Source organism: Mercenaria mercenaria, chromosome 10 (assembly GCF_021730395.1).
Source record: "Mercenaria mercenaria strain notata chromosome 10, MADL_Memer_1, whole genome shotgun sequence".
NCBI classification, from domain to species: Eukaryota; Metazoa; Mollusca; class Bivalvia; order Venerida; family Veneridae; genus Mercenaria; species Mercenaria mercenaria.
The window spans coordinates 50,198,149-50,270,237 of record NC_069370.1 but is presented as its reverse complement, the minus strand read 5'-3'; the positions used below and the strand labels follow the sequence as shown (position 1 = coordinate 50,270,237).

At 35.5% G+C, this 72,089-nt stretch overlaps 4 protein-coding genes and 1 long non-coding RNA gene across 8 annotated transcripts; 4 read left to right on the top strand and 1 right to left on the bottom strand.

Annotated features, from left to right (window-relative positions):
* The first annotated feature begins 7,354 nt into the window (after window positions 1–7,354).
* On the top strand, window positions 7,355–25,386 carry LOC123561605 (uncharacterized). 3 transcript variants are annotated; one of them, XM_053553061.1, is made up of 5 exons: window positions 7,355–7,380; window positions 15,548–16,086; window positions 19,049–19,540; window positions 22,882–23,339; window positions 24,878–25,386. In XM_053553061.1, the coding sequence occupies exons 2-5, from the start codon at window positions 15,663–15,665 to the stop codon at window positions 25,136–25,138; spliced, it is 1,635 nt and encodes a 544-aa protein (XP_053409036.1). In that variant the 5' UTR covers window positions 7,355–7,380; window positions 15,548–15,662; the 3' UTR covers window positions 25,139–25,386. The 3 variants fall into 3 exon arrangements, with proteins under 3 accessions (XP_053409036.1, XP_053409037.1, XP_053409035.1); XM_053553062.1 differs by lacking the exon at window positions 7,355–7,380 and adding an exon at window positions 13,758–13,873 and having other exon boundaries at window positions 22,882–23,048; XM_053553060.1 differs by lacking the exon at window positions 7,355–7,380 and adding an exon at window positions 13,759–13,873.
* Window positions 25,387–31,361: 5,975 nt separating this feature from the next.
* Window positions 31,362–48,175, bottom strand: LOC123561606 (zinc finger protein 227-like). Of its 2 annotated transcripts, none has more exons than XM_045354097.2 (5): window positions 48,147–48,175; window positions 45,221–47,001; window positions 41,574–41,741; window positions 40,547–40,739; window positions 31,362–40,070 (listed from the first exon to the last, which is right to left on the bottom strand). In XM_045354097.2, the coding sequence occupies exons 2-5, from the start codon at window positions 46,887–46,889 to the stop codon at window positions 38,939–38,941; spliced, it is 3,162 nt and encodes a 1,053-aa protein (XP_045210032.2). In that variant the 5' UTR covers window positions 46,890–47,001; window positions 48,147–48,175; the 3' UTR covers window positions 31,362–38,938. The 2 variants fall into 2 exon arrangements, with proteins under 2 accessions (XP_045210032.2, XP_045210031.2); XM_045354096.2 differs by lacking the exon at window positions 48,147–48,175 and adding an exon at window positions 47,906–48,083.
* A 3,668-nt stretch (window positions 48,176–51,843) lies between these two features.
* On the top strand, window positions 51,844–59,701 carry LOC128546413 (chitotriosidase-1-like). Its single transcript, XM_053516909.1, is given in 8 exon segments — window positions 51,844–51,878; window positions 51,880–51,949; window positions 52,276–52,380; window positions 53,280–53,404; window positions 53,971–54,073; window positions 54,554–54,706; window positions 58,912–59,025; window positions 59,552–59,701. Coding segments are annotated over 8 exon segments (840 nt in total). The 5' UTR covers window positions 51,844–51,858.
* LOC128559926 (uncharacterized) lies at window positions 55,729–58,930 on the top strand. Its single transcript, XR_008372771.1, has 3 exons — window positions 55,729–56,104; window positions 57,576–57,717; window positions 58,652–58,930. It is a non-coding gene; the product is annotated as an uncharacterized LOC128559926 (long non-coding RNA).
* Window positions 59,702–62,328: 2,627 nt separating the features above from the next.
* Window positions 62,329–71,223, top strand: LOC123560312 (putative chitinase 1). The gene is made up of 10 exons (XM_045352525.2): window positions 62,329–62,426; window positions 62,916–62,977; window positions 63,495–63,651; window positions 64,675–64,822; window positions 65,190–65,294; window positions 66,967–67,091; window positions 67,525–67,627; window positions 67,871–68,026; window positions 70,235–70,357; window positions 71,010–71,223. Exons 2-10 carry the CDS (start codon window positions 62,923–62,925, stop codon window positions 71,157–71,159), a joined length of 1,122 nt encoding a protein of 373 aa, XP_045208460.2. The 5' UTR covers window positions 62,329–62,426; window positions 62,916–62,922; the 3' UTR covers window positions 71,160–71,223.
* Window positions 71,224–72,089: the final 866 nt, after the last annotated feature.

Sequence of the window (72,089 nt, the reverse complement as noted above, 5' to 3'; positions counted from 1 at the left end):
CGAATAGTCGGGCTAAAAACGTCAAAACTTTATTTCGCTAGTGCAATACCAAATATTATGAAATGGATTTATCTCACTCCCGCAACGTCAAACATTTGATGAAACCTGGTATTTATTTTTTTTTACTTACATGCTCTGATCGGCAGGTATGGGCATTTCATCACAAAACCTTTCCTCTATCAATCAATGTTTGAAGACGTAGACTGGTACTGTCTTTGGTCCGACTACGCTGCAATAACACAAGACAAACAGATTACTTATCCGTCGTTAGAAATTTATTTTCGAATTCCGTAACAAAAGTTTAATAGTATAGTTGTTTAATGTTAGTCTTAAGACAATTGGCACTGCATGAATTTATCGTGTGCAATTTTTAAGTTTGAAGTCCTTATCTTATATTGTGCTAAAGTTATATCCAGAAAGCAAAGATTGCCAAAAAAACATGTATGAAGTACGAAAAGGGCATAATTCTGTCATAAATACAATAAGTGTTAGGGGGATTGTAACCACGCATGCAGATGATGATTATAAAGAAATAGTTTTAATTTCAAGTCATTATCTTTTAAAGTACCAAAGATCTTTAAAAAAAAATAACATGAAAATAATTTCAAGTATACAACTTTGTGATCTTGACCTTGGGTATAATGGGCCCAGTCTGCACATACTTTGTTTGTATGTTGGACAATGTTTATGTGAACTCAGAGTAAGATAAAAGCAATAGTAACAAAGATATGACAGGGAAGCAAAGGTTGCCGAAAAACTTTAACCTTAAAAATAACCAAAGTATAACACCTTGATGACCTTGACCTTGGGTACAATGACACAGCCACTGCGCATGCTTTTTTTGTATGCTGGACAATGTTTATGTGAAGTTTCAGTAAGATATAAGCAATAGTAACAAAGATATGACAGAAAAACAAAGTTTGCCGAAAAAACTTTAACCTTACAAATAACCTAAGTATAACACCTTTGTGACCTTGATCTTGGGTATAATGGGTCAAGCCCCTGCACATACTTTGTTTGTACGCTGGACAATATTTATATGAGGTTACCGTGAGTAAGATATATGCAATAGTAACGAAGATATGACAGAAAAACGAAGCTTGCTGAAAAACTTTGACCAAGAAAGGTCCTGTCGATGCCGACGCCGACGCCGGGGTGAGTACAATAGCCCCCCCACCACCCCACTAACCCTCCCCTGCTCCGAATAGTGGAGTTTAAGATAGCTCCGAACACATTTTTCCTCAAGGTTTGAAGGTTTTTGCTGTAACCCAGCAACCTGTGTTGAAGCTTAGATTAATTAATAGCACATATTATTAAACAGTGTTAAATGAGGGAACGACTAGGTACAAATCATGTATAAACTATCTAAAATGATACCTTTCTAAAGGTGTTCGCGATATGATAGGTAATATTGCATGCACAGACTGTTATCGACTGAGCACTATTTTCGTTGTCCGAAGGCCGAGTGTTTGAAACTTGTCAGGATTACAAGTACAGTCTGCATAGTCCTTTAGTTGGACAAGACTACATTTTAGAATCACACCTAGTTTTTAACAAGTTTTAAATTAATCAAGTAATAACTTACCAGCTCATATGAAACATGCTGCTATCAAGCCGTCGCCGGCATTTCTCACTGTTTCTTCTACATCATTGAGTCAGCTACTTTTCCACTCGCCAAACTAATGTCCAACTTTTTGACATGTGAGCGATATCTCACATAAAGCTCGTGCAGGTTTAGTGGTCAATGTGGGGACAGTTCAACGGATTATTTTAGCCTACGGGTTTCTTTGGTTATTTTGTAACAAAGGTCATAATAAAGTGTGCATTCACGTCAATACAACACAAAAGCAACATTAAAATGGTTATAAATCGGGATTTCGGGGTTTTTAAGTCAAGTTACCTATATTGACTATATTTTTACACCGCAAATTGAATAATTGTGTGTGTGTTAAAGTGGCTTATGCGCATCTTACAGCACTAGGTGTTTTGGTGAATTTTTATAAAGCTAGTTCCGTTGCTGTGCATTTAATGTGTTAATAACAGTAATGCCACATAAGTATTGAAAGTGATGGGTTAGAAATGAAGAAATCGGACTTATAAAAAAGTTAATTGTCATCTTGGTACGCAATAACTCCTGTACCTATAAGCAGAGATTTCTGATGGTTGAAGGGAAGCACTCCTGCAAGCAGTTGACTTCTTAAAAGCACTGCCCCAGTCAAAATAAGAAAGTCATTTAAAAATTATTATTTCGTATGGTATCAGGAAGAGTTTGATATACTGGTTAAACATAATTTCCTCCACCCTTTTACACATCTATTGTGCTTATTTTACATGAAAAATGCGTATAATTCCACTTAATACTTACGGTGTTTCCTTTGACACATGACTTTTTATATCTCATACTAACGCGAAGCACGATGTACATGACGAAAACTGATGGCGGTGGCACGATGATGAACACAATGGTACGATGTGAAAACGCGATGACACATGATGAATGCGATGGTGCAATGGTACGATGGTGAATGTCCCATGTATATCGCAAGTTTCACCATCGTACCATCGCGTTTTCACCATCACCATCGTGCCATCGCGCTTTCATCATCGTACATTGTGCCATCGCGTTTTCACATTACTATTCATTTTCACATCGTGCTATCACGTATCATAATCGTACCATGTGGTTTACCATCGTACCATCGCGTTTTTACCATCGTGCCATAGCGTTATCATCATCGTACCATCGTGGTTTGGCCGTCGTACCATCGCGTTTTTCACTATCATACCATCGCATTATCATCATCGTACCATCGTGGTTTCACCATCGTATCATCGCGGTTTCACCATCGTGCCATCGTTTTCACCATCGTGCCATCGCGTTATCATCATCGTGCCAACGCGTTTTTACCATCGTGCCATCGCGTTATCATCATCGTACCATTGTGGTTTCACCATCGTACCATCTCGTTTTCACCATCATACCATCGCATTTTCACCATCGTGCCATCGCGTTATCATCATCGTACCATCGTGGTTTCACCATCGTACCATCGCGTTTTCACCATCGTGCCATCGTTTGCATCATCGCGTTATCATCATCGTATCATCGTGGTTTCACCATCGTACCATCTCATTTTCACCATCATACCATCGCGTTTTCACCATCGTGCCATCGCGTTAACATCATCGTACCATCGTGGTTTCACCATCGTACCATCGCGTTTTCATCATCGTGCCATCGTTTTCATAATCGTGCCATCGCGTTATCATCACCGTACCATCGTGGTTTCACCATCGTACCATCTCGTTTTCACCATCGTGCCATCGCGTTATCATCATCGTGCCATCGTTTTCACCATCGTACCATCGCGTTTTCACCATTCTACCATCGCCTTCCAGATAGAAATGCGTAGTCTCGTATACTTGTATTTTTGTCAACAATAGATAGCATAGAATGTATCTCAATGTATTTTGTGAGACGAAATTTACCATGAGGATTCTGCTGTTTTGCAAATTGTTTTACAAAATGTTCAGTGCTCTGTTCATTAAAACTGTAAAATCTTCAGGGCCACGTCCTTTGTATTTTATATATGCACGAAAGTAAATAAAAGCTGGGTGTAATAGTCACATGGTATTATTCAAACTCGGCTTATTCTATTTAATAGGATGTAGAAAGTACATAGTGCAATCCGCAATGTGAAAATGAGATTTATCAAGCCTGTATTTTACACTGTTTTACTGACACATATACTGTACCACTGCGCATGACCACCGGAAGGCGATGGTACGATGGTGAAAATGCGATGGCACTCCCTTTAAAGATTCTACAAATGATATCTGATATAAGTTTTTTTGTAATTGTTTATTTATTTTTTGGGGGGGGGGGGGGGGGGGGGGGGGGAAATATAGCAATATATATAGTAAATGACAGTTTTAAAATGCTTTCGAGTTTTAAAATTGCGCTCGAACACATCTAAACAGATGTTTCATATTTTGACTGGTTATAAAATAATCTCACATTCAGATTGGTTGTTTGAATGTGCCTTCCCATTTTTATTTTTCTTGTCGTACACCAGGTCACGTGACAGCATACCGTGAAAACTGCTGACCATCCAAAAAATAACGTATACTCTTAAAAAAATATTTAAAAAAATATTACTACGGGCGATTTGATTATTAATTAGAAATATGTAATATAACGTAAAAATTATAAGTCACCAGAATTTAGGTGAAACAAAATTTATTAAGCCTTTTCGGTCAATCTGAACCTACTTATAATTCGTTCTTATTTATTCTGAATTATCTTGAAATAGAAAAGTCTGAATTTGAGCTATTTGTGACATGAGAGATGTTGCCATTGGGTTATTGATACATACACAGAATGAAAGGCAGCATGTACAAATAATGTGATAACATAAGATTAATTAGTATAGTGGTGCTGACTTTATAATCAAGCTAATTGCTATCAATCATATGCCCCCAGTAAGATCCTAATTAACACCTTGGTGTGAGAAGAAAAGAGATTTTGTAGTATTTTTGCTTTCCTTGGGCATATTCCAGGCCCGGTTCCAGGGCCCAGCCGAGGGGCCAGTGCCCCCCAGTTGGCCGAGAAGTGACTTAGCTCAGTGGTTTGCACACTGGCCTTCCAATCCTGAGGTCGGGGGTTCGATCCCCGGCAGCTACTCGGGAATTTTCAGAAACGCTTTTCAGTGTTTCCCACCCAGCTAGAGGTGTACTGGTCAGGAACCCAGGCAATCCTTGCGTGTATCAGTGCTATACACTGGGCACGTTAAAGAACCAGGCTGTCTATTCGCAACGAGCTAGGCTAAGTTAGCCGGACAAGCCTGTATCTGATTTCTGATTTCTGATCTCTCTGTAATGGGGGCTTTGTCTCACTCTGTCCCTCTGGTCAGATCGCTCTGTGTCTGTACTAGTAGAGGATTAATTATGCGCCCTGCATATGTGGCTGCATTTGGACTATGTAAAGCGCCTTTGAACGTGAAATTGATCATGAAAAGGGCGCTATATAAATCTGGTATAATAATAATACCCTGCGCCTTGGCGGTGATGTCTTCGTTCAAGACTGGTCCCCCCCCCCCTCCACCCCCGTCAAAAATTTCTGGATCCGGCCCTGTATTCCATGGACTGTATAGCGTTGATCGATTTACGTGTTCTCATTATTCTTTCCATCCGAGAACAATTCTTGTTTTGTTTCACTGTATAAACACATCATTTTCATCACGGAAGACCACAGCTTTATCTTCTTACTTAAAATAAAAGACTTACAAAAAAGTTTCCACTGAATATGATGTGTCATTCTGTTCTCTGTAAAATACTGGAAGTACCAAAACGGGTCCGATTTTCCGCCTTTTATAATCAAAGTTAATGCATTTCTTTTAAAAAAAGAAATCATGCTGTGTGTTGTCATACCAATCGGAAGACTCACAACGGGTCTTTCATAATGTAACAACATATGAGCCGCGCCTTGAGAAAACCAACAAACCAACATAGTGCGTTTGCTACAAGCATGGATCCAGACAAGCCTGCGCATCCGCGCACTTTGTTGGTTTTCTCAAGGCATCATTTCTAATGACGCTTGATTTCTACGGCTTTTTTTATGAATGAAGAAGAAAGTTGAAAAATAAAAAAGAGCAGCCAACTGGAAAGGCAGATACCAAAATCTTAAACGGTAAGTTGCAAATTATCCATTCCGTCATCATCTCTAAAATGGGTCATTTTACGGTACTTAGGTCCTAAATCAGGCACGTGTCCAGGTGGGGGGGGGGGGGGGGGGTCAGGGGACCAGCCCCCACCCCCTCCCAAGCTGGCTGGCTAGTTACGATTTTTATTACTATGGGCCCCTCAAGCACAGACTTAACTAGCAATTCAGATTTATATTTAGAACTTGAAACCAAGCCATTGAATTTTCTAAAACTGAAAAATTGTTAGGTGTTTACGTGGATGATAATCTAAACTGGAAGACTCAAGTTGAAAAAGTACTTCAAACATGTAACTGTCAAATATATTTTATTTTACTGCTGAGAATCAAACAGTATCTTGAAATTCACACAAGGAAGTTATTCTATAATGCCTATATTTTACCACATTTGGACTATTGTTGTACAATATGGGCAACTGCAACAATGAGTTGATCACAAATCTAATCAAATTTCAAACAAGGGCAGCAAGAATAATTCTAGATAAAAGCTATGATACTCCATCTGATGCTTTATTTAGCAAATAAAAATTGATGAAATTTGACGAGAGACTTCAATATAAAAAGGCAATAGTGATGTTCAAATCCACCAATGCTGACTTCTTTCCTGAGTATATGAAAGATAAATTTCAAAACTTATTAATGAAAGGCATCATCATAACTTGAGATCTGTAAATAACTCTGAAATAGTTATTCCAAAACCGAAGAAAGAACTCCTTCGTAAATCATTGGTGTACTCAGGTCCCAAACTATGGAATGATATTTCACTTAATATACGAAAGTCTGAAACACTTAAGGAATTCCAAGCTTCATACGTTAAGTGGAAATTCTCTTCTCATATGTGAACAATGCAATTATAATCTACATGTTCGTTTCCAACAAAAATATATTTTGCTTTGTGTTAAACTTGATATTAATTATTTGAGTATGACAATCTTTAAATTATTTTAACAATGCCACATTTCTTATTCAGTTTCTACAATACTTTTATTTATGTACCATTCTTTTTTGTTTTGTAATGTAACTTGTAGTGCAATGCTCTGTTGTTTATATGTATATATGTTGATTAACCTCAGTATCTCGACTTCTTTTTTTGGAAAGGTAGCAGGATACTTACCTTGCGTTAATAGTTAATTCATGTATTAATTACCTCCCCTTTTTACGTCTCCGCCATTTGCAACCATTTTGTAGGCTGATCACTACCAAATAGAATGTAAGCCTCCGCAGGTCTAGTCACAAGTAGTCCAAATATAAATAGTACTAATCTTTTATCTTCCTAGTGCATTTTCTCGCAGCAACGTGCTTACTTTTATCCTACCGCGTTAAGTAATGTAATCACTTTGCATTCAAGAATCGGCATGTTTTTCCTATCGCATGCTAATAAAATGGCGAGCGTAAGAATTTAATGTACGAAAAGAAAATTGAAAGAAGCGAAAATAGTAATTTAGCGGTTTGTTTAACGAATTTAGTTACTTTATAAAAGTTAACAACCCTTTTCTTTTGTTTTCTAAAGTACATCTAGTTTTTTTATTGGATTAAGTCTTGAAATCTGATATGCTAGAAATGTCGAAACACCGTATGATTTGGAGTGGATTATTATTGAAATAAAGAATACTCCTGATTTAGTGGTGTTCAGCCTGTAACGAAAAAGCTTATCTTTGACAGTAGGTATATCATGCAATTTTACGATTTTATTAAGGAGTTTTGGCGCCGGAGTTTTTAAGGAATGTTTAAAAAACTGGTATATTTTAATGTTTTTGTGTGCATTTTTCTTTTTTGAAGCCGAAAATTAGTCTCTGTAGGTATATTGCTCTTCCTGTTACTATACTATTCAACAAATCCATATCAGAAGAACCTGTTCCTAATGAGTGGAAGCTAGCTAATGTTACAAGTATTTTTAAAGTGGTGATAAGACTCAAGCAAGCAACTATAGACTTATAAGCATAACCAGCATTTTATGCAGGCTCTTAGAAGGTATAATAAAGATAGTTCTGGCTACCATATCTTAACTGACGCTGTTTTTTATTTTCTGATGGTCGCGTCCATTAAGTTATGGCGAAACCCCATTTGGTTAACTAACCAGTATTAAACCGCAACATCTCGCACACTTCTCTCGTGAGAAACGGATGACGTCATGCAACAGTTCAGGGCATGTGGTTATTTTTGAAAATCAAGATCAAAATTTCACTTATTAATGCATTTATTTTAATCATAAACATAAATAATTTTGATAAAATTCATAAAAAAACATACCTTAGAAAGTTTAAGTTCTCAGAAAAGGTCAATAAATAACAATTCTATACCGCCTATTGGTTTTCAAATGAAGAGTACTCTGATCAGGTGACAACTGCAATGGCGGACACAATACTGCAGACAGGGGCACCAATTTGAAACTTGTGTGTATAACTTGTGTTCAAATTATGTTGCATGGATTATTTTATGCCAGATCAAAAGAAAAATTAATTAGAACCATTTTAAAATAAAAGGTGAGTTCATTGCATTTCATTTGATGAAATTATAGCGTGACAGTCTTCTGGCACGATTCCTGGTTAGGTTTCAGTACGGGATTCGTTTCAGCGCAGAGATCCCTAACAGCATATAAACATCTCTGAGCTGAATTTTTTTAGCTATAATAAAGACATCTATAATGTCTCACTGTAATGACAATAACATATTTTCAGACTCTCAGTATGGTTTTAGGAACAGGAGAGGTTGTATATTACAACTGCTGAAAGTTTTTGATGACTGGTCTAAATTCATAGATAATGACTAGCTAAAAAAATTCAGCTCAGAGATGTTTATATGCTGTTAGGGATCCCTGCGCTGAAACGAATCCCGTACTGAAACCTAACCAGGAATCGTGCCAGAAGACTGTCACGCTATAATTTCATCAAATGAAATGCAATGAACTCACCTTTTATTTTAAAATGGTTCTAATTAATTTTTCTTTTGATCTGGCATAAAATAATCCATGCAACATAATTTGAAAACAAGTTATACACACAAGTTTCAAATTGGTGCCCCTGTCTGAAGTATTGTGTCCGCCATTGCAGTTGTCACCTGATCAGAGTACTCTTCATTTGAAAACCAATAGGCGGTATAGAATTGTTATTTATTGACCTTTTCTGAGAGCTTAAACTTTCTAAGGTATGTTTTTTATGAATTTTATCAAAATTAGTTATGTTTATGATTAAAATAAATGCATTAATAAGTGAAATTTTGATCTTGATTTTCAAAAATAACCACGTGCCCTGAACTGTTGCATGACGTCATCCGTTTCTCACGAGAGAAGTGTGCGAGATGTTGCGGTTTAATACTGGTTAGTTAACCAAATGGGGTTTTGCCATAACTTAATGGACGCGACCATCAGAAAATAAAAAACAGCGTCAGTTAAGATATGGTAGCCAGAACTAGATAATGACATGCCCATAGATGTTATTTTCCTGGATATAAGAAAAGCTTTTGATTGTGTTCCACATGGTAGACTAATTTTAAAGCTGAAGTCATTGGGTATATCTGGAAATGTATTAAATTGGATCAGCAACTTCTTGAAAGATAGGAAGCAACGTGTAGTTATAAATGGACAAGCATCAGAATGGTCAGATGTCTCAAGTGGTGTTCCCCAAGGATCTGTCCTCGGCCCTTTGTTGTTTATATTGTACATAAATGACTTGCCAGATCAAGTAAAATCATACTGTAAATTATTTGCTGATGATGCCAAGCTCTACAAGGACTTACACAATCTCCAGGATTTTGAAACAATTCAAGAAGATCTTGATAAACTTTGTGAATGGACATCCAAATGGCTTATGTACTTCAATATAGATAAATGTAAGGTCATGCACATTGGGAAGGAAAACCCCTGTTTTGACTATGAAATGTCAGACAAGAATAGACATGTAAAAAATTTAACAGTTGTTGACAGTGAAAAGGATCTGGGAATTCATATAGAACATGATTTAAAGTTTAAAAAGCATATAAGCCTAACAGTAAATCACGCAAACAGACTTGTAGGTCTCATTAAACGTTCCTTTTCTTATCTGAATAGAGAAACTCTATTAATTCTGTACAAAACACTTGTTAGACCAATTCTGGATTATGGTAACGTTATATGGTACCCGACACTGAAAAAGGACATTAGGATGATTGAAAATGTTCAGCGAAGAATCACCAAGATTTTACCTGAGTTATACAATCTTTGTTATGAAGATAGGTTAAAAGAATTGAAATTGTCCACATTGCTGCATAGAAGAAACTGCATGGACTTAATACAACTTTTTAAAATCATAGAAAATATTGATGACATTCCTATGGATGGTAAGTTTGAATTTGCAGACAATCAAACCCGAGGTCATAACAAAAAGTTGATAAAACCCAGATGTTTGAAAACGTTTCATCTTAAATCATTCTGTGTTCGTATAATTGATATGTGGAACAGTTTGCCTCACAATATTATCAGTGCTAATAATGTATTACAATTCAAGACACGGTTGGATAGACATCATGGTGATACTAGATTTGATACCAGTAACATTTATTAACCATCCATCATTATGACTCTACTGTTAACAACCATTTTACACCGGAAGTGTACTAGTAATTTGGTAGAAAAACTTTAATAGACGTAGAAGAAGAGTTCCAGGACTCAAGAAGATTCTACAAGACCAATACAAGTTCCAATACAAATATATGGCCCAAAAAGTGCACCTCTGCGCAAACATTCCTGGCCATATTTACAGACTATAGCCTTTTGATATTGATATGGGTAGGTTTTGAAAAATATGTAGGAATTCGGTGTTTTCGAATTATTTCAATTGTCAGATAAGTTGCTTGGCAACCATATCATTTGTGCATACCCATTGTTTTAATTTAGAAATATTAAAATAATAATGTAAAATTCCATTTTTGTAAAACAGGTGATATTTCCAAATTATAGCATAGTGCGGCAATTTTCCTTTGATCTTTGCAGCATGTTATACGTAGTAACACACATTATTACTACAAAACTGTGCTGATATCTTACAAAACTGTTGCGATATATATCAACACGGAAATCTCCATGGAGTTTCTTAAGAAAAAAAGTGTTCCGATATATATCAGCACAGTAAAACTGTTCCGATATATATCGGAACACTTTTTCTCTACTGAGGTCCTATCAAGGGAGTATAATTTTTTCCTTTCAAAGAAAAGATGATTTTAGCTCCAATTTACAGTTCACAGAGAAAGAATTGTCACAAACACCTACATTTATAAAGTAAAAGAATAAATAAACTAGAATATTTCAAAAACTTGATAGTTATTGCCAAATTCAGAAATGCATGAAATATATGAAATTCTGAGATTTCTCAAATGTTTCTTTTTCTTTGATTTTTTTTACAAACAAAACAACAAGTTTTACAATATGTCTGGCCAATGAAATGCAAAGATTTAAAACCAGTGCAGAAATTTGTTGGGTACTTTTATCTGGGGAACACATTTTCTAAAACAGAAGTTTTAGTGTTTCAGTCAGCGAGGCGCAGAAAGGGAATCAAAATAGTAAAAATAATAATAAACAAATTTAAATGAAAATAATATATAAATTTTAATGATAAACTATGCGATAAAACAGTTATAATATGTAATGCTCGTGTGTTACCAGGCAGGCACGTGTCCAGGTGGGGGGCCAGGGGGCCCGGCCCCCCCCCCCCCCCCCCAGCTGGCTGCCTAGTTATGATTTTTATTACTATGGGCCCCTCAATTAACAAATTTATACACCAGCGCAACTGGCTTGATTTGACAGCAATACACAGGCTAAAGAGCCATAAAACCGTGTCCGGTAGTGGAAATTAGCCCCAGGCATGTCACAGGTAAAAGTTTATCTGTGCATGCTTCATTGATTGCTTGATCGGTACATGTACTTGATTGGGTAGTGGAGAAACTATTATGTTTTTTACTCTTTGGAAGTGTTATAAAATGATCAGAACATTGTTGGTTTTATTAAGTAAATCTTAAAATGAATCTGAAAATTGAAACATTATGATGGTTGAATTTTGTTTCTACATTAAGGCACATTCCCCAAATTTATTAAATTGATAGATATTTATCCTATCTTTTTATTTTACAACAATTATGAATTTGAAACTACTGTATCAATTTTACTCTTTTGGGTCTAATAACCTTACTTAAAAACTCTCATAGTTTTAAAAGTAGTTTCTCAGTAAATCTCACAAAACGCATCTAAAACTCGTTACTTATGAGGGGGTTTATACATAAAAATATCATTTAATATGTGCTGTGATGTTATAGTTTGTACAGTCAAAGAAGTATAAAATACACATCTATTTATTTTTATAGATCTTTGGTACAGTTAAGAGTTCATTGTCATTTGAAATCTATGATGTAAATAGTAATTGTAATAATACTTCGTTTGTTTTGTTGGAAATCTAAAAAAATTTGGCCATTTTGCAAATAGGATACCCTTAATAATTAGACTAGCCACTAGTTTCTATGATTTTTTTCTCTTTTTTATGTTCATAGAGACAAAAGCCAGTCTATTCTAGAGATTTTCTAAGAGGACTGATGTTAAAATTGTAATATTGGACATAGTATATAGACTGGCTCAGTTCACTACATGAAATCATAAAAATGTGGAAAAAAAATTATCATAGTCTAGGAGCTAGTCTTCTTAATAATCATCTTAAAACTTCAACATTTTTTTCAACTGGGTATCATACAGAAAAATAAGTCCATACACTGTGACTGTACAATCATACATATATTGAAAAAGGCTTGATGAAATGATTAAAAAGTAGACTTTTCCTTAAATATATGATACATTCATGCATCCTTAAAGGCGTTTCAGGTAGCAGGAAAATGCATCTATTCATGTGCCATATTAAAAAAATTTCGCAATCGGGAGGGGATACCCCTCCCGAACCCACCCCAGGTTGGGCCCCCCCAGCAAACAAATCCTGCACACGGGCCTGCCAGGATATATCAGAGCTAGGGGTACATCTCGTTATTTTTCTCTTCACATATCTGTCTCGGCCTACCGGCCTCGACGATATGTGCAGAGAAAAATACCTCGATGTACCCCTAGCTCTGATATATCCTGGTAACACACTCTCACACATACTATAACTATTACTTATATACTTTTTGCAATGATACAGTTTCACAACAGTGATTTTAACAGAAATGGTAAAAATATCAGTTTCTAAAAATAGCTCGGGAGTATATGACGGGTCACTGATAAAATGTGTTACTGTGAACTCAATGAAAATAGAATTGTGTATTTTTTAAAGCAGGCTGATCAGGAAGGGGTAAAATTTTGAGGCAATGGTGATTTAAAAGATGAGTTTATCTTGTTTATTTTTTAAATATGCCTGTTTTTGTCAGACTGTCGAGAACACATGATGCCAGGATATGATTGTTTCTTACAGAATATTTCTTCTGTAAAAATAAGACAAATCTGTGTATGTTGTATAAAAGAATGAAATTGAATAAAAGCTATTTAAACCTTCTTACTTATTATTTTGCTTACTTGAAATATATGCGCCACTTATCATATTATAGCAACTTAAAAAAAAATTTGACAGGATTGTCCAATAAAAACTTTTGGGACGCAGCATTTTAAGTGGGTAGGTAGGGAGACAGCTAGCAAACAAACATATTTTTAAATTTGGCCTTGACAAACAAGTTCTAAATTTCATGTCTAAGCTTGAAGACAAGGATGAATGTGTTAAGTCTATTGGTACATCAGCTGTCCAGTACCAAGGTATTTTAAAATACTGCCATGCTATTAAATCAACTGCAGATAAGTTATATATATTCTGCCTAACTTTCTAAATGCCAAAAATCAGTGCCGTCTTTATTATCTCATTCTAAGACAATTATTGGAATTCAAATCTTATGATATTTCAAGCCAGAAGTGTAGAACTCAAAAGTTGCTTCTCGAATATACATGACATTAGCGGGCAAATTTACTTGCGGTCCAATGAAAACGCTGTATATAGAGATGGTACCTAAGGCTATGCAACAACAAATCATGTACAAAACTGAAGCGCATATCCCTTATCTCACACTTGCAATGATTTAACATAGCACCGTGCAGAAACACGAGAACTATTTTGACAGCGACATTGGATTCGTTGTTTTTGGTTGATTAGTTAAAGAAAGGTGATTGTCATTTCTTTTTGACTAACACTACCATTTTATTTATACTAAAGAACGTCTGCATTATTTTAACAGAAGTTTCTGTAACAGTAGATTCCGCAAGGTTAATGCAATCCGCACGCCTCGGTCAATACGCAAATTTGGTACATTTGTAAACACAAGGTGAGTGTCATAAAAAGTGAAATAACTTCTTTCGGCACAGGTTTTGGTATGGTTTTGGTGTGACCATGAGATAGAATATACATTTTTATATTGCTCTGTTTTTAGCTTGTATATTTTGAGGCCTTGATTATTCTTGGCAAACAAATTTTGTAAATTGTTGAGTGATTCAATGTCGTAAAATTCATATAGTCTATTTATATTTTTTTGTCACGAATAATGTTTTCTTTTCTATGATTATACCATACCTGTAAATTATCGGCAGTAATGAATAAAAAGAAGTCTTTAAATGAGTTCATTTGAAATTGAAAGATAATGCTCAACTTTTTTGTTTGAATGATTATTCATAGATCTTGAAGTAAACTATAGCTTTGGGAACACATCCAAATTTATGCATACTTTGTTCAGATAACTAAATAATCCTAGAAGAGTTATCTGTCACTGGCTTCACTTTTCCAAGTAGGACCAAATTTTTCGGATTAGCCTTTAAGCATGAAAAATGAAGTATGAAAGTAATACCATTATATAATTGAGGTACATCAGTATTAAGTTTTCAACAGAAAGTAATATCAGATGCAGTTTGAATTTTTAGGTACGATCTCTACTGTATTTTTTTTGAGCATGTTAATTTCCATAAAATGACAAATTGTTTGCTATTTTTCATGGAACGTTTAAATCTCTCCATAGAACGTACTACTATGTCTGTAGCACTGTGTGCAATTTATAATCATAAGAGAAATATGGCATTTTCATTGGACTGCAAATAATCTCCCAGTAAATATATATTAGTGTTCATCTAAAAATAGAAACACTCCAGTCACTGCTAATCTCCCGTCAGTGTTTCTTTTTTCCATAAAACATAACAGATGAACATAATTCACATTAATATATACTTAAGAGTTTTCCTGAACTGCTTTACATTAAAATGTCCTGTATTTTAACCCTTCTCTTGCTGAATTTTTAAAATAGATTGCTCCATCTTTCAATTTGGACAGTACCATTTATAGTCCATACGGGTTTTCATTGAAAATATACTGACTGAATTCCTTAACCATAAGTAAGCAAACTGTCTTGTGTTTCAAGGTTTCATAGGTACAGTCTTGTTTGAAAAAGTTTGAAAAAAGTAAGAAAATTTAACTTTGGGAGTTTTAGCTTTGAAATTAGGAAAAAACATACTATTTGCCATTGGGATTGGGGCCCAATTTTGGCCCCAAATTGGCCAGAAAAAACAACAACACTGTAATAACTGAAATCATTGTCTAATTATAATACTAGGCTCTTTCACAAACACTTGTTTCAGTTTTTTCACCAAGTTAAACAATTTAAATTGCACCTTCTTGTGGCTATTTCTTTCTTATGGTTGCATACTTCTGTGACAAGGCCGTATTGTGGGGGTATTATTCATCACATCTGTGACTGTTCTAGTTTATGTTTACATTGATGCCTTGGAGTAATTGTTCATCTTTAAAATTTACATGCAATAACTTTTCTCATTATCAGTTTTATTTTGTTTTTCAGAGAGAAATGCATTTCTACAAACTTTGCATAAAATGCTCATGAGACCACGTTCAAGACACCAGAAGACCAGACTTACTTCTTTTAGAGCAGATTTTTGAACAATTTTATGTAAAACATGTCAAAATTCAAAGGTAAATTAGGTGAGGAGATACAGATAAAGACAGCTGATGGGAGGAATGTTACTATAATAGTGACAAGGATTGAAGGTGATGATGTTGACAGTATCGCTGTAGAAGTTCTTCCCGATGAAGGAAATGACAGTGAAGAGATAACTATAAAACTCAAGAAGAATGAAGATTGTAAAAGGCTTACAATTAAGATAGTTAAAAATGAAGATAGTGATGATAAAAGTCTTTCTGATGATGTAAATACTGTGGTCAGTGGTAATGAATTTCATTGCAATGATAAACTTTTAGCTGAGTTCAAACAGGAATCTGTAGATCTACAGAATGGTCAGACTAAATGTGGAACAGATGTAGTGAGAAGAGAATTGCCTGTGGCATCTAAGAAAGCAAATGAAGGAGAACGTTTTGAAGAAGGTTATTATTCATTTATTTATCATTGAAAAATAACAAATACTTGACCAAAAACAGAATTACAAATTTTGTAAAGTTCTTAAAACTTTTTTTATTTGGTAAGAATCTTGACCAAGCCTGTACTTTAGTTTGAAATTTCCAGATGAAGGATGTTGATATTGAAATTGTTAATTTAAGGTGTTGGGAGACAATTGCTATGCTGTCCAAAAACAAAATCATAATGAATAGTTACTAATGAATCATTTATTATTCATTGAATCATTTATTATTCATTTATTGTTCATTTATGCTTGATTTTTAGCTCGACTATACGAAGTATAAGGAGAGCTATCATACTCGACGCGGCGTCGGCGTCTTTCCGCGTCCCCACCTTGGTTAAAGTTTTTTTACACTTTCTCTTTTTATGCCCCGAAGGGAGGCATATAGTTTTTGAACCGTCTGTCAGTCTGTCCGCAATTTTCGTGTCTGGTCCATATCTTTGTCATCCATGGATGGATTTTCAAATAACTTGGCATGAATGTGTACCACAGTAAGAAGACGTGTCGCGCGCAAGACCCAGGTCCTTAGCTCAAAGGTCAAGGTCACACTTAGACGTTAAAGGTCATTTTTCATGATAGTGCATTGATGGGCGTGTCCGGTCCATATCTTTGTCATCCATGGATGAATTTTCAAATAACTTGGCATGAATGTGTACCACAGTAAGACGACGTGTTGTGCGCAAGACCCAGATCCGTAGCTCAAAGGTCAAGGTCACACTTAGATGTTAAAGGTCATATTTCATGATAGTGCATTCATGGGCGTGTCCGGTCCATATCATTTTCATTCATGCATGGATTTTAAAATTATTGGGCATGAATGTGTACCACAGTAAGACGACGTGTCGTGCACAAGACCCAGGTCTGTAGCTCAAAGGTCTAGGTCACACTTAGACGTTAAAGGTCATATTTCATGATAGTGCATTGATGGGCGTGTCCGGTCCATATCTTTGTCATTCATGCATGTATTTTAAAATAACTACGCATGAATGTGTGGCACAGTAAGACGACGTGTCGCGCGCAAGACCCAGGTCCGTAGGTCAAAGGTCCTAAACTCTAACATCGGCCATAACTATTCATTCAAAGTGCCATTGGGGGCATGGGTCATCCTATGGAGACAGCTCTTGTTTCAACTTATCTCTGTAATTACTTGATGGATTTGATTCAAACTTGAATTACTTATTCCTCATCATCATCCACATCATCTGACATAAGGGCCATAACTCTGGCACCAATATTTCATGAATAATCCCCCCTTTTCACTTAGATTTTCAGGTTAAAGTTTTGATGCACTTTCACTCTATCTCTGTTATTACTGAATGGATTTGATTCAAACTCAAAATAGTTGTTCAACATCATCACCCACATCATATGACACAAGGTGCATAACTCTGGCGCCATTTTTTCATGAATTATTCCCCCTTTTTACTTTGAATTTCAGGTTAAAGTTTTGGTGCACTTTCACTCTACCTCTGTTATTACTGAATGGATTTGATTCAAACTTAAAATAGTTGTTCAGCATCATCACCCACATCATATGACACAAGATGCATAACTCTGGCACAATTTTTCTTGAATTATTCCCCTTTTCACTTAGAATTTCAGGTTAAAGTTTTATGCATTTTCACTCTATCTCTGTTATTACTGAATGGATCTGATTCAGACTTAAACAATTGTTCAACATCATTACCCTTATCATATGACACAAGGTGCATAACTCTGGGACCAATTTTTCATGAATTATTTCCGGAACCCCCTTTTTACTTAGAATTTTAGGTTAAAGTTTTGATGCACTTTCACTCTGTCTCTGTTATTACTGAATGGATTTGATTCAAACCTAAAATAGTTGTTCAACATCATCACCCACACCATATGACGCAAGGTGCATAACTCTGGCACCAATTTTTCATTAATTATTCCCCCTTTTTACTTAGAATTTTAGGTTAAAATTTTGATGCACTTTCACTCTGTCTCTGTTATTACTGAATGGATTTGATTCAAACTTAAAATAGTTGTTCAGCATCATCACCCACACCATATGACACAAGGTGCATAACTCTGGCACCAACATTTAATGAATTATGCCCCTTTTTGCTTAGGATATACTTAAATTGTGTTTTGATACATTTTATCTTTACCTCTCTTATTACTTTAAGCTGGTATTTTTGACATAGACTCATGCTATTGTGCAATATTTTCATCCACAATTGGAGTCATAAACACTCCAGTGACAGCTCTAGTTTAGTCAGATGTGCCCAGTTTCACTATCCAGCATCGAAATAGTTGAGCGCGCTGTCTCCTGTGACAGCTCTTGTTGGTATCATCAGGCAGAGTAAAAATTTTATCTTTCAAATCCCAGTACATTTTGAGAGCTACAAGTTTTGTCCAAGCATGCAAAGTTTTGTGAGATCAAAATCGAAATGGAAATGATGGTGCTTTTCATTTCTTTTAACTTAAAATTTTAATTAGCTATAAATAAATATTCATTGGTGGAGTTTTTAAACGGTATACATTTAATGCATTGTGCAGACTTTTTAGTTTTATCACATGGCGATATTTTATCAGCAATATTTGTGCACAATCCCAACTTTGTGACTCCAGGGAATGTCAGTGTGAAGAAGATAACCAGGTATTTTTTTAATTTATGTATATAAGATATCTATCAAAAATGGTTGAGCAAAATTGCAAGTAAAGTTGATATTTTTCAAATTGAAAATTCTTGTCATCACAAAAATTTGCAATTGCAAAAATGTTAACTTCTAACCCTACCCAGTCCAATGGTTGCAAACATTTTGCAGGCAAATCATTCCATTATCCATAGAATTGTCACAAAAGTCATCCATTAGAAGATCCCATTCCTTCAAGTGAAGGGAAGGCCCTAGTACTTCTCAGATATATGTAGATATTTAGTAATCTATTTTAAACTTCAGGGATTGACAGATCCCTTACCAGCCTTAAAGAAAGTCGGGTGCCTGCTTATGATACAGCAAAGACAACCACCAAGAGTGCAAAGAATAAATACCAGTGTTCCTTGAATTGTATAAATGACGGAAATAGCATACCTAAGAAAAGACGGGGTAGTTCAAGTGCAGAAAGGCAGAGAAAACACAGACAAAAAATTAGAAATAATCCTGAATTGTATGAAGCCCAGAGGTTGAAGATGAAACAACAGAACAAGGAGTCCAAGGAAAGACTGAAAGAAAGACGAAAAAGTGACAAGTGTTTAGATGAGGAATGCAAGCGGAAGCAAAGACTGCGGAAACATAAATGGAGACAAAAAACTGTTGGTAAATTTCTAGCTGAAGTTAAACAAGAACCAGTTGATGTTGAGGATGGTATGACGGAAAGTACAACAGCTGTATTAGAAAGTGAAGCATCTATTGCATCAGTGACAGAAAAGCAAGGAGAATGTTTTGCAGAAGGTAAACATAGATTTATTAAAAGGCAAACAAGTACTGTGAAATCATACAATATATTTATAGGGAAGCAGTTTTAATTGATTTTCATGGTTTTGTAAGACTATAAAATTAAATCCTCATTCTATTTTTCTGCTAAACTTGAAATCTGCGTATTCATTTCCCTGCACAGTAGTTATTTTGACCAGAATCATGCAGTTTCATGACCATGAAATAAAATTATTTCGGAGTAGCTGGTCTTTCTATTTTTTAGTATCTTAATGAACAAAATATGTAAATAATTTGTAAGTAATGTAATGATTTTAAAAATCTGTTCTTTTCATATAAACAATTATATTCAAACATATAACACATGGAAAGTACCTACTTACATAAATCGGGAATGTTTTGATAGTACAGTGAAACACCGCTCGCTCGAGGTCGCAAGGGGATGAGCAAAATGCTCGAGTTATCCATGGTTTCGAGCGACCCAAACATTGACCAACATACGAAGAAAATCGAAGTTTGTTTTACCAATTGTCATCGAGACCATTTGCAGAGGAAACAGTGATGCGTAATAATAACACACTCGTGACATTTTCAAAAAACGTATTACAAACGTTATTTATGATAGATCGTAAATGGCACATGTGAAGAAATAGCTAAGACATTCCATTTTTTATAGAAATACTGTAATCGAATTCGCAATTTTCTTCTCCAAATTAAGATTTCATAATTATCGTCTCAATTTTATGAAAAGGCTATCTTATTTCCTTTATTTGCACGCAAACGTCTGTTGATTAAAATATTAAAATCTCATAATTATCTTTTCCATCCCGCAAAAAAAAGTAATAAAAAATATTAATTAATTACAATTTTGATCAATAAAATTTTTCTTCCACCTTTCATCAATAATTAATCTCATTATCAGATCAAATATACCGACAAACAAACATTTAAGATAGTCGGGGAACAGACGTGCGAAAATTTTAAACTAACGGATACATTTTGATCGCCGAAGGTGTGAAAAATTTTGACACCTCTGCTCGAGTTTGCCATAAGCAAGAAAGAGTAAATTAATACACAGGGACCAGGTGTCATGCTCGAGCGATCGAGTTATCGATGCTCGACCCAGCCGTGGTAATTTCACATAGAAAATAGAAGGAAATTGGCCGGGACCACATGAATTGCTCGAGCGAGCTCGGGTGCTCGAGTCATCGATGCTCGAGCGAGCGGTGTTTCACTGTATGCTCTTTGTTTATTAGTTCACCTGAGCACAAAGTGCTCAAGGGTGAGCTGTTGTGGTCAGTGATTGTCTGTCGTATGTCGTCCGTCAATATTTTCCTTGAAACAACATCTCCAAAACCACCAGGCCAATTTTGATGAAACTTCACAGGGATGTTCCTTGAATGGTCTTGAATAATTGTTCAAAGAAATTAACTCTGTTAAAAACTCTGGTTTCAATGGCAACCGAAAGGAAAAACTTAAAAATCTTCTTGTCCAAAACCACTGGTCCAAGGGCTTTGTTATTTGGTTTGTATCATCATCTAGTGGTCTTCTACTGTGGTTGTTCAATTATCCGCCCTAGGGTCAACCATGGCCCGCCCTAGGGGTCACAAGATTATATTGACTTATATGGGGGAAAACTTTGAAAATCTTCATGTACAAAACCCGTTGGGAATTTCTTTGAATTTATTTCCCCTTTTGAACTGGTTGGAGGATCTTCATTCAACTAGGTATGTAGCATCCTTGTAAGGTTTTATCTTGAACTAGTTCAAATGGGGTCAAGTGAGCAACCTAAGGCCACTATTGCCCTCTTGTTTATATTTTTTATACGCCCGTTTGAAAAACGGGACGTATTATGGGAACGCCCCTGGCGGGCGGATGGGCGGATGGGCGGTTGGGCGGGCGGGCGGGCGGGCGGGCGGCGTCCACAGACCTTGTCCGGAGCATATCTTCTACATGCATGGAGGGATTTTGATGAAACTTGGCACAGTTGTTCACCATCATGAGACGGAGTGTCATGCGCAAGAACCAGGTCCCTAGGTCTAAGGTCAAGGTCGCACTTAGAGGTCAAAGGTCAAATTCAAGAATGACTTTGTCCGGAGCATATCTTCTTCATGTATGGAGGGATTTTGATGAAAGTTGGCACAATTGTTCATCATCATGAGACGGAGTGTCATGCGCAAAAACCAGGTCCCTAGGTCTAAGGTCAAGGTCACACTTAGAGGTCAAAGGATACAAGAATGAAAATTCAAGAATGACTTTGTCCGGAGCATATCTTCTTCATGCATGGAATGATTTTGATGTAGCTTGGCACAGTTGTTCACCATAATGAGAGGGAGTGTCGTGCGCAAGAACCAGGTTCCTAGGTCTAAGGTCAAGGTCACACTTAGAGGTCAAAGGATACAAGAATGAAAACTTTGTCCGGAGCATATCTTCTTCATGCATGAAAGGACTTTGATGTAGCTTGGCAAAATTGTTCACCATCATGAGACGGAGTGTCATGCGCAAGAACCAGGTCCCTAGGGGTAAGGTCAAGGTCACACTTAGAGGTCAAAGGATACAAGAATGAAAACTTTGTCCGGAGCATTTCTTCTTCATGCATTGAGGGATTTTGATACAACTTGGCACAAATGTTCACAGCATGAGACGGAGTGTCATGCGCAAGAACCAGGTCCCTCGGTCTAAGGTCAAGGTCACACTTAAAGGTCAAAGGTCAGATACAAGAATGACTTTGTCTGGAGCATTTCTTCTTCATGCATGTAGGGATTTTGATGCAACTTGGCACAATTGTACACCCATCATGAGACGGAGTGTCATGCACTGGTCCCTTTGCTGTTACTATAAATAGCTTATATTGTAACTTTTTCATTACAAGTCGTAGGGAAAAATCGAGACCACTTTTCTGTAGTACAACATGCATGTTACATCCAATTCTGAGGTGTATTTTGAGCTATCTCTACCTGGTAAGGATTTTTGTGTGGACTTGTAATTTTTTTTTTTCGATTTTTTTTTTTTTTTTTTTTTTCTCTTTAAAGATTAACTTCCCTTAGTTGTTACTATAAATAACTTACGTTGTAACTTTTTTATAATTGACCGTAGGGAAAAACCAAGACCACTTTTCTGTGGTACAACATTGATATTACTTTCAAATTTTGGGTGTATTTTAAGGTATCTCTACCTGGTAAGGATTTTTTTTGTGGACTTAGAAAAATAAAAGAATTACAATAATTTCTAAAAAAAACAACATTGTAAACAACTAGAAAATTAAAATTCCATTTGCAAATACAGGTGCTAGTGTAAACAAATTTGCTGTGACGGGCGTATATTGTGACATTCTGCACCCTTGTTTCTGTATGTTTTAGCACCTGAGGCTGACAGATCTGTGGGCTGTCCTGTGCAAACTGCAAATGTGAAGCAGCCATTCCCAGTTACAGCTGAATTTATGTCTGGTTTGAAAAGTTTTACAAGTGATGAAAGTCTATTGACAGTTAATACAGCAGAGGCTATCACTAATATTGTAAAGAATAAGGTACAACATTCTATAAGCTTTAACAATAACAAAGATAGCATTCTTTTTCCTAAAAGAAGAAAAGGATGTTCTGGTGCAGAAAGAGTTAGAAAATATAGACAAAGAGTTAGAAATAATCCAGAATTATACGCGGCTCATGTGTTGAAGATAAAACAGCAGAATAAGAATTTTAGGGAAAGACTTAAAGAAAGATGGAAAACTGACAAGTGTTTGGATGAGGAATGCAAGTTGAAGCAAAGACTGTTGAAAAGTAGGTGGAGACAGAAAAATACTGAGAATTTATGCAATAAGGTACATTTATTGAAACATTTCTAAAATAATTACATCAACAAGTCACATTTTCTGTCAAGTTGGGAAAGAAAGATGTAATGGATGTAATTAGAATGTACTCTTTAATGCTCACCTTACCACAAAGTGATTGGGATGAGTGGTTGTGTTCACTGTGTGTCTGGTAGCATTGGAGTTCATTCTTGCCTCCTTTAAACAACACTTCTATGAAACATTTTGGTGGAAGTTGATGAAACTTGGCATGGATGTGCTTTTAGGTCATCATTGAAACAGTTCCACTCACCTTCACATAAGTGTTGGCTAGCTGAAGGTTGAAGAATGTACAGATAAAATTTTCGAAACTTGAAATATTTTCATAAAAACATTTCTTGTGTGATGTTAAAATATCAAAGATCATCAAAAACATAGCCTCTAAGGGAAATGTTCTTTTTTTATGCCCCCGAAGGTGGGCATATTAAAATCGCACAAGTCTGTCCGTGCGTCCGTGTAAATTCTTGTACGGCTGTAACCCCATAAAGGGATTTTGAAATAACTTGGCTTAAATGTTCACCATAATGAGATGACATGTCATTGGCAAGACCAAGACGCCTAGCTCCAAGGTCAAGGTCAGACTTAGAAGTCAAAAGTGAACAGGGTCTGTTTTTTGTTTGGTTAATAACTTTGCCATTTATCAAGGGATTTTGAAATTACTTGGCATAAATGTTCCCCATAATAAGACAAAATGTTATGTGCAAGATCCAGACCCCCTAGCTCTAAGGTGAAGGTCACACTTAGAGGTTAAAGGTTAACATAGTCTGTTTCTTGAGTGGTCCATAACTCTGCCATTGATGAAGGGATTTAAAAATTACTTGGCATAAATGCTCAGGAGCATTTGTCACTAATAGTGACAGCTCTTGTTCCATAAGTTTATTTTGTGAACTAGAAATGTTTGCGCTAGAAACTGCTGGCCTAATTTTGAAATCATTTCACACAAATATTCTTTGGGTGACCATCAATGAAGAGCATTAAAATCTTACCCTTTGGATCGAAAAATATGGCTGCCAGATATGTCTATACTGTGGAAACATTAAAAATCTCCTTAGAAACTGATGGACCAATTTTGAAATAATTTCACTCCTGTATTCCTTTGGTCACATTTTATCAAGGTTTTTCAGATCAATTCCATTCATAAAAAACATGTCCATCAAAGGGGTTGGCCACTTTTATACAGGAAACATGTTAAAAAAATCATTTCCACCACACAAATATGTAAATAATGGAAACATTGAAGCACAAATGTATTCTTGCAAAGGAAATTTCTTCTTGTGTTAGTAACCAGTGGTAGTCTGCTCTGTCGAATGATGGTGTTGTAGCAACCGTGATTCCTGAACACCACCCCTAATGGTGTCTTATAACTACATATATTTAGTTATAGCGTTCTAAATGATTATCAGTTTGACATATTTTATTATCTCTCTTTATTGTTTTAATTCATTCTGTAAAGTGAGGTGACAGTAACAGATATTTTCTCGATTGCTGATCACGGATATATTCCTTTGTAGGGCAGAGTGAAGTTGTCGGATGATCCTTCCATAAGTAATGAGTATGATGCATATAAGACGAGAGACAAAGTGAATTCTACAACTGAGTCTGAGGGACCTACTTTTATACATGGAACAGAAGTGATAAACAGTTTAAATGATGAAAGTAAACAAAAACTCGTGACATTTCAAGCTATAGATGATATTGGAGATGTTGAAGAAATCACGGAGGAAGAATTGAAATATTTTATAACTGTTAACACAAATTCACCTGATAGCTAGGACCCTCAGGTCACCCTGGACTGTTGAATTGTTCCATACGAGTGGTGCTACCGGTACTTGAGAAGTACCGTAATTTCAAATCAGCCTTAGTGTATATTCGTAACAAATGTTCTAATGCAACATTTGATATATGCAGATATCTTTTAAGTTACTGAAAAGTGCATTTTTTAATTTTGTTAAACTCTTACAAACAGTAAGCTGTTATGAATGAAATGTGTATAAGTTTAAAATAAAAATCATGTAATGATGTCTTTACTCATTTTACAATCTCATTTTCAAAACTTAGAAATTCATATAACTGCTATTTAAGCTATTTACAAATTTAGTATCAAGATTTTTGTTGAAATATTGTTTAATTGCATAAGTTCTAGATACTTAAATCATTGCCAAAAGAATGATGTTTCTATAAAGGAAAACAATCCGACTGCTTAACCCTTACACTGTTAAATTTCTATAATGACCTTGTCCATCTTTCAATTTGGGCAGTACCATTGACTGTAAAAAGGTGTGTTTACCAAAAAGATACTGACTGAATAGCGAACAGTGCAGATCATGGTCAGACTGCAAAGATGTGCAGGCTGATCATGATCTACACTGGTTGCAAAGGCAAAACCAGTTGTGTCCAGCATGGTAAGGGTTATGGTATCCGATCCACAAATAAGCAAGTTCTGTATAACACTGCAAGATTTATCTTTTCACAGTCAAAAAACATGACTGTAGTGATTCATGCATATTTTTATGGTCATCTTATTTACTAATTCTTGTTCTGCTGGCAAAACTCCTTCTAATGATACAAAAAAAACATGGGGTTACCAGGCATCAAAATTTTATCTGTTTGTGGATCGGATACCTCAAGTCAGGTGGTAACTTAAAACAAGCTGAATTTGGAACAGAATATCACTTTTGGGTATAAGCTGACTTGACTGGGTGCTTATGGCAAGTGGCTGATTGCTAAAAGTGGCTACTAAGGCAGATACAGCTGAAATTCAAATAGATCTTGGGGGAGTTTTTCCTGCACTCTAAAATATTTTTAGCTCAAGGTTGATAACTTATGGTACTGTTTGTTAGTTCAACTTGACTGTTACACAGAAATAGCTTAACATCATTTGGTCAGATAAACTAGAATAAAGTTAGGTATGGTATAAAGAAAAGTAAAACATGCTACAGACAAAAGGGCAATTATTTTTTGGCTCACCTGAGCACAAAGTGCTAAAAGGTGAGCTTTTGTGATCGCTCTGTGTCCGTCATCCGTCTGTCGTCAACAATTTGACTGTTAACACTCTAGAGGTCACAATTTTGGCCCAATCCTAATGAAACTTGGTCAGAGTGTTACCCTCAATAAAATCTTGGACAAGTTCGATATTGGGTCATTTGGGGTCAAAAACTAGGTCACCAGGTCAAATCAAAGGAAAAGCTTGTTAACACTCTAGAGGTGACAATTTTGGCCCAATCTTAATAAAACTTGTCAGAATGTTACCCTCATTAAAATCTTGGATGAGTTCGATATTGGGTCATCTGGGGTCAAAAACTAGGTCACCAGGTCAAATCAAATGAACACTCTGGAGGTCACAATTTTGGCCCAATCCTAATGAAACTTGGTCAGAATGTTACCCTCACTAAAATCTTGGACGAGTTTGATATTGGGTCTTCTGGGTTCAAAAACTAGGTCACCAGGTCAAATCAAAGGAAAAGCTTGTTAACACTCTAGGAGGTCACAATTTTGGCCCAATCTTGATGAAACTTGGTCAGAATGATACCCTCAGTAAATTTCTTGGATGAGTTCGATATTGGGTCATCTAGGGTCAAAAACTAGGTCACCAGGTCAGATCAAAGGAAAAGCTTGTTAACATTCTAGAGGTCACAATTTTGGCCCAATCTTAATAAAACTTGTCAGAATGTTACCCTCATTAAAATCTTGGATGAGTTCGATATTGGGTCATCTGGGGTCAAAAACTAGGTCACCAGGTCAAATCAAATGAACACTCTGGAGGTCACAATTTTGGCCCAATCCTAATGAAACTTGGTCAGAATGTTACCCTCACTAAAATCTTGGACGAGTTTGATATTGGGTCTTCTGGGTTCAAAAACTAGGTCACCAGGTCAAATCAAAGGAAAAGCTTGTTAACACTCTAAGAGGTCACAATTTTGGCCCAATCTTGATGAAACTTGGTCAGAATGATACCCTCAGTAAATTTCTTGGATGAGTTCGATATTGGGTCATCTAGGGTCAAAAACTAGGTCACCAGGTCAGATCAAAGGAAAAGCTTGTTAACATTCTAGAGGTCACAATTTTGGCCCAATCTTAATGAAACTTGGTCAGAATGTTACCCTCAGTAAAATCTTGGACGGATGTGATATTGGGTCATCTAGGATCAAAAACTAGGTCACCAGGTCAGATCAAAGGAAAAGCTTGTTAACACTCTAGAGGTCACAATTTTGGCCCAATCTTAATGAAACTTGGTCAGAATGTTATCCTAAATAAAATCTTGGATGAGTTTGATATTGTGTCATCTGGGGTCAAAAACTAGGTCACCAGGTCAACTCAAAGGAAAAGCTTGTTAACACTGTAGAGGTCACATTTATGCTATATCTTCATGAAACTTGGTTAGAATGTTAATATTGATGATCTTAAGGTCCAGTTTGAATCTGGGTCATGTAGGGTCAAAAACTAGGTCACTAGGTCAAATCAAAGGTAAAGCTAGTAAACACTAGAGGCCACATTTATGACCATATCTTCATGAAACTTGGTCAGAATGTTAATCTTGATGATCCATAGGTCAAATTCGGATCTGGGTCAGGTGGGGTCAAAAACTAGGTCACCAGGTCAAATCAAAGATAAAGCTTGTTACCACTCTAGCGGTCACAATTTTGGCCCAATCTTAATGAAACTTGGTCAGATTGTTACCCTCAATAAAATCTTGGACGAGTTTGATACTGGGTCATCTGGGATCAAAAACTAGGTCACCAGGTCAAATCAAAGGAAAAGCTTGTTAACACTGTAGTGGCCACATTGATGACCATATCTTAATGAAACTTGGTCGGAATGTTAATCTTGATGATCTATAGGTCAAGTTTAAATCTGGGTCAGGTGGATTTAAAAACTAGGTCACTAAGTCAAATCAATTGAAAAGCTTGTTAACACCCTAGAGGCCACATTTTTGACCATATCTTAATGAAACTTGGTCAGAACGTTGATCTTGATGATCTTTAGGTCAATAGGTCAGGTGAGCGATACAGGGCCTTCATGGCCTTCTTGTTTAAAACATAACCACAGATGTTATTGTTCTTCATAAAATTAAAATGATAACAAATTTTTTGCATCAAAAACAATTTCAAATAATGATATAAAATCAGCTTCATATTTGGAGTTCTCTATTCAGAGGCAGATATATTGAATATTTAAAAACTAAGCACCGGGGGACCTAAACATTCTATTTGTGCATCTTATTTTTAGATAATTTTAGTTTGTGATCTTAATGAACTACATGAAACATCGGAAACATATTTCTAAAGAAATCCTCATGGAACTTACACATGATGTATATAACCACAAGATCTTGATCATGTTTGATAACTGGCAAAATTGCTGTAGTAACACTATAGTTATTGCCTTTCAGGAAGTTAGAATTTTCATTTTTAGCTCAACTGAGCTGCAAATTCTCATGTGAGCTTTGAAGATTGTTGGATAAATGTAGTCCGTCCGTTATCCACAATTTCTTTAACCTTTAGCATGCTAGAATTTCTAAAATTGACTGGTCTGTCTTCAATTTGGGCACTACCATTTGTTATTTGAAGGGGTGTTCAATGAAAATTTACAGCCTGAATAGTGAACAGTGCAGAACATGATCAGCCTGCACTGATGTGCAGGCTTATCTTGGTCTGCACTGGTCGCAAAAGCAGTCACTTGCTGCCAGCAGGCTAAAGGTTCAAGAAGATCTCCTCCTAAATAACTACACTAATTTCAACCAAACTTCACAGCAATGCAACTCTGGCAGTCCCCTTTCCGATTCCTTTTAATCTACCACTCAGTGCAGACTGGTTGCCATGGCAGCCAAAAGTCACTTTGAAAATCTTCTTCTCCAGATAGGATAGCACTGATCTGTGTGAACAGTGAACAGATGTACACAGTATGATTTTGCCATAGCAAAATGGTACATAGAATAACTTATAAAAGTCATACAGCATTGTTCTATAATCAATGTTTCAAGACTGTCCTTTACAAGACTGTCCTTTCAAAGCACACCAGGAACTGTTTGACCTATTGACCTCAGAATCAATAGGGGTCATCTGCTGGTCATGATCAACCTCCCTATTAAGTTTCTTGATCCTAGGCCCAAGCGTTCTCAAGGTATCGTTCGGAAAGGATTTAACTGCTGGGGTCAATGTGACCTTGACCTTTGGCCTACTGACCTCAAATTCTATAGGGTCATCTACTGGTCATGACCAATCTCCCTATCAAGTTTCGTGATCCTAGGCCCAAGCATGGCTAAGTAATCATCTGGAAACGGTTTAACTGTTCCGGGTCACTGTAACCTTGACCTTTGACCCACTGACCTCAGAATCAATAGGGGTCATCTGCTGGTCATGATTAACCTCTCTATTAACTTTCATGATCCTTGGTCCAAGCATTCTTTAGTTATCATCCAGAAACCATTTAACTGTTCAGGGTCACTGTGACCTTGACCTTTGACATACTGATCTCAAAATCAATAGGGGTCATCTGCTGGTGATGACCAGCCTCCCTATCAATTTTCATGAACCTAGGCCCAAGGGTTCTTGAGTTATCATCCGGAAACAGATTGGTCTACATACAGACCGACCGACAGACATCTACAAAACAATATACCCCTGCTTCTTCGAAGAGGGCATAATAATGTTGATGTTGTATGCCTTGTTAACCCAAAACCAGAGTGGCAGACTGTCACAAAATACACCCATCATCGAACTTTGCCTAATTCAAGGGCCATAATCCAAGAGAGCCAGGGGCGATTTGGCTGGTTATCGAATTTGGCTGAGATATTATGCCCACAAACATTAGCTGCAAATTTGGTGAAGACCGGATTAGAGAGCAGACAAGGCTGAATTTGCAGATTTCGAGTAATTCAAGGGCCATAATCTAAGAGTGCTTAGGGCGATTTGACTGGTTATTGAACTTGGCCTAGATATTATGCCCACAAATATTGTCACCAAGTTTGGTGGAGATCGCATGAAAACTGTTTGACTCAGAGGGTGGACAAGACTAAATTTGCAGTTTTTCGAGTAATTCAAGGGCCATAATCCAAGAGTGCCTAGGGCATTTGGCTGGTTATCGAACTTTGCCAAGATATTATGGCCACAAACATTGTCACCAACTTTTGTGAAGATTGGATGAAAACTATTTGACTTAGAGGGCAGACAAGGCTAATTTTGCAGACTTTGAGTAATTCAAGGGCCATAACTCAAGAGTGCCAGGGACGATTTTGCTGGTTATCCAACATGTCCGAGATATTATGCCCACAAACATTGTCACCAAGTTTGATGAAGATCGGATGAAAAATGTTCAACTAGAGAGTGGATATGCTTTTGGAGGCCGACTGCCCGCCCACCCGCCTGCCACACCGCCACAGGTGCTCACATAATACACCCGGCTCTTTCAGAGACGGGCATATAAAAAGAGTAAGAAGAAATAAGAAATTGACAATCCGATCAAAACTATTTGAATGAACAAGGCTAATTTCGCAGGTTTCGAGTAATTCAAGGGCCATAATCTCAAGAGTGCCTGGTGCTATTTGGGTGGTTATCATACTTAGCTGAGACATTATGCCCAAAAACATTGTCACCAAGTTTAGTGAAGATCGGATGAAAACTGTTTGAGTAAGAGGGTGGACAAGGCAAAATTCAGTTTTTTTGAGTAATTTAAGGGCCATAATCCAAGAGAGCCTGGGGCGATTTGGCTGGTTATCGAACTTGGCTGAGATATTATGCCCACAAACATTTTCAGCAAATTTGGTAAAGATTTGATGAAAACTGTTCAGCGGACATGTTTTTGGACATTGACCACCGCCCGACACAGGTGTTCACATAATACGCCCCACTCTTTCAGAGACTGGTGAATAAAAATGTAAACATATAATGTAAAATTGCCTATCAGTAATTCCCACTTAGAGTGTAAAAATAAGAACACATCCATGTATTCCATATGAGAGGAAACTTAGAAATCATGACTTTAAATAACAACAATTTTAGATTTTTTGTTTCATACATTATTATAGCACACTTGCATCAAAATATTTGATGTTGTTAGATAAAAATGTATATAGTTAAATGCTAATACTTAATAAAAAGCAATCGATAACATAATACAAAACAATGCATACTGAACTATAAAATTATTCTAATTTCACACATAAATACCCGAAAAATGAAACAAAAATGTATATTGCTTAACTTGTATAATCTCAACTAAAAAGGCATACATAACCAAAATATAAACTCATATGAGCCGCACCATGAGAAAACCAACATAGCATCCGCGCAGATTGGTCAGGATCCATGCTGGTTGCTTTCAAAGCCTTATGCAATTAGAGAAACCATTAGCGAACAGCATGGATCCTGGCCAGACTGTGCAGATGTGCAGGCTGGTCTTGATCCATGCTGCTCACAAATGCACTATGTTGGTTTTCTCATGGCACAGCTCATTTATTTGACAGTGACAATGACTAAAACTGAAAATTACAAAGTAACATTACTTTCTGTCAGATGACGAGAAAAGTATGCCTATTAGGTAGTCTCAAAATAAATACTTGCATACAATTCTATTTACAATACTTTACTTACATAAAATCTATAAAAAAAAATCCTTTGCAACGCAAAAAGAAACCTACGAAATACTTGTTTTGATTGAGTCTGTTCATGAAAGGTAGTTAAATGTGCAACACCCCTTCACCCCTTATGCACCTCATGGCCTAAATGGTACTCTATGATCAATACTAAAACTGAATACATGTAGACCTAAAGGTCAAAAAAAAAAAAAAAAAAAAAATAACACAAAGTTCTGATATGGTATACATATAATGGTCTGTATCAAAACTTTCTTTTCTTTGCAAATATAAATTTGTGGTTTTGCAAAGGGCTGAAACAAACTTTTTAGTGTAGATTTTAAGCCTTCAAATGAACAATTCAGAAGAAAAGCACTTACAATAACAACAGCTGATGGACGTTACATACATGAAGTACTCTTGCCTGTTGTGATAGTTTTTGGTTAGGGTTAAAGTCTCTGTCTATGACCTTGACTTTGGAGGTACATACACCTGACTCCAGTATATCACACAAATTTATATAAAATTTGATTGAAATCTGTTTAAATCATTAAAGTAATGGATCTGTTATGACTAAGGAGTTTTTCAATCCATCAAGTATTCTGTGTTTGCAATTTCCACATTCACTGGTTGTTATTTCATTCTGTTTGAAGCTATACCTGAACTGCCTCAGTAGTCTAGTGTCCGCTTCGAGTGTGGGAGGTCCTGAGTTCGATCCCTGGCCACGTCATACCGAAGACATAAATGGTACTGATAGAAATTGGGCATTGTGTTCACTGCTACAAGTAGACACCTTCTTTTATATGACAGAAAAATTGTTGAAAAAGGCATTAAACCCGAACACCCACACGAGCTATACCTGAAGAATGCGGAAATAGCTCTGAAGAATGCGGAAATAGCTCATGAAGAAAGCAAATTCAATTAAACAGTGCATAGTGTCTTTTTAATAATAATAATAAATAAACTAACAAACTAACAGACAATGCAATTACTAAATGCCTATTTCTGAGGGCAACAAAAGTATAACAATCTGCTTTGTGAGGTGCTTAGTGAAGAATGACAGCAATATTTGCAGTCCCACAGTAACCACTCGCACTAATGCCATTTCAAGCCAAAACTACAAAAGTCATGAACGGCTGGATATAAAGTATATATTATTTAGTATAGTTAACAGTGATAATGTAACTGGCCTGGGATATAAGGAAAATTATGACAGAACTTTAAACTATAATAAAGTATTCTAAAAAGACCAGCAAATAACCTACATACATGTAGAGCAAAATCTATCTCAGGTTATTCTGCAATAACCCACGCGCGTGCAATAATGTCATCCGATCCAGGTGCGTAGCACGGTGGTAAAAAGTACATGTAGTTACCATTTTTTCTAACACTGTTGATGCTAGTATGTCGTGTTAGAATCGAAATAACAAGTTTCCAAGTGTGATTTATCGTATATAACCAGAATTTTTCGTCCTTACGCAAAACAACATATCACTCAAGCCTATGGCCTTCATGATATATTTTTACGCATAAGAACTCAAAACACGCGATATTCTACGATAAACCACACTTGGGAACTTATTATTTCTTAATTAAGAAGACTGTTATGAAAACACAGTCATGTTAATTAACATGTTGATATCACCCTGACAATATGTGTTTTTCTGTAATGCCTGGTGTAGGATCAGTTAAGTCTTTTAATGATGTTGCAGCTTATATATGTCCTAAATACCAATGCCGAGTACATGTATATTATTTTAAGTCAGTTTCATTATGTGTCTAATTAAAAAATTTAAAATATTCTTAATAACAATCATTTTATAGTAAAATTGTAATTCTGAAATATTTTCATTGCTCAAATTCAATTAATAACTATATAGGACAGAGTCTGTCCGACAGACTAAGAGATGAAATGCAAAAATAATCTCACAATGAAAAAAATTAGTATTACCTGGTATTTAACGTTTACAAATCAAGGAAAACTAAGGTATTTCATGTTTACAAATCAAGGAAAACTAAGGTATTTCACGTTTACAAATCAGGGAAAACTAAGGTATTTCACTTTTACAAATCAAGGAAAACTGAGGTATTATTCTATGGTAATCTTACTTTGCTTCTAGACATATATCATTATATTCTAAGACCACAATTATGAAATAAAACTACATTTATAATATATAGTAACTTTCAGTAAAAAAAATCTTCAATTTTAAAATGCGTCATTTCAAGCAGTATAACTCTAGCACTCTAACTGCAAGAAAAATCCATGACATATGACCATACATAATATAACAATATAAAGTACATAGTACCACAATCAATAAAAAATAAAAATATATGTTTACAAAAAAATAACAAGAGGACCATGATGGTCCTGAATCGCTCACCTATCTCCACATGACCCAGTGTTCAACTGAGTATGACATCGTTATTTCTATTATTTGACACAGTGACCTAGTTTTTGAGCACATGTGACCTAGATATCATCAAGATAAAAAATTCTGACCAATTTTCATGAAGATCCATTGAAAAATATGACCTCTAGAGAGGTCACAAGGTTTTTCTATTATTTGACCTAATGACCTAGTTTTTGAAGGCACGTGACCCACTTTTAAACTTGACCTAGATATCATCAAGGTGCACATTCTGACCAATTTTCATGAAGATCTCGTGAAAAATATGGCCTCTAGAGGTTTTTTTATTTTTCGACCTACTGACCTAGTTTTTGACCGCACATGACCCAGTTACGAACCTGACCTAGATATCATCAAGCTGAACATTCTCACCAATCTTCATGAAGATCCATTGAGAAATATGGCCTCTAGAGAGGTCACAAGGTTTTTTCTATTTTTAAACCTACTGACCTAGTTTTTGACCCCACGTGACCCAGTTTCGAATCTGATTTAGATATCATCAAGATGAACATTCTGACCAATATTCATGAAGATCTCATGAAAAATATGGCCTCTAGAGAGGTCACAAGGTTTTCCTATTTTTAGATCTACTGACCTAGTTTTTAACCCCACGTGACCCAGTTTCGAACCTGACCTAGATATCTTCAAGGTAAACATTCTGACCAATTTTCATGAAGATCCATTGAAAAATATTGCCTCTAGAGAGGTTACAAGGTTTTCCTATTTTTAGACCTACTGACCTAGTTTTTGACCGCACATGACCCAGTTTCGAACTTGACCTAGATATCATCAAGGTGAACATTCTGACCAATTTTCATGAAAATCCATTGAGAAATATGGCCGCTAGAGAGGTCACAAGGTTTTTCTATTTTTAGATCTACTGACCTAGTTTTTGACCCCACATGACCCAGTTTCGAACTTGACCTAGATATCATCAAGGTGAACATTCTGACCAATATTCATGAAGATCTCATGAAAAATATGGCCTCTAGAGAGGTCACGAGGTTTTTCTATTTTTAGATCTACTGACCTAGTTTTTAACCCCACGTGACCCAGTTTCGAACTTGACCTAGATATCATCAAGATGAACATTCTGACCAATTTTCATGAAGATGCATTGAGAAATATGGCCTCTAGAGAGGACACAAGGTTTTTCTATTTTAATACCTAATGACCTAGTTTTTGACCCTACGTGACCCAGTTTCGAACTTGACCTAGATATCATCAAGGTAAACCTTCTGACCAATATTCATGAAGATCTCATGAAAAATATGGCCTCTAGAGAGGTCACAAGGTTTTTCTATTTTTAGACCTACTGACCTAGTTTTTGTTGGCACGTGACCCAGTTTCGAACCTGACCTAGATATCATCAAGGTGAACATTCTGACCAATTTTCATGAAGGTCTTGTGAAATATATGGCCTCTAGAGAGGTCACAAGGTTTTTCTATTTTTAGACCTACTGACCTAGTTTTTGATGGCACGTGACCCAGTTTCGAACTTGACCTAGATATCATCAAGATGAACATTCTGACCAACTTTCATACAGATCCCATGAAAAATGTGACCTCTAGAGTGGTCACAAGCAAAAGTTTACGGACGGACGGACGGACGGACGACGGACGACGGACACCGCGCGATCACAAAAGCTCACCTTGTCACTTTGTGACAGGTGAGCTAATAAACAAGTACAGTACTATACACCATAAAGTAGAACAAGAGCACCGCCTTGTGGGTGCAGACACTCATCTAATTTTTTTGTCTCCGTACAACAGAAATATTGACCTACCTATGATTTTCTAAGTCCAAAAGGGGCCATACCGGTAATTCTTGCAAAGAGCAATTCAGAGTTACATTACTTGCTGTGCAGTGTCAGCTTTTAATGGTGAATAATTGCTCCAAGTTTTAAAGCAATAGCTTTGACCGTAATGGAGAGAAGTTGACCTAAACGCAAAACTTAACTGAGAAATCTGATATTTTCTAAGTCCAAAAGCAGGATGGAGTTATGTTTCTTGCTGTACAGAGTCAGCTTTCGATGATGAACAAGTGTTGCAAGTTTTAAAGCAATAGCTTTGATAGTTTAGGAGAAAAGCTGACCTAAACATAAAACTTAACCAAGAAATCTGATATTCTAAGTCCAAAAGGGGCCATAATTCTTGCAAAAACCAGAATGGAGTTATGTTTCTTGCTGTACAGAGTCAGCTTTCGATGATGAACAAGGTTGCAAGTTTTAAAGCAATAGCTTTGATAGTTTAGGAGAAAAGCTGACCTAAACATAAAACTTAACCGGGTAATGCCGACGCTGATCAAGTTATGACAACAACTCATCTTTTTTTTCCTAAAAAATCAGACGAGTTAAAAATGCCACTTAAATACTTTTTGATTTCAACAGATTTTTATCACAAACATTATATTAGGGCTGCAGGGGAAGGTAATGCACTAGACTATTATAATGCTTGATCGTGAAACAGGGCATTTTTGAAGAAACTAAAGTTATTACTGGAGTGATTTCCCAACTTTGCTTACATTCAAAACTTCCATAAAATTTCTGTGTTACAGAGGAGCATAATTTTGACAAAATGTAAGCTAAAGTTATGAAGCCTGCTCTACCAGGTCATCTCAAATGCCAAAAAAAAAAAAAGAAAAAAAAAATTGAACCTGGCTCTGAATGGTCACTGAAAACATATGAAGCTTGACAGCATTCAGTACAAAGTTCCTGATAAAATCTTTTTACATTCAAAACCCTCACAAAAAATTATGAACATAAGGCAGAAAATGTGGTCTCTAAGGTGAGATTTTCTATGACTTGATCTAGTGACCTCTTTTTACCTTATAACAACAACCCAGTAACAAGCGTGACTTAGTCTTCATTAAGACACATGTTCTGACAAAATTTTTGGAAGTAAATCAGAGAAACATGATGGCCCTAAACTGTTCACTTTGAATATATGTCAAGTAAAAAAAATCCTAACCCTACCTAGGTTCCAAACAGGTCAGATAAAAATTATGCCATCTAGACTGTTGACAGAGAGTTCACACTGTTTTTCTTTTGTTTGTTTGTTATGGGTTTAACACCGTTTCTCAACAGTATTTCAGTTATGTAACGCCAGGCAGTTAACCTAACCAGTGTTCCTGGATTCTGTACCAGTACAAACCTGTTCCCCGCAAGTAACTGTCAACTTCCCCACATGAATCAGAGATGGAGAACGAATGATTTCAGACAAAATGTCTTTTATCAAATCGTCACAGAGAACATATGGCCCGCCAGAGGATCAAACTTACGATTCCGCAATACATAGATAGTTGCTCAGTCTAATGAGCTAAGCAGGCATTTTTTCTATCATCTAAACTAGAGAGCTATTTTTTTTACCCCAGACAACCAGAAGTTCAATTTCAAATCTGACCTACTGTAGACTTTATAAAGAAAAACATTGTGGTTAGGTTTCAAAAACATCATGTAGAAAGTATGCCCTCTGGAGAGTTTACAATGTTTCTCTATCATTTGACCTATCTTTAACCTAAGGACAGCTTCAAACTTTAACAAGAGTTCAATAAAGACAAATGTTCTGACCAAGTTCCATAAAGATCGGTCAGCCACTGGCCTCTGAGGAGTGTGAACAATATTCTGGTATTATTCAACCTAATGACATAGTGTATAACCCAGATTGATCAATTTCATGTTAGTCTGGTAGAAAATATTACCTTTGACCAGGTTTTCCTAAAATTTAACCTTGTGACCAGGTTTTTTAACACAAAATGACAAGGTTTCAAACTCTTCCAAGACTTCCCAAAGGTCAACATTCTGACCAAGTTTCAACCAAAATTGTCAGTGTTAATGAACAATTTTGGATGATGTATGATAGACACAGAACCATGCACCTAAACTAAAAGCTCACCCTGAACCAAAGGTGACTCCTCTTGTGTTAACAAGATTTTTCAACTGAAATAGTTTTAACACTAAATGACTAAGTATCAAGCTTGTCTGATATTTTATTAAGACAAAAATTCTGACTGTTTCGTGAAGACTGAGCCAAAACTGAGACCTCTAGTGTAAGCAGTCAAATTGTTTATGACTGACAATGCAGGACAACGGACACAATGTGATCACAACAACTCATCTAAAGTAAACAGTTTTCAGGTGAGCTAAAGGTTAATAAATGGTGTAGATATCATTGGCTACTATAGATAAGGTATATTTGCATTGCTTTTATTTCAACATAAAAGTCTTATTGTTAAAAATTCATTATTTGGAGCGGGTTACTGTAAAAGCAGAAATTTTTGCGAGGGTTTAATTTTTGCTATATTCGCAAGGCTCTACATCTCGCGAAAATTAATCCTCACATAAATATTCATTATTTATAGTATAAATAACTCATAATTTAAGCAGGATAACATTTTTACAATTTTGTGTATGTTAAACCGTGTGAACATACTTAAAATTTAAAAATCACAAAATTTTGACCCAGCCAAATATGTGCTTTTACAGTATATTACAAAACATGATGCTTGTTAATATTCACACATGTTGCAAAGTAAATCTATCACAAAATATTACCAGTACCCAATCTATAGTTGCCAATCAACACAAAGTTCAATAGAGATTCTGTATCCTATAGTCAGACTGGACATTGCCTTCAATAGTCCCTGTCGACGGCATCCCCACATTTCGTTGCCCCTGGTTGGCAACCATACCCTCAGTAGCGGGTATGAGCGACACTGGAGCCACAGCATTGTCTTGAAGTCGCCGTAAACTCTCAATAGCACTATGTTCATCCTGGTGAAGCCCAGTCGTCAAATTTGTCAGTGCCGTTAGAGATGTCTGGCGCTGACCCATGTACGAGGTAAGATTATTAATACTAGTTAGTGCATTACTAGTCACAAAACCAAGAACATTTTCATTTAAACCCTGATGTTGTGCAGAGCTATCTGAAAGTGTCATGTTTATGTTACCATGGGGATCGCCATGACTTTCAACTTGCTGTTTCACTGACTGACCATATGCATGATCGGGAAAACTCAAAGTGTCTGCCACAGTGTTACCAAGGACTTTGTGCTGTACACTGAACCCACCATTAGCACCTACTGTATTATCAAGGGAGGTAATTCTATTTTTCTCATAAAGAATCATAGGATTCAAAGGGGGAATAATTGTATTCCCTTTCTCTTCTGCCTGGACATCTTGAGAATGTAGCCGCAGATTTTCTGTTGCAACCCGTGTCAAGACACTCATAGTGTCCTTACTGGCATTATCAAGGATCCCATCTAACGATGCGACTGGCCGATCCGCTGTTACAATACTAGTTATCCCTGAGTTGGATGATAAAGGCACATTTGGACGGACATCAGCTTGTTTGTTATCTCTCTGTAACTTCTCATCGATGATCATCAACTGAGCATCCTGTTTTTGTATGTTATGCATAACAAACAGATGTGTGAAATACTTGTTTGAACTGTAAAACATTTCTCCACAAACGGAACATTTGCATCCCTTAGCAACAAGATGTGTGAACTCGTGCTCTTGTAAAGCTCGGCCATCTTTAAGAACTTTTTTACATGTTTTACACTGAAAGCTTGCCACTCCATGACTGATTTTATGCCTGTCAAGATTTTCTTTCCGTGAAAATTTAAGCCCACACTGATTACAGATAAAAGATTCTTCCTCGTTGTGACTCTTCTCATGACGCCTCATGCCTTTAAAGTATTTAAATGACTTTCCACAATATCTGAAATAAAACAGGAAAAAGTAAGGACAGTTATGCTGATTACTTAGAAACCATAAATATTTTGTGGGTCCTAATTTTCGTGGATTTCATGGTTGAGTAAATCCATGAATTCAAATCTGAGGAACAAGTAAAATTCCCATTTATTTTATAATCAAAATTCTAAATCCACAAACTCATACTCCCAAGAAGTAGCTGATTTGGCCAAAACCATAAAATTTCGTGCGAACAAAACTACACAATTTCACACTACTTTAGATTTAATCTAACAGACTTGGAGACGGCTAAACGTTCGTAATGATTACTTGACAAGGTATCACAGTACCAACAAGTTCAGCGCTTGTCAGTTGATAACAATGAAGAAGGATTTTAAGAAGTTATCACAACACATGGTACAGGTCAAAATAATGAATACTCTTGACAATTTAGTACTTCTTGTAACAACTTAACTTCAATGTCATGACATATAAAGAATGTACCGGCAAGTAAATTGGCGTTCTGTGGAGTGACTAAGCACATGATCGTCTAACTGTGACCTCTTAGAATACTTCCCACCGCAGATATTACATACGTATGGTTTGACCTGCAGATGGACACATCTCGTGTGTGTGGCAAGATTAGCACTGTGATTGAACTCCGCACCACATATAGAACATAGGTATGGCTTCTTACCTGAAACCAATGAAGAAATTGTTTCAAATAAAGTTCAGTTATTTTATAAAGGCTCATATTGTCACAAAACTAGACAGCAGCTTCAGAAAATCAACAAGGAAAGGAGCACTTGAAAAATTTGCAGTGAAACACAAGTCAGCTGAAATCAGTGGTTCAAATGTTGTTGGTAGTTCAAAATAATGTATAGAATAAGCATTCTAAATTTACTTTACTTCTCTTGTGCAAAACACACAAATAAAATGCAAAAATAAACATGAGAAGTATCTTTGGGTAATAAAGAAGGTGAGAGTGAAATGGTTTTATCCCCTCCCTACCTTTCAATCCCCTATCTATTTAATACAGAGTTATTCTGGCTTACATCAGTGATTTTTAAAATTAATTTTGTTACCGCATTAATCAAGTTAATGTAATATTCCCAGAATACAAATGTATAAAATATACATGTACAGCAATAATTCAGTAACCATGGCAATACTACATGTAATATTTAAGATAGGAAAACCTACCATCCTTCAACATGTTTAAGTTTTAAATTTTGCTGAAACATCAAAGTAAGTTCTACTGAAATACATATACATTTTGTATATGATTTTCAAAACTGTGAAGGAGTGCTAGCTTTCAAAGCAGAAAGGAAATTCTTTAAGATGAGTCTTTAGTTTTGGCTGCTCATCCAAAAATTCATAGACCAACACCAGGCTGGGTCACTAGTACTTTGTGTGCACACTTGTCAATAGTACTGACTTGAATGGAAAAGTACAAAAATGAAAGCAGTTAAAATGTCACTTAACAGCTTTCAAGAGCTATTGCAACTCAACAAACAATTACAATGATTACCTGTGTGTATGTGCATATGCATTCGCAATTTATACTTCATGTGAAAGCCAGCACCACATATTTCACAAGTATGACGTTTAACTTCTCCATGGATCAACATGTGACGACTGAGTTTATTCTGGCTTATAAGTCCTTTTCCACAAATAGTACAGATAAATGGGCGTTCCCCTACAATATAAGTACTGCTTGTATAACTAGAAAACAATAACAATGAAATTCAGTAAATTTAAGTCAATGCGTTCTAACATATGACATAAATAATCAACATACAGATGCTTAGCAGTTAAAGCGACTAACCCACACATCATGGTGTCAGATTTTAAAAAAATCAAACTTTTGCTATATTGACCTATATGCTGCATATTCGATGTTCTAACAATGTATTTTTCATCAAATTCTGTTGGAAATCGTTGTTTTCTTAATAAATTTAAGATAAAAACATTTGTCTACAATTTCTGATATGGGTTTCCCGGTTTATTAAAAAAATCGGAACTTTTTCTGACCAAGTTTCATGAAGATACAGTCATAAATGTGGCCTCTACAGTGTTAACAAGCTTTTCCTTTGATATGACCCGGTGACCTAGTTTTTGACCCACATGACCCAGATTCGAACTTGACCTAAAGATCATCAAGAATGACAAGATAAACATTCTGACCAAGTTTCTGAAGATACAGTCATAAATGTGGCCTCTACAGTGTTAACAAGCTTTTCCTTTGATTTGACCTGGTGACCTAGTTTTTGACCCAAGATGACCCTATATCGAATTCATCCAAGATTTTATTAAGGGTAACATTCTGACCAAGTTTCATTAAGATTAGGCCAAAATTAAGACCTCTAGAGTGTTAACAAGCTTTTCCTTTGATTTGACCCGGTGACCTAGTTTTTGAACCCAGATGACCCAATATCGAACTCATCCAAGATTTTATTGACAGTAACATTCTGACCAAGTTTCATTTAGATTGGGCCAAAATTGTGACCTCTAGGGTGTTAACATGCTTTTCCTTTGATTTGACCTGGTGACCTAGTTTTTGACCCCAGATGACCCAATATCAAACTCGTTCAAGATTTTTATGAGGGTAACATTCTGACCAAGTTAAGATTAAGATTAGGCCAAAATTGTGACCTCTAGAGTGTTAACAGTCAAATTGTTGACAACTGACGACGACGACGACAGACACAGGGCGATCACAAAAGCTCACCTTGAGCACTTCGTGCTCAGGTGAGCTAAAAATTGGGATTGAACTCCTGACAAAAAGGTATAACAGAAATACCGTAATCGCATGCCCAATGAGGAATCACTGACTAAATCGTAAACTTAGTGTTTTGACTTAATTTTATGTTATTGTTTTGTTTTTACTTCTACATGACGTAACACTGTGCGCTACCTATAGTTCAGTTTTGTGGAGAGCGATGTTTGTGTACTTTTAATAAAGGAACGGTCTGTTATTTAGGTAGTGCTAGTCGACACGATATAGTGGTGCTTACCTAAATAAGGCAAAGTAAATCATGTTGACTCCCCTAATCGGTAGACGAGTATATAAATATACCCATCAAACTACATGCGCACTTTTGATTTGCTACTGTGTTTTTCTATATTTGTCAATGTTTACAAAATAAAGTGTTATAATGGTTTATAAAAGTACATCAGAAAAACTGCAAAAATTCGAATGCTCCCGCAATTCTGGAAACTATAAACTGGTCAATCATTATGTTTCATGTAAATATATGAAACAGTGGCGAAATTATGCCTTTCGGTGATAAATTATTTTAAAAATTGCAATTCACAATGTCTGGGTTAGTCCCTTTAAATACAAATTGCATCAAAAATTAAAATAATAATGTCCTATGTTTTCTGCAAAACTTTGTGCGAGACAGCGATTATTTTAGTGAGAAATACTCATTCATGAACATTTAACACAAAAATTCATGCTTTAAACAAATTCATAGAAATAATCTCTACTTGTTTCCTTATATCAAGTTTTGAAAATACTACTATAGTATATACTTACAGATCCTAGTAACACAGGTGGGAAATGCGCAATCCAATTCCCACTGGGAATACGCTTACAATAGGTTGCGCGACTTTCGGTGCTGGTGTTGCGCATCAATACATACAAAATCGATGTAGGTAGGTTTTTGTTTTTGTAAATAATGACACATTTACGAGTGTTTTCGAAAAAAAGCAAAATGCTATTTGACACAAAAATGAACAAAGATCTTATGTTTGAAATACCAAATTATTAATTTAAGAATCAGCCCTGATATCACGAAAACTCTGCTGACTCGATCTATCAAAAAGAGTATGGAATCATGAAAAATGCAAATTTTCTAACTCTTGTGCCTTCTTTCTGGAAATGTGACGCTTCTAATGATCAAACACGTGTAAAACAGTCATGAATATTACATACACTTGAATGAAATGTTGCTTTTGGGGGAGAGATTGGCAAAAACACAGTCGGAAATAGGGTTGCACCCCGGGAATGGAGTTGTGCATATACATGTACATTATATACATTGAAATGTATATGAGCAACTCCATTCCCGGTGCGCAATCCCATTCCCGATGAATTTTTGTCAATTATGTCCCTGTAAGCAGTGTTAGCAGGATTTGAAGCAAATGATTTTGATATTCGTTACTTCATAAGTTGAGTTATCATAAAAAGCATCAGGTGTCCTCAGATTAGGCATATGAGGTCAGAAACTGCCATTTTTGTTGATTTCATACTTTTTTCATGCTTCGTGTTGCCAGAGTTTTTGTGATAATAGAGCCGAATCATAAATTACAAACCAGATATTTTACATTAATATAATTATATGATGTATCATCAGATTTGTGTCGAATAGCATTTCTTTGTCGAGAAAAATTATTCTTGTCTAAGTAAAATCATAACTTCACATACCTCAATCAGTCAGGGGTGTAACTGTTTCAAGTTATCGCAGTTTATAACCAATTTGAGTTATTGCTCAAACTTTCATAATTTGTTTCAGTTATCATAAAATATTACAAAGCCCTCCTGTGCCAATTCCTCATTTTGAATGGGACTAATGCAATTATTTCCTGAATTCTTGACCTTTTATCTTTCCAGCTATGCAGTAAAAATTTTTACGCAAGGCTGATAAAGTTTTACGCAAACGTTTTAAAGCTATAAAACTCTTAATATCCCATTATGCTTATCAGGTCATGCTCAGACTAAAAGAGAATTTGATTAACCACAGTTTGCTACTAATTTCACTTTAAAGGTCACTTTGTCACAACAGCAAAAAGACTTTTTTTGAATAACTTACCTAAGTTAACTACATTTTATAACTAATACAGGTTATAAAATGCTTGAAAAAGTAACTGTAATAGGTTACATAACTTAAAACAGTTACACCCCCGACTGTCAATTTGGTCTTTTTTACACGCAACACCAGAACGGACATCGCGCAACCTATTTTAAGCATATTCCAAGCAGGAATTGGATTGCGCACTTACCACCCGTGAGTAAATAAATGTACATCAAGAGACTCCAAAATATGATTAACATATGCATTTACGTGTACATTGAAATATGAACTACTTTCAGCCTGTCAGTTGCTTACGAAGTTGATTTGTATTTACGTAAAAAAAGGTAATTTTTGGCAGGCAGGCACAAATTGAACAAACCTGTGTGAAGTCTTTGATGGACATCCATTTTAGATCTTGGCATTGTATGGCCACAGAGGTCACATGTGTGTGGTGTCTTTAATGACTTCATTTCTTCGTTTGTCCTCCGCTTTCTGCGGGGTGTTTTTACTCCATCAGTGACAATTATTTCTTCACTTTGAACTCCTTCTTGGTCATCCTTTACATTAGGTGTCCCAGAATGCACCTGATCTGAAGACAATTCTAAAGAATTTGACCCAAAGTCCTCTTCACATGTTCCTTCTATTTCTATTATAAATTTATGCTCATTACTTTTTTTCCCACCATGGACACGTATAATATGTTTTTGTAGATTAAAGTTTCGCATGAATTTCTTATCACACTGTTTACAATTAAAATTCATCAGGTCTTTATGTTTCAGTTGCTCATGTCTTAGAAGACCCTGCTTAACTGTAAACATTGCTCCACAAACATCACACTTATTGCCTTCATTTTTGTCTGTATTTTTTGAAAAATTATCTCCAACAAGTTTGTCATTTGATTGGTTTCCATTTGTTGCTTTTAAAGTTCTTATCAATTTATTGCTTTCTAAATTATCAACATGTTTGTATTCCTGATACCAGTCTTTTGAGTTTTCTTGTTCTGTTAAATTTGAAAGTTTAGCAATCTTACTTTTCTTGCCACATTTTTGCTTAGCATTTTTCACTGAACTATCTTTGGCACCAAACTTTTTCTGAACAGAAGTGTTTGCATCAATATTTGTAAAATTCTTTTCATTTAATAATACTGGTTCATCATTTTTCTGACCATGAATTAAACTATCATTTTTGGATTTCCTTTTATTATTACAGGTTTTGGTAGTTTTAACTGCACAGCCTTTTCCAGAGCTGTTGTTTAGTGATGTAACTGCTTTTCTGTCTTTCCAACTAGGATAGTTGTGATGATTTTCAATTTCTAAATCAGTTAGCATATCTTCTTCATTTTCAAAATAATCATCAGTACGGTCAGAATAATAACCATCATTTTCATCTAGTTTAGCAGTTTCTTTGTTTTCAGCAAACTCTGCTGGTTCCACTTTAACATCCCTCCAAATGGTTTCAACAGAACCAACATTTTCAAACATTTTATTCGTTGTAATAGGCTCATTACATTCTTTCTTCTCTCCAATAGCCTTCTTAACTTCACCATATTTCTGCTTAATATCTGGATCAGTTCTATTCCTTTCAGCAATGTCAAATTCTCCCTCACGATTAAAATCCAAACCTTCAGTCTGAGTAAACTGACAGAGACTTTCGTACTTTGGAAAAGCAGTTTGTATAAAATTATCATAATGATAAGATCCATTGAACAGATGGTAAGTTGTCAGATGGTTGTGTAGACGGCATATTGTACAGAACGTTTGAGAACAGACACCACAGTGATATGATTCTCTGCTAGAATTTACTTTCTCATCCCCAAGTTCCATCCCTTCAGTCTCCTTATCAAGCTTTGATAAGAGGCATACATGGCATTCATTGCTCTCCTCATTTGTAATTATATTACTACCTCTAGCAGAGCTGGTTGAAATTTGTTCTGGTGTTAACTTCTGCATGCTGTCCTCTTTAAAAGTTATGTCTCTTGATTCTTGTGGGTTCTGTTGAGGTAACTCTTCCATCTTTTTAATACTGTTTAAAAAGTGTTCTTTAAACATTCATTTCAAGTTCCATTCAAACTATAACTGTCACTTTTCAAGTTTTTAATCCAAAACAACCAACACTGATATTTAAAAGAAAATAAATCCATTGCTTTCTGTTTTTGCACACCTGAAAAAAAGAAAGAAATATACATGTTCAACTATGCAATTAGTGAATTACTACAATTTTCAAGTTATTTTTTAATATATACTAGAAACAAATTCTAGTTTTCAGGCACATAAACAGGATTAAATTTTTTTACATGTGACATCTTATACTTTTCACCAAAGAACTATAAAATACACAGAATGGCAACTTGGGATAATCCCGCGTCATCTCGTGTTAGCGTGTTATCTTATTTCAAAGCGTTTGCCGACTTGATCAATCATGATCAAATCAACAGACGCTTACTGAAGTATAAAACAGGTGGTAAGCCCGGCACGTAATAAACCGATTTGAGTCCTTTTTCAAACGAACACTGTTGATTTCTCAGACTTTCAATCATAAATTCATTCCTTTCCCGTGTAGAAAATACTAATAACATGCACCATTATCTTGATAAACAAATGATCCGAAAGTAACCTTATTTCAAAGCGTTTGCTGACTTGATCAATCATGATCAACAGACGCTTACAACGAGATCTCATTCAGTTGTCACGGGATGTTGGCGAGATTTGCTCTATATGCCTTTCAAGTTGCCGATCTGTTTATTTTATAGCTCTTTGTTTTCACCTTCTAACATGTCTAACAAATTAAAAAAAATCATGTTTACCAGACCGACTGTCCTGTGAATTTTCAGGGTTATTTGTGAACACCTTCGGTCTACTTAGGACTGTAACTTAAAATTGCTAGTGAGAACCCTGCAAAACCTCATGGCATATACATTCTACTTTTTAAGTATAAAAAGCCTTTTATCCAGTTTGAAATTAATTCAATTTACATGCTATTTAATTTATTCAAATCCTTGTCTGTTTTCTTTTCACACATTTAAATAAGGCCTTAAATAATAAGATTTCATATTCCTCTTCCTTACAATGTGTAAAAGCAGCGACACCAGGCCATGAACATTTGTAAATCAGCATGTCCGAACAAAATGTACATGTACGATTTGAAATACACTTTTAACAATGTGGTTTTGTTCATCTATTCACTTAAAAATGGCTGCCTTTCATACAATAATAAACCTAAATATTATATAAATTAATATTTTCAATGCTACCGGCCAATCCCCATCGAATGAATGCAATTTATTTACAAAATATTACGTTACATACAGTTAAAATTCAACTTCCGGTATAGTTACAAATGGTGTAATTAAGAAAAGGGAAATAACTTTATGATACCGAAGCACTTCTATCGATCTTCTTCTTCTTCCAGTTTACTGGCCATCTTCAACTGACTGAAGATAATTGCCAGGTTAAATGCGCTAAGAGAATAGGAAAGAGTAAAAAGTGTGAACGTATGTGGGAGTAGAAATAACAGGAAATCGGGTCAAAGGGAAAGGAGAATATTTTTCTTAATTGAAAAAATCGTGAAAAAATAAGCGAAGCATTTTCAATGTTGCTAAATGGCCAAGGGCTGGAAGGGAGACTAGTCCTTGGGGAGAAAAAGAATAATTGTACATGTAGGACAGTGGATGATAATGGCGTGTGGGGATTGCAGCTTAAACTTTATACATACATAAGAAAAAGTCGAGAGTCTATGCGCCGGAAATCTTTCATGTACCATTTTAAATTGTAGCATTTCAGTGACATTGGAAGTGCGGCCAAAGTCGGACATAGCCCAACGTGCTGCCCGTCTTCAAAGTTGAACCGCTTTTATTTGCTCTCTGTGGGCTTCGGGGCTATATTCCAGCTGTGGTCACTGACTAGGGTTTGATATGCCACGCTTAGAAAGGTTAAATTACTAGAGTGGAATAGAACATAAAATAGTTGGATATTTTATTTATAATAAAGTTAAATTTTATACCATTACACATAGATTTTTGCAAATTAGGTCACCTCAAATCTAATTTGTGTTTCTAATTACATTTCTAAACTATATGCGACTGTGTATTTTTCTTTTCATGTTTCGTGTTTACCGTTTCTAAAAGAAGAAGCATTCATACAGGAATCATGATTAGCCAAGATTGAAGCAATTCTCACATCTTTTAACATAAATATTTGATATGTCATTATGCTCATACTAAGATTGTAATATCTTATTATATTTGATTTGCATGTTACTTGTTTTGTTATAATTATAATGTCGGTAAATGGCTATACATAGCCATTCTTCTCTGTTCATATAGGCACCGACTTTAAATTACATTTGCTTCAATGTGATAAAGAAGAACTAGACTGGTAAACTATCAAAAATCTAGTTGTGACCTAGAGAGATCATTCAATATGTGATCACTGACTGTGTGTAGATTATATACACAAAGTAACACTGTGTCATTTATAAATTCATGTATTTGTAACTATAAATGTTGAAGGGTGTTTACTTTCACATAAAAATATTTTGTTGTGTAAATAAACCATAATTTTGTTAATAAAACTGTTCTGTCAGCTACCTATCACTTCACTAATGGTTTCAAAGTAAGTAAAACTTAATGTTAGAATTAGCTCACATTTTGTAACATAGAAACTCAATTGTTTCGGTAAAAAAAATAGAAAAACTTCTTATTGCCCACCTTGTTCATTTTTAGGAGTATTCCCAAACCGGGAAAACCCGGATTTTCCCAGGTGGGTTTACCCACCCTGGGCGGGTAGTCGCCAACCCTGTTGTGTTGGCTTGTTCTGTCCTGTACTTGACTGTACTGTCCATATGGGCATTGCAGTAAATTACATAAACAATAGAGCATGAAAAATACTACACTGTCTCCTCCATACCTTGGCCCACATTCACCAACGTTTCAAGTCTGAAATTTAGACTTTACAAGGTTAGATTTACCTTTAACTCTGTCGTTATTAAATAAGCATAGATTGTTACGAAACTTTGGAAGACTGATTTACGCCGCACCGCTACTGAAAAATGTCACTAGTGTACATTTGCTATAGGCAAAGATATTGGAAATTGAAAATTTTCGTTATTAAGCTTTCAGCGTTGATGAATACGTACTATATAAGTATAATATATCCTTACCACCCAGTCCATACATAGTAAAAATATATAAACATATTCACATAACATCAATTCAGTATCTAAATTATGATAAAACTATCCCAAAAAGGCTTATGAAAAGTAACTACAAATTACTTTAGTATTTTCAATTTTGCATGTGTTTGTTAACTGGCTTACAATAGACGTAGAGAATAAATCAGAAAATATCAAGTACATGTACAGTCAAACTTCGTTGTCCCAAACTCGCCGGGCCAATGAAAATTTGTTCGAGTCATCGGCAGTTCGATCTTGACTCCGGATTCCGAGCAAACCAAGTTTCCAGTGGTGTCATATATAATTAAGCCGGCCTTACCAGAGAAACATCTATGAACTTTCAAAGGTAATGCATATTGTATTAAGTAATTATTTTAGGAATATACAAAAACGCTATAAAGTCTGATTTTATATTATATAGTTTTATTACCTTAATATTAACTAGAGATGTTGCAAAATAAACAAAGTATTGTTTGTCGCAACGTGGTCACACGTTGTGTTTAAAATTGGTTTTACATAAAATACGTTGAGTATCACCAGTTTCGTATACTTTTAGAAATAGCGATGTCCATTAACAGATGTTGGAGTTCTCTGATGATAAGCTTTGTAGACTAACGTAAATATTTAATAGGTGGCAAAGTGGGGCGTACAAGTCACTACATAAAGTCACGTCTTCTGGGTAAGTGTATGTAATTGTATTTTACTTTTTACGGATTCGTTTCAACTTTACTTTATGTTCAAATACATTTAATGCCTTTTTTAAAAACAAGATATTCATTTCTTTTTGGCATCACATCTGGGTCTATATATAAAGGATCTGGTACCTCGCTACTCTCGGTAATTTGTTTCTCAGTATTGCTGTCTCAGCCAATTTTGGTTTAACATCTGGACCCTGGCCACTTAATTGTTATATTGTTTAAGGATGTATCATTTGTGACTTTGAGATGAGTGCAAAAAAACAACCAAAAAAAAAAAACAAAAACAACAACAACAACAAAAAAAAACAAAAAAACACGAATTCATGTTTTTTGGGGCTGCTTCATACAAACATATTTTTTGTATATCAGATGATATAGCGTATTTTCTCCTGTTTAATTTAAATGACACTCAAATAAAAGCAATTGTGAAAAGGTCTTTTTATCACGATTTTGCAGGTAAAAATGTCCTTATACGGACCATTGCTGACCGCCCTTTTAGGCTTGTTATTGAGCTGTGGTAAGTGACCTTATTCCTTATCCGCTAAAAGTTCACATTGCCGATCTTTGAAATTTGCTGCACATATCGAGCATACCAGTAACACCCATTGTACGTCTCATTTATTATGATTTCTTGCTTAGGATTTAGGATGTCTCATTTCAGAAGTAGACCAAAGATGAGACCGATTTTCTTAAATATCGAATTGCCTCCCTTTATTGGCCTCACATGTAGGCCATTTAAAACGCTGAAAGAAATATTTCATGAAAATTATGAAATTTAAATATTAGCCTTATCTCATTTGAATATGATATAAGAATCGAATGGACTTTAAAACAGTCAAGCCAGCTTACGGAGGGTTGGTGATTCTACCCAGGTGTTGCCCTTGCCTGAAATAATGGGGTCTTTCACCACCATGACAAGCCATGACCTATAACTGTATCGGTGTGAGAGAAAGTAAAGATTATTTTGACAGCATTTTCATAACAGAGGATATTTATAAAAAAAAGTACTTGTCAGGGACTTTTATCCTTCCCACGCTATCCAAAATGTTTGAAATATGATAACAAAATATGCAACTAATTACATTATGTTTTTTTCTGCATGTACCCACGATTTACAAATTTAAAATCTCAGAATGCCAAACTAAAGACAATGTTGTCTTTAGGCGGATGGCAGTAAATTATTCATAGAGCTGGTGTCATCAGAAAGTAACATGAGGGAATTTGCGTCAAACGCCATCAAGGTAGAGTGTTTTATGATTCGTAGCATTTAAAATATTGTTAAATCTTAATTTGGTAAATGTATACTGTGAAATTATTTAATTTCATAGGCATGAGATTTCGTGGTTTCCACAAAACGGCTTTATCGTTGGATCATAATTCGTAGACTCAAATATTACAACTGCGAAACCCACGAATATTAGCCCCCCCCCCCCCCCACCCCCCACACACGAATATTAATGATTTTACAGAACCTTAAAATTGTGAAAAAGAAACGTGCTGTGGCTACATGTCATTTTCTTTGTTAAGCTTTCCGACCACAAACTTGTGCATTTTTCTAAAATTTCAGTATTTAAGAACCTACGATTTTGACGGTTTAGACATTGACTGGGAATATCCAGCGGCTCGGGGCAGTGGACCGGAGGATAAAGCTAACTTTATTACATTGTTAAAGGTAAACTTTTATAGTAAATGCATGTTAAAGATTGATTGATATCTATGGAATTCGAGGCGCTCCACTACTTGCAAACTACGAATTTACTCATGGAATACGCCTAATGCGTAATGCTAAATACAAAAAAAGTTATAAATGTTATTGTTATAAATTACAGTATACTAGTACCTTGTTCCCAAGACAGAGGACGCACAGCTATCATAATATAATCTGTGGAAAAATATCACGCATAAACAAAATTGAAATGCCGATTGTCATATGTCACGAGTGAAATTTTAATTGCCTATTCCTAGTTGTTGTTTTTAGCGTCATTTTGCACTTAACATTTGACTTTAACCAGCACGCATTTTGACATGAAGAGGTATGGCGCATCGCCAGCCTTCTATATAATGACCATGTCTAAGTTACGAAGATCACAAGACGTCCCTCCAACTAAGATTTCAGGGATGGAGGGCATCTTGTTAGACTCAACGACAGTCAAGCTGTTCCTCAAACGAAATGTTTCCTTTCTTGAGAAAAAAAAAACGTCATTGATGAGGCTGAGGTCTATAACAATTTAGGCGTCGGGGTTTCAAATGATTTGAGAACTCGACCACAAAATCCACTTTCTACTTTCCTAAATGAATGATGCGAACATGAATTTGAAAAAGAATTGAAAAGGGACAGAAATCTTGCGTATCTTCAAATGAGTCTTTTTCTTTCACACATCAGTTTACTAGTATAAAGAAACATAGAGACGGTTGCTTCAGGGAAAATTGTGTTTGGGCTAAGACCAGTTGAATTAAATTGCAAGTCACGTATAACATTTTCTTACAAATTCTTATTTCAATGTAAAATGTAACATCAAGTATTTTGCCGTAGATAATACTTGTATACCGTTTTCTTTTATCAAAAACTAGATTGTGTATAATGCATTTGTACATGAAGCGCACACGGGAGGTAAACCACGCCTTCTTCTGACGGCGGCTGTTGGAACGTCAGAATTCAGAGTGAGAAAATCATATAATGTTCAGGAACTTTCTAGGTAAGTGGGGAATAATTATTTAGATATATACACGAATATCAGAACCTGTTAGTTTAGAACTTCTCTATAGAATGCCGGTGCCCGATGCTTTTTGCTAAATGCTACATGCCAAATACTTAATGCTAAATGTCAATTTACTTATGCAAAATGCAGGATATTTATCATGAAATTTCTGCCAGTCTGTTTTGAAGCATTCACGTGTTCTACAGGGTATGGGAGCATGGGACCAAAACTGTTTCCTCTAAAATGTTTGGAAAAGTGTTTTAACAGAGACAAAGTCATGTAACGAAAGCAAATGACTATTTAAAAGATGCATTTCCAGCTCTGTGTTTGAATGAGCACAAAACAATAAACATTTTGGCATTTTTGTCCCGCATTTCGCAATTAAAATACCGCTTGTATTGTCAGTCAACATTTGACATAAAGTTAGAGTTTGATGATTATTATCTAACTGGTCGTGTTTTATACCGAATAAAAAGCTATCAATAATAGTCGGCCAGTTGTTTCAAAATCACACCAGAAGGATCGTAATGTCTAAATAAAGATTTCTGTTGATTTGTGTTTAGATATTTGGACTTTATCAACTTGGTGATGTATGATTTTCACGGACAATGGGAGGATACGGTCAATGTTCACAGTGCTCTGTACAGTGACAACGATTTCAGTATAGTCGGTTTTTTGTATTGTTCTTTTCATTATTTTTTAACCTTTTTAAATGAAGGATTTTTAGATCGATGTTTATTTCATATCTTTATTTAAGTATATGATTTTTAAACATACAATTATTTTGTTTGTACACTGACGAGATATGAAAACGCAACAAACATATGCCTGAATATATTTTTACTACAAAAAGCATCACCTTGAAATGTTCAACACATACACATCTAGATACTCTATACTCATTTTATTAATGTTACGGCCTGTTGTGCTGATGAAATTTGAACACAATGGGCAGTGTATGTGTTGAGCATTTCAAGGTGATGCTTTTTGTAGTAAAAATATATTCAGGCATATGTTTGTTGCGTTTTCATATCTCGTCACTGTAAGTTCTATTTTTAGCAATCTGTCTTTTTTCTACTTTAATAGTCCTTAATCCAAAGTTACTCGTGACAGTTCTGAAATATTTAATTTAAATAAATCGTTTAGGACCGCTTTGTCCAATACTGGATTTCTGAGGGCACTCCAAAAAACAAACTTGTAATCGGTGTACCCTTCTATGGGAAAAGCTTTACCCTAGCTGACAAACAACAAGCTGGTATGGGCGATAACAGTACCGCCGGAGGAACCATGCCCTATTTTTAGGTAAAGTGGTAAAGAACTAAATACATTATCCGAATTTCTTTTTCCAGCGAAAAGCCATTCTCGGCGACGTTTTAATAGTTTTATAACGGAACATCTACTTTTGATGTTGGAAGACATGCAGATAAAAGGAAGAGTATTTGAAATGCATTTTCAATGGTTAGACTTTTTCAAAGATCTTTCTTCAATCGCGCCATTTCTGATGGAGAATATGTTAGTTATTTCTAAACGTAATGACTTTCTTTTGTCAAGATATGTTAAGCATGCTGATTCTGAAAGATTCCCGACTTTCTAGACGAAATACACGTACAGGTATTTGTGTTAGGACAGACATAGACAATGTAAGTTTAGCATATACCAGCGGTCACTCCTACTTATTCAGTTGTATGTGTGATCAAGACAACCATTGTAACAGGCGCCCCGTTACATGAAAAGACCTTCTTGTTACACGAAAAAGACCTTCTTGCTTCTAGTATTGAGAGCGTCAAGCTGAATAGACAGAACTATATTTTCGAAGATATTTGGGGAGGGCCGTCATCTGATGTAAGAACTTGTGGCTCGACCCGTTTGCTTATTTATTTGTGTTTGTATAATTGTTATATATTCTTGTAACTATTGAATGAGCAATAAAATATGTTTCAACAAAAAGAAGATATTTACATTTAAATCCTGGCTGTGCATTGAGAAAAAAGACACTCCGACTTCACTTTCAGTTTACGTACATGCATTGTCTTTATACGTGATTAAATGTACATGTATATGTGTGTTTATAAACAGATATGCCAGACATTGACCAGAAACGATACCATACGGTGTCACCCCGGTATAGAAGTACTTCCGGGTCGTTGTATCCTAGAAAGTAGTTCTCTGAAATTTTGAAGTTCCCAGTTTAACGCTATCCCTACTTTGACATGTTATATTCCAAATGTATTTATTGATACTGTGTACATTTTTTGTCATTTCTGATGTCTTTAACAGTTGTTTTATGTGTGTTTTTCAGGATTACATTTCTGTGCGGAAGGATTAAAAAACTACACCAGACTGGTGGCCATGACAGATGTCAGTGGGAAATTTAAACATGGACTAGATACTTTGATGTGTAGCAAAAACGTTCATCGTTGATGGTGGTGTTTTTCTGTGATATATTGACTGGGATAGTATTACTCTTCAGAAATACAGAGCTGTCAATGCTGCAATTTTGTTGTGAAATTCACAATCCATGTCCAAAAGTGCTTGTTTTACTATACAGCAAAGAAGGAGAAATTGTACCGGGCCGACACCTATATGGCAAATTCAGAATGTGGAATATCTCAGCAACCATAGGGTTTACAGTCATGAAACTTCACACACTAGTAGCTGATAACAATACAAATCAGTGGCTAAAAGGATATTTCCAAGGTTTGTGAAATTTTAATTTTATTCAAATTTTAAAAATTCAGTAGTTGAATTTTCTTTGAAATTTGAGTAATAGTTGTCTCCTCTTGATTTGTCAGTCTTCTACTATAGTGCAAAGACACTGAACAAGCAGGAAGCTTTAAAAAGGCTATATAAAAAGAAGACATATAGTTTTACACTTTAATTTTAAGAAAAAATATAAATTTAAATTTCTTAAATTTTTTAAAAAAAATTTCTATTTCGCATAGCGTCTCTTTTCCGAAGAATTTATAAGTATATATATGTGAACATGTTACATAGTGCCGCAGTAGACCATGGATGAACAGTGTCGTATGTGTGGAAGCTGTACATTTTGGACCGGATGGGTTTATAAATGAGGCTATAGTCGGTTTCGTAACAGGAGTCGGAGAGACTGATTGCTTATCGGGCCTGGATCTCGAACCGGTCACAGTGTTATTACACTGATGTTAAAGCCAGTCAGCAGGCGTCTCATATATGATATAAAGAAATTGCGTGAATGTTCGTTCCCTTGCGTATGAGACGCATAACTAATATTACACGAAATAATTATTTTTCTCATTTCAGTCAAATCCGATGTGCTACCGGCATTTTGGCATTGAAGGACATTGCTTACCGGTGTGCCGAGTGCATTTGTCGGCATTATTAATGTATAACAAGTTTTCTTTACTCTGACAGGACATTGGTTGTATTACACAGGGAATTACATGGAGGTTGCTTCAGTGTGATAAAATAGTTGTTGTTGTTGTTGTTTGTATATTATTTTATTTTATTCATTTGTTTTTTCAGTTTAGAACATATTCCGAGCTTTCAGCTTCAGCCCGAATCAGGCCGTCGTCAGATACATTCTGCTGGAATGGATGCTTCTATTCTGATTTGCTTTTCAGGTTTTCAACGCAGGTCTGTGTTACTAAGAAAATATTTAACGGGGCTGATTTCCTGGGTCGGCCTCGTGCAGTTCCTTAATATGTATTTGTCCTGGTACCGACTGGAAACACAACTTGACGGTATTTGTATTTCAGTTTTGCTCGATTCATTCTACTTCATTCTTTAGATAGGACTTTTCCTGTTGGGACTTTTATTCATGTTTTTCTGTATGTTTTTTTTCATAGCATTTATGTGTTTCAATTCTTTTAAATGTGCATTTCAGATACTTTGTTGTCTGTGCTGAAGAGGTTGTCTGGTAATAGTTTTTTAATATTCTTTTCACTGTTTCAGCTAACATATATGTAGAAAAGTATTCAGTTGCAGTGTTTTTAATGACAGACTTCCTGTAAAGTTCCTGAACCAGTTGATATCAGAATGATAAAGAAATGATAGATGGTACCAATCTGTGAATATTATGTCACTTTTTTCTATAGGTGTTCCTGATCACACTTAGAACTATACACACACACTCAGCTGTTTCTCAAGAAAGGCCTACACCGGTTCACAATCTTTCTTTTGTCATTTGCAGGCGATGAATTCCATATGTCAGAAGGAAATTTAGAATCGTACAACCAGTCAGCAGCTACCCATAAACCAGACCAACCTATTAAGTCGAGCGGGCAGAAGCTGTGATTCCCAGTGTAACACCGCAGAATGACGGCTAGTTTTCGGTAAGCGATTTACATGTTCCACCGGTGCATTGCCCTCTGGTCCTAATGTCTTTAGTCAGAACTGTAGCCTAAAATGTCAGTAACTGTTTGACAGTTTCAGGGGTACCCTGAGCTGTGTCTGGCTCCAGTTGGAGTTCTTGACCTTCCGCACTTGCCTGCTTCCAAGATGGCGCGGATTGGCTTTGCATTTGGCGTTTCAGGCATTGTTCGGCTTAGCCGAAGAAATAATTCGTTTTAAGATAGGCTGTGATGTATTGATCTGTTTTACTTCCAGTAATTGTCATAAATATAATCACATATTGATCTTTGCTTGTGGGTTTTGGTCTTTCAATCATTAAAAGTTTCATTTTTCTGCAATTGTAGTGGGTAAATTATGCATTTTTTTTTTACTAAAAATTGCATATTTTTAAAGTAAATACTCATTTTGATACATCATTTTTCAAAATAAATAAGCTTAAAGTTACATAAAACATACTATAAGCATTAACTAGTGATGTCACAGTTGATTTCATGAAAATCTGATTGAAATTTTCAGAAGGAAGGCAAATTTTGTAATGTGCCTTTTTTCTTCAAAATTCCGGTTTCCGAGCCAATTTCTCCGCAAAGACGGTCTAATGTTTGAAATGTTTCTGCGGGACAAAATTTTCTTTGCGATGACAATGTCTTGTGTTACTTTTCTCGCAAAACCCTAAGTTACAAGATTTTATGGGAAAAATTTGGCTAAATTAAAATTTGATAAGATTTAGGTGTCACCCGGTATAGAGTACTTCCGGGTCGTTGTATCCTAGAAAGTAGTTTCTTTGAAATTTTGAAGTTCCCAGTTTAAACGCTATCCGTACTTTGACATGTTATATTCCAAATGTATTTATTGATACTGTGTACATTTTTTGTCATTTCTGATGTCTTTAACAGTTGTTTTATGTGTGTTTTTCAGGATTACATTTCTGTGCGGAAGGATTAAAAAACTACACCAGACTGGTGGCCATGACAGATGTCAGTGGGAAATTTAAACATGGACTAGATACTTTGATGTGTAGCAAAAACGTTCATCGTTGATGGTGGTGTTTTTCTGTGATATATTGACTGGGATAGTATTACTCTTCAGAAATACAGAGCTGTCAATGCTGCAATTTTGTTGTGAAATTCACAATCCATGTCCAAAAGTGCTTGTTTTACTATACAGCAAAGAAGGAGAAATTGTACCGGGCCGACACCATACATGTAAGACTTGACAGAGAAAGGGTTCCGTACTTTGTATATGACGATCAATGGGTGGGATACGATGATGCACAAAGCATAATGGAAAAGGTGAGGTATTTATAATTTACAGTTATCTTTGCATTTTCGAAAAAGTGACAACACTTTATGTTATATCGCCGCCGTATGGATCAACCGCTGATAACAATTACATTTAACTGTTATTGTTTTGCTACTGTAAATGTTAGCATAGGAATAAAAAAATCATAAACAGTCATTTTATGCACATTTTGTTTTCATGACATCGTATATAGATTCTGAGTGCAGAGCCTTTGTAAACGTGGTCATCTAAATCTCTAAATACTTTTTTTTCATTTCTACACTAGATTTTGGGAAAATATTATTTCTGGTCGAATCTCGATAAATCGATCGTTTTCATGTGAATTCGTCTGTTCTATGTGTTAAATTATTTTACCCGATGATAGATATGAATTAGTGTTAAAGATTATCATTACGAAAATCTATAACACAATTTATGCTTCAATCGAATTTTAAATCCAGTTGGCTCATTCAGTAATATTTTCGAATTTCTTCTGTCTGAAACTCGTTACATTGAATCGGTTCAAATATCTTGTAGGCACAATACATCCGAGACAATGGTCTAGCTGGTGCCATGGTATGGGCGTTGAATTTAGATGATACCACAGGGGCGTGTGGAGACGGTAAATTCCCACTGATGCATGCACTGAAGAAAGGTCTCATTGAAGGATACCAAGTCGTTGGATGATGAAATGAATTTGTGTATTTTGTTTTCTAGTAGAGATAAATAAAATTTGATACAAAAATCGTGTACCCACGGCATATTTGTTTGTGGTGACGTTTCCAATCTGTAAGAATGGTAGGTAAATGTTTTATATGATATCAGATATGTCAATGTTACTTAGGTTAGAATCTAAAATTGTCTTTTTATACTTGATAAATAGAAATTTGAGAAATTACGCGACCTTTTGCAGTTATTCACATTTAAATTCCACTTTGAGCTTAACTCTATGTTTTAAGTTTTTTTAACTATGTAGTGTCGCCGGGTTACCTTACCATGCAGCTGATTTATAATCACTGTACCAATGATCTATTGACCGTTTTGGCGTTTCGCCGCACTTCCATATCCATGCCTGTTTGGGATTTCTGTTCTTCTTGTCAGTTGGTGGTTTAGATCCCATACCTTTGTTGCATATTATAAACAAAAGAGCATCGGCCGTTTTAAGGTAAGACTTGTCGCTTGTCATCATGCAGTTGTTGTATTCATATGTCTTAAACTTTTCATTTGTCGTGACTACGTTCCCAAATTTTTTGTGGCATTTTCTGCAAATTTCTTTAACGATGTTTCAAACTGCTTTTTGGGATCCAAGAAACTATACATAGTGAAATCTTCTAACTCGCCCGTTTCCGGCTATGGCCTGTTTACAACCTTCATTTCAGTAAGCTTCTCACTTGAAGACCGCCGAACAAAATGATCCGCATGAAAATCTTTCAAAAGTTTTTCTCTGAAAACCTGCGTCGAGGGTTAATACCTGTGGAATAATGTATTTATTGTTAATAGTTATGCACACAGTTACCGCAAACGATTTTCTCAAGATTAATCTGCGATTCATGATAATGTAGATATCCGTATGGTTATGTTAATATTCGCTCTATAAAATTTTACGCAGATTTCGAGAGGTTTAACTTTATAATACAGAAACTAACCGGTTATGAAAATATCAACTGATACGAGTAGTATAGTATGCGCACCAGCTGCCTTTCTTGCGGTGGTGGTGATTAAAATGGCGCGAATGTGTTACTTACTTACTTACACTGGCCCTTCCTGGGCAGTGCCCAATGTATTCCTTTTTCCGTTCGTTTTGTCCTTGCTGTCAGTTTATGTACTTTTGCGTGCGTGTGTGTTTCTATTTGTGGCAGGCCTATTTGGCGATCTGTGTCTCTGGCTATGTTTGCTGTGCTCCGAGCTTTCAGGAAGTCTATACTTACATTTTATGTTTTTCTATATTCACGATTATTAAAAAACGCAAATCAGTCTAATATTTCTAAAAGGAATTTGATAATCGCATTAAGATGATATTGTTCAAATGAAGAACTTTAAATAGCCACCTAATCTCCTTAGGCTTTACATTTTATTGCATTTTTAGCATTTTAAGCCTTTTCATGTTCACGGTGCTGAATTTGAATTTTACGCACAGGCGTATAGGCGTATGCCCATGTACACACCTGCACACTTAGAAAGGTTGAATTACTGGAATAGAATAGAACATTAAATACTAGAACATATTACTAGAATTTTAATAAAGTTAAATTTTATACAATTTCACGTAGACTTTTTCAGGTTACCTCAAATATAATTTCAGTATTACATTTCTAAACTATATGCAATTGTGTATTTTCCCTTTCATGTTACTTGTTTTGTTATCAAATGTCGGTAAATGGCTATACATATCTAATCTTGCATCGGCATTAAATTGCATTTGTATTGACTTTTTCGGTATACTGCCCATACGGGCATTGCAGCAAATGACATAAACGATAGAGCATGAAAATACTATACTGTCTCCTCCATACCTTGGCCCACATTCACCAACGTTTCAAGTCTGAAATTTAGACTTTACAAGGTTAGATTTACCTTAAACTCTGTCGTTATTAAATAAGCATCGATTGTTACGAAACTTTGGAAGACTGATTTACGCCGCACCGCTACTGAAAAATGTCACCAGTATACATTTGCTATAGGCAAACATATTGGAAATTGAAAATTTTCGTTCTTAAGCTTTCAGCGTTGATAAAAGCGTACTACGAACCATAATGTAACCTTATCACCTGCTCCACACATAGTAAAGCTATACAAACATATCAGTCATATAACATCAATTCAGTATCTAAATTATGATAAAACTATCCGAAAAAGGCTGATGAAAAGTAACTGCAAATTACTTTAGTATCTTCAATTTTGCATGGGTTTGTTAACTGGCTTTCAAAAGACGTAGAGAATAAATCAGAAAATATCAAGTACAGTCAAACTTCGTTGTCCTGAACTCGCCGGACCCATTGAAATTTGTTCGAGTCATCGATAGTTCGGGCTTGGCTTTCGAGCAAAGTTTCCAGTGATGTCATATATAATCAAGCCGGCCTTACCAGAGAAACTTCAAGAGGTAATGTATATTGTATTAAGTAATTAATTAAGGAATATACAAAAACGCTATAAAATCTGATTTTATAATATATAGTTTTATTGCCTTAATATTTACTAGGGTTGTTACAAAATATACAACGTATTATTTGTCGCAACCGTGGTCACACGTTGTGTTTAGCACAAAATAAATGGCGTATCATTTAGAAATAGCCGATGTCCGCATTAACAGATGTTGGAGTTCTCTGGTGATAAGCTTTGTAGACTGACGTTATTATTTAATAGGTGACAAAAGTGGGGCGTACAAGTCGTCACATAAAGTCAAGTCTTCTGGGTAAGTGTATATAATTATACTTTTTTCAACTTAAGTTTCAATTTTACATTATTTTACATAATTTTACATTATGTTCAAATATATTAAATGCCTTTTTAAATCAAGATTTTCTTTCCTTTTTGGCATTAGAAAGTGTGGTGTCACATCTTGGTCTATAGATAAAGGGTCTGGTATCGCGCTACATCCTTAATTCGTTTTCTCAAACTGACTCAGCCAATTTTGAACCCTGGTAACTTGTTATATTATTTAATAATGCATCACAAGTGACTTCGAGATGATTGAAAAAATGAAAACACAAATTAATGTTTTTGTTTTTGTATTTTTTTTGCTGTCTGCTTCGTACTAAAATATTATTATGTTAATCATATTAGTTTACAGATGGAAATTGTAAATGTATATATCAGAAGCTGAAGGATATGTTCTCCTGTTTAATTTAAATAATATTCAAATAACAGCAATTGTATATATATTTTTATCACGATTTTGCAGATAAAAAATGTCCATATACGGACCATTGCTGACCGTCCTTTTAGGCTTGTTTTTGAGCTGTGGTAAGTGACCTTATTCCTTATCTTAAAAGTTCACATTGCCAGTCTTTATTAACATTTGCTGCACATCTCGGGCATACTAACTAGGAAAATATAAATCGTTTTGCATCCATTGTACGTCTCATTTATTGTGATTTCTTGCTTATAATTTAGGATTACTAATTTTACTTGCAGACCAAAGATGAGACAGATTTTCTTAATATCGAATTGCTAAAATTGTAAAATAAATGATCTATGAAAATTCTGAAATTTGAATTATAATCTTGTCGTATTCGAATATGTCCTAAAAAAGCGGCTTTATTTTTATTTTTATTTTTTCATAAATGATTTAAGGCCGAAATTTTGTATTTGTATTTTAATGTATATAAAAATCCTATCAAAACACTTTCTAATCTACATGTTAAAATCTTTATTTCACTAAGACAAGTCTTAGACACTGTGCGATAATGATGCTTCACTTTTGCCTTATAATTTAGCCAATACAGACTGTTTACATACTCAATTTCAAGCATAATTACAGATGCCTTAAAACGAGTATGTTATTACGGGAGCTGGACGTCACACCTCACACCGGAGGACATTGACCCGAGTCTGTGTACTCACCTCATGTTTGCCTTCTCAACCCTTGACGCCAACGGAACTGAGATCATACCATTCGAATCATACGAGCCAGCCTTGTAAGAATATTGTATTATGTCTGTTACTGCCAAGAACGTCACTTGCTAACCCTCTGGTTAGTAAATATCCAATATGCAGTTAATCTAACTAAAATGGCTGCAGCATAACGTAATCGGAAGGAATTAAATTATTAGCGAAAGCTTGAATGACTGGTAACCGACAAGAGAAACATGGTTTGTTGGTGGCCGGCTGTTGGATATTATACGTGGTCTCGGAAATCAGTAGCAGGTTTGAGCTAGTCACTTGCTAACCCTTTGGTTAGTAAATGTACAATATGCAGTTAATCTAACTAAAATGGCTGCAGCAGTCAAATTAATAGCGAAAAGCTTAAGTAATTAGAAGCCGACAAGAGAAAATCTTTACATGCTTTGTTGGTGACCGGCTAGAGGATATGTTACGTTGTCTCGGAAATCAGTACTAGGTCTGAGCTTCCTCTTGTCCGATTTTCTTGACGGCGTATGTCCGTTATCCGGTGAAACGTTGTATACATGCGTTGTCCTTTAAATAAAAGCCTTTTAATTGCCGGATCAAAAAAGTTACAAGTGCTGTCTTAAGACGACAGCATGATGCAGAGCAAGAAATTTAAAAAAAATATAATACAATACAGGAGCTTAACATGGCCGAATGGTTAATATAGCTGACTTAGAATTACTTACTCCTCGCCGTTGTGGGTTCGAAACCTGTAGAATATTGTGTAAAATTCTTGCATTTGAGGAAGCTATCAAGCCAGCTTTCGGAGGGTTGGTGATTCTACCCAGGTGACGCCCTTGCCTGAAATAATAGGGTCTTTCACCACCATGACAAGCCGGAAAGTCGCCATATGACCTATAATTGTATTGGTGTGAAAGAAAGTAAAGTAAAGAATATCTTGATGGCATTTTCAAAACAGAGAGTATAAAAGTACTTGTCAGAGACTTTTGTCAGTCCCACTCTACCCAAAATGTTATTTGAAATAAATTAACAAAATATACGAAGCTCTGCTGCTATGCAACTAATTACATTGTGTGTGTTTTTTTCTGCAGGTACCTGCGATTTACAAATTTAAAATCTCAAAATGCCAAACTAAAGACAATGTTGTCTTTAGGCGGATGGACAATGGGTAGTAAATTATTCATAGAGCTGGTGTCATCAGAAAGTAACATGAGGGAATTTGCGTCAAACGCCATCACGGTAGGGTGTTTTATGATTCGTAGCATTTAAAATTTTGTTAAATCTTAATTTGGTAAATGTATACTGTGAAATCATTTAATTCCATGGGCATGAGATTTTGCGGTTTCCCCAAAACGACTATTTCGTTGGGACATAATTCGTAGACACAAATTTCAAAGATAAAATAAATGAAAAAAATTGATGCAACATCATGGATTGACGCAACTGTGAAACCCACGAATATTAGTCCCCCACGAATATTAGTCCCTCACGAATATTAATTATTTCACAGTACCTTAAAAATACGAAGAAGAAAGATACTGTGGCTATATGTCATTTTCTTTGTTAATTTCCGATCACAAACTTGTGTAATTTTCTAAAATTTCAGTATTTAAGAACCTACAACTTTGACGGTTTAGACATCGACTGGGAATATCCAGCGGCTCGGGGCAGTGGACCGGAGGATAAAGCTAACTTTATTACATTGTTAAAGGTAAACTTTTATTATAGTACGATTTGGTCTGGGTGCCCCCGCAGCATGGAAGACTGTTAATATATATCTAGCACAAGACTAACTTCATTACATATTAAAATAAATTAGAAATTAAATGCATTTTACTTTATCCAGTACCATGGGTAATTAGACCTTAGGACAACGCTAACTTAATGTCATCATCAGACTGTCATGTTAAAGATTGATTGATATCGTTGAAATCCGAGGCGCTCCACTACTTGCAGAATGCGAATTTACTCATGAAATACGCCCCAAAGCGTAATGCTAAATACCAAATTACACATATAATTGTTATAAACACAGTATATACATGTACATTGTTCCCAAAACAGAGAACGCATAGCTATACTTTAAATTATCATTATATAGTCTGTTGAAAAAAATATCACGCATACACAAATTAAGAATGCCGATTGCCATATGTCACAAGTGGAATTATCATTGCATATTGCTAGGTTGTTGTTTTTATTGAATTGTTCGACGTAAACTTTAATGCTTTCTATACAGAGTAACAAATTGTGCTCAAGTGAATAAAAATGCATTTTATTTGATGTCTTTTGAGTTCTTACAACTTTCTTTAAGCACAAGTAATACACGATTAGAGAAAACCGAATTAGCGTAATTTTGCACTTAGCATTTGACATTAAGCAGCACGCATTTTGACATGAAGAGGTATGGCGCCACCGCCAGCCTTCTATAGGTCAAAGGTCAGTAAAAAAATTGCCTATATATTTCATATAAAATGAACTACAAACAAAGCTCTGTAAAAATATTTCTAAAACATCAATCTCTGGTAGACTACCTTTTCTCTTTAGTTCCATGTGTCTGCAAATGAAAAACAAAAAGAAAACATGGTGTTATGTAGTTCCTAGTGAAATCCCAGTCAGCTGTTTCTACCAATGTCAAGGTCGGTGAAAAAATTAATCCGCAACATACCCACAATACCTACCTCCTATTGTGGCTTCCTGTTTTCAAACAAAACATCACAAAACATTGTAAATATGTTTCTAATATCCACAGATGAGTGAATTAATAACATGTGCAGAATAAATGCTTCAGCTCATATAGAATTTGCATTTTACCCAAGAAAAAAATTGAACTATTTATATATAGGCACTATTTTCGACTACACCACGGAAGCTTACAACCGAATTACTGACCTTATTCCTATATAATGACCATGTCTAAAATACGAAGATTGCAAGACGTCCCTCCAAGTAAGATTTCAGGAATGGAGGGCATCTTGGTAGACTCAACGACAGTCAAGCTGTTCCTCAAACGAAATGTTTCCTTTCTTGAAAAGGAAAACGTCATTGATGAGGCTGAGGTCTATAACAATTTAGGCGACAAGGTTTCAAATTGTTTGAGAACTCTCCACAAAATCCACTTTCTACTTTCCTAACTTAATGATGCGAACATGAATTTGTAAAAGAATTGAAAAGGGAGAGACATTTTGCGCCTTTTGGTTTCACACATCAGTATATAAAACGACGGTTGCTTCAGGGAAAATTGTGTTTGGGTTAAGGCCAGTTAAATTTAATTGCGAGTCACGTATAACATTTTCTAACTAATTCTTATTTCAAAGTAAAACTTCAGTTATGTTTGTAACATCAAGTATTTTGCTATAGATGTATACTTTTATCAAAAACAGATTGTCCATAATGCATTTGTACATGAAGCACACAAGGAAGATAAGCCACGCCTTCTTCTGACGGCGGCTGTTGGAACGTCAGAATTCAGAGTAACAGAATCGTATGATGTTCATGGACTTTCTAGGTAAATGGGGAGTAATTATTTAGATATATACAAGAATATCACAGCCTGTTAGTTTAGAATTTCTGTATAGAATGCCGGTACAAAATGCTACATACCGAATACCTAATGCTAAATGCAAAATACCTAATGCTAATTGTCAAATACTTAATGGCAGATGCTAAATATCCAACGTACGAAGGCCGGTGCGCCATGCTAATTGCAAAATTACTAATGCAAAATACTATATGTCAAATGCTGACTGCCAATACAAACGATATTTCAAATGGTAAATGCTAATTGTTAATTGCGAAATGCGAAACAATAAATACCAAAATGCTTATGGTTATGTGCTCATTCAAAGAAAGAGCTGAAAATGCATCCTTGCTTTTCGTTACATAACTTTGTCTTTGGAACATTACGTCTAAAGTAAAGAATTCTGTTGGTTTGTGTTTAGATATTTGGACTTTATCAACTTGATGATGTATGATTTCCACGGACAATGGGAGGATACAGTCAATGTTCACAGTGCTCTGTACAGTGACAACGATTTCAGTATAGTAAGTTTTTGTAAAGTTTTTGTAAGGTTCTTTTCATTATTTCTTAACATTTTTAAATAAAGGAATTTTAAAATCCATGTTTATTTTATATCTTTATTAAAGTATATGATTTTTAAACATAATTTTATTTTGTTGTAAGTACTGTTTTCAACATTCTATCCTTTTTCTGCATTTGTTAGTCCATAAGCCAAAACGATTACCCGTGACAATTTTGAAATGCTTAGTTTTTCACCAATCTCTTAGGACCGATTTGTCAAATACTGGATTTCTGAGGGCGCTCCAAAGAAGAAACTTGTTATCGGTGTACCCTTCTATGGGCATACCTTTACCCTAGCTGACAAACAACAAGCTAGTATGGGCGATAACAGTACCGCCGGAGGAAGCATGCCGTACTATCAGGTAAAGTGGTAAAGAACGAAATACATTATCTAAATTTCTTTTTACACAGACAGAAGAGACTTTGTCATAAGTCATTTATGGTTCTATACCAGTACGTCTTACTGTAATATTGAAATACAGTTTGATAAAAAGAAATATATTTGAAATGCATTTTCAATGGTTAGGCATTTTCAAAATCTTTCTACAATCACAGTGTATAGACTCTCTGTACGCCCAAACGGAAGTCGCCGATAACTAAGCGTTCACCTTCGTTTTTCAAAATTTTGGAAGCTGTCGGTAGTGAGTATTTTTATGTTTTTCTTTGGCTATTTGAAATAAATATTCTTGTTGTATATATTTTTCAATGTATGATAATTTTCTCTGCAACAAACTGCCGTTAAACAGACATTAACACATGAAATTAAAACGTATTTTCACCAAAAACCAAGCAGGTCAAAGCAACAGACGATGCATCCAGGCTAAAAATGCCCATTATTTAGGAACTGCGAGTGAAATACGTGTCAGAACCGCTTCTGAATGTTAAATTATAAATTCATGCAAATGAGTTTATACCTACAAATATGAATTTACAATCCTGAATAGTCTAAATATTCTTTAATTCAACATGCATCTGAATTATGCACTGACCGCCTAGTCGCAAAACTTTATATAAAACTATTCCACTATTCGCCAAAACACTGTACGCCTATTCAATAAAGAAATGACGACGTGTTTGGGCTTGTAGGCTCTATAAACTGTACTTATTGAATTTATAAATATAAGTTTTGTATTGTATTTTACTTGCGACAGTGAAACAGTATTGATTGGTCTGTTTCACCAAAGAGTTATAGTATTTTATACTTCTTTGGTTTCACCAACGATGTCCTTGTCTTGGACAAGAAATAGAATATGCGTACGTGTTTCCGTTAACATACGAGAAAATATATATTTCCGCTCAGCTTGACAGGACACTTTGTTTGCTGTTTTTTTTTTTTTTTTTTTTTTTTCAGCTCGACTATTCGGGGAATAGCGGTGCTATTCTACTCGCCCCGGTTTCGGTTAAAGTTAAGTTTTTCGGCAACCTTTTTTTCTGTCACATCTTTTTTTTGTACTTTTGCTTATACCTTACTGTTACTTCACATAAACATTGTGCAAACAAAGCCTTTTTATGCAGGGACTGCCCATTATACCCTAGGTGAAGGTTACTCAAGGTGTTGTACTTGAAATTATTTTTTGCGTTTAATTAAGCTCCGCCAACAGACAAACGCGCTGTCGTGACACGAAAACTTTGTACAATCAAAGTGTCCAAAACGAGTCTGCTCATCTATCTCCCAAGACGGTGGTTAGTTATACGTGTAGAACAACTGATGTAAACATTAGGAGCAAGGTCATTTTCATTTTCATTTGTAGCGATTACTGTAATAATTATTAATGCAAAAGAAAAATAACTTGATATTAGCTTTAATCTGCTTGATTTTGACTGATATCAACGGTGATTTGGAGCCGGATATTAAAATAAACAGAAATTACCAATAACCGCGCCGACGGCAGCTGTTTCTTCTGCGAATGATGATAAAGTTCCCGAGGTAAAGTCCGAACAAGTCTCTGAGATGCCGGAAATGGATCAAACACTGAGTTGTGCCACGTAACGATTATATGAATGATGCGTTAGTGATTTATGTGTAAAGAATCTAGTCATTATTACAAAAAAAATAAATAATTTCAAACACTATATGCAGGTTAGAGTTTATTAGTACGCATTTACCAAATTGAATTAGTCGCACGGCTAGTTTTTGGCGACTTCCGGTGGCTATACACTGTGACAATCGTGCCATTTCTGATGGAAAATGTTTTGTTTGTTATTTTCTAAAATCAGTGACATATGTTAACCATGTTGTTTCTGAAAGATTCCCTTCTTAGACGAAATATTTATTTTAGGGCAGGTTTAGCATAACGTAAAAAGGAAACCAGCGGTCACTCCTGCTAATTCATTTGTATGTATGCTCAGGACAATCGTTGTAACAGATGTCGTGTTACATGAAAACACTATCTTGCTTCTAGTATTGAGATGAAAATAAAAATACACAGAACATTAGTTTCGAAGATATTTACATTTAAAGCCCGACTTTACAAATGAGAAATGACACACCTACTTCCGTTTTAGTTCACGTACATGCATTGTCTTTATATATAAATTTGGTTAGATGTATATGTATGTATTATGAACAGATATGCCAGACATTGACCAGAAACGATACCATACATGTAAGACTTGACAGAGAAAGGGTTCCGTACTTCGTATATGATGATCAATGGGTGGGGTACGATGATGCACAAAGCATAATGGAGAAGGTGAAGTATAATGGACAGTTATCTTTGCATTTTCAAAAACACAGTGACAATGCTTTCTGTTACACCGACGCTGTTTGGATCAACCGCTGATAAGTTACATTCAGCGAACAGCGGCTATTACTGTAAATCATACTAAATGTTATCATAAGAATGAAAAGCGCATAAACATACCGCGGGCTTAACGTAAAACGGTTGTAACTCCTTCTTTATTTCATATAAATTACAAACGTTTTGCGCCAAGCCCGCGAATTATTCCTTTTATACACAATTAAACATCGTATATAGATTCCGAGTACAGAACCTTTGTAAACGTGGTCATCTAAATTGACTACAGGATGTCTCTCAAATTCTTTCATTTTTACACTGTTTGTGCTTACAGGTGTTTTGGGAAAATATTATTTTTGGATCGAATCTCGATAAATCGACCGTTTTCCTTCGAATTCGTCTGTTCGTTTTTATTCAAGAATGTGCCATAGATATGAGATATTGTCAAAGCTTTACATTATAATCGAAAAACTATAACACAAGTTATGCTTCAATCAAATTTCAAATCCAGTTGGCTCTTTCTATAATCTTTCTATGGTGATTTTGTTTATTTCGAATTTCTTCTGTCTCAAACTCGTTACATTGAATCGGTTCAAATATCTTGTAGGCACAATACATCCGGGACAATGGTCTAGCTGGTGCCATGGTATGGGCGTTGGATCTAGATGATACCACAGGGGCGTGTGGAGACGGTAAATTTCCATTGATGCATGCACTGAAGAAGGGTCTCATTGAAGGATACCAAGTCGTTGGATGATGAAATGAACTTTGTGTATTTTGTTTCCTAGTAGACCTAGATATAAATAAAATTTGATACGAAAACCGGCTACCCACGCGATGCTTGTTTGTTTTAGCGTTAACAAACTTTGTATGAATGGTAAGTAACACGTGATTTGTCTGTGAACTTGGGTCAGAAGCTAAAATTGTTTCTTTTATACTTGATAAATAGAAATTTAACAAAAAACGTGACCTTTTGCATTTATTCCTCTTTGTAATCCCATTCTAGCTAACATGTAAAAACTAAATTCCAGGATTTAAGTTTTTTTAATAGGTTGAGTCGGGTTACCTTTGATAAACAGTGTAGGCCTCACAGACATTTAACATTTTTGCTTTTATTTCCGTTTGCTTCGGTACAGGCTTAAATCGTATACTACGTTGGGCCCTTTGGGATTCATTTCGAAAAGTCTACATGGTTTAGAACTATATAACTAAAATTAGTAATGAAACTTTGTGCGATATTTTTGGCGTGATAAAAATCCAGTTCGATTTTATTTAATATAATATAATTACTTACTTCCTGGCATATTTTCATTTTAACGTAGCTTTTACATCACACCAACACTACTCATGTAGCGACCTTCCAACTTTTAGGATGTTTGATGAAAACCCTACCGGACATTTTTTCCGGCAAGAGCGTGCACCTGAATAGAACCACCGATCTACCGTGAACAAGCTGGACGGTTTCCTCTACGCTCCAACTGAGATTTCAAACATATAGCGACGACGAGGGGCAATTGATTCGAAGTCAGCGACCTTAACCACTTGACAACGGAGGCTTCATAACTATTTTGTTGAAAATGTATTAAAACTATATGCAATAAATGCATAAACTTCTAACTATTAACTTAATTGCATCAGTAATTAATTGAAAATGAAACCAAATGGTTTGGTGCGTTTGACTTTAGGT

What these genes read in the sequence shown, in the direction of transcription:
- LOC123561606 (XM_045354097.2), bottom strand. Translation starts at nt 46,889, where the DNA reads ATGTTTAAAGAACACTTTTTAAACAGTATTAAAAAGATGGAAGAGTTA. An exon ending in CCATCAAAGACTTCACACAG is followed by an intron (nt 41,742 to 45,220) that starts GTTTGTTCAATT and finishes CTTATATTGTAG; the next exon opens with GGGAACGCCCATTTATCTGT. An exon ending in GAACGCCAATTTACTTGCCG is followed by an intron (nt 40,071 to 40,546) that starts GTACATTCTTTA and finishes GTTTTATTTCAG; the next exon opens with ATATTGTGGAAAGTCATTTA.
- LOC123560312 (XM_045352525.2), top strand. Translation starts at nt 62,923, where the DNA reads ATGTCCATATACGGACCATTGCTGACCGTCCTTTTAGGCTTGTTTTTG. An exon ending in GATGTTCATGGACTTTCTAG is followed by an intron (nt 67,092 to 67,524) that starts GTAAATGGGGAG and finishes GTTTGTGTTTAG; the next exon opens with ATATTTGGACTTTATCAACT. An exon ending in GAAGCATGCCGTACTATCAG is followed by an intron (nt 68,027 to 70,234) that starts GTAAAGTGGTAA and finishes TATTATGAACAG; the next exon opens with ATATGCCAGACATTGACCAG.
- LOC123561605 (XM_053553061.1), top strand. Translation starts at nt 15,663, where the DNA reads ATGTCAAAATTCAAAGGTAAATTAGGTGAGGAGATACAGATAAAGACA. An exon ending in AGGAGAATGTTTTGCAGAAG is followed by an intron (nt 19,541 to 22,881) that starts GTAAACATAGAT and finishes TGTATGTTTTAG; the next exon opens with CACCTGAGGCTGACAGATCT. An exon ending in CTGAGAATTTATGCAATAAG is followed by an intron (nt 23,340 to 24,877) that starts GTACATTTATTG and finishes ATTCCTTTGTAG; the next exon opens with GGCAGAGTGAAGTTGTCGGA.